This window comes from Impatiens glandulifera, chromosome 1 (genome assembly GCF_907164915.1).
Source record: "Impatiens glandulifera chromosome 1, dImpGla2.1, whole genome shotgun sequence".
Lineage (NCBI taxonomy): Eukaryota > Viridiplantae > Streptophyta > Magnoliopsida > Ericales > Balsaminaceae > Impatiens > Impatiens glandulifera.
In genome coordinates this window covers 22610457-22682545 of record NC_061862.1, presented here as the reverse complement: position 1 = coordinate 22682545, position 72089 = coordinate 22610457, and the positions used below count along the sequence as shown (strand labels likewise).

The 72089-nt window shown below is 28.9% G+C and overlaps 9 protein-coding genes, 1 long non-coding RNA gene and 1 other non-coding gene across 12 annotated transcripts; 8 read left to right on the top strand and 3 right to left on the bottom strand.

Annotated features, from left to right (window-relative positions):
• Positions 1–9642: 9642 nt before the first annotated feature.
• On the top strand, positions 9643–11767 carry LOC124919655 (11S globulin seed storage protein 2-like). The gene is made up of 3 exons (XM_047459958.1): positions 9643–9868; positions 10629–11349; positions 11438–11767. Exons 1-3 carry the CDS (start codon positions 9667–9669, stop codon positions 11589–11591), a joined length of 1077 nt encoding a protein of 358 aa, XP_047315914.1. The 5' UTR covers positions 9643–9666; the 3' UTR covers positions 11592–11767.
• A 2056-nt stretch (positions 11768–13823) lies between these two features.
• On the top strand, positions 13824–14838 carry LOC124921713 (dirigent protein 25-like). The gene has a single exon (XM_047462401.1). The coding sequence runs from the start codon at positions 13849–13851 to the stop codon at positions 14836–14838; it is 990 nt and encodes a 329-aa protein (XP_047318357.1). The 5' UTR covers positions 13824–13848.
• A 3451-nt stretch (positions 14839–18289) lies between these two features.
• Positions 18290–19423, bottom strand: LOC124922235 (protein SODIUM POTASSIUM ROOT DEFECTIVE 2-like). Its single transcript, XM_047462969.1, has 3 exons — positions 18896–19423; positions 18753–18828; positions 18290–18574 (listed from the first exon to the last, which is right to left on the bottom strand). Exons 1-3 carry the CDS (start codon positions 19337–19339, stop codon positions 18444–18446), a joined length of 651 nt encoding a protein of 216 aa, XP_047318925.1. The 5' UTR covers positions 19340–19423; the 3' UTR covers positions 18290–18443.
• An 8666-nt stretch (positions 19424–28089) lies between these two features.
• Positions 28090–29911, top strand: LOC124920878 (60S ribosomal protein L35-like). Its single transcript, XM_047461450.1, has 4 exons — positions 28090–28226; positions 28313–28448; positions 29091–29247; positions 29718–29911. Exons 1-4 carry the CDS (start codon positions 28223–28225, stop codon positions 29790–29792), a joined length of 372 nt encoding a protein of 123 aa, XP_047317406.1. The 5' UTR covers positions 28090–28222; the 3' UTR covers positions 29793–29911.
• Positions 29912–31581: 1670 nt separating this feature from the next.
• LOC124920877 (3-ketoacyl-CoA synthase 12-like) lies at positions 31582–33225 on the top strand. The gene has a single exon (XM_047461449.1). The coding sequence runs from the start codon at positions 31668–31670 to the stop codon at positions 33066–33068; it is 1401 nt and encodes a 466-aa protein (XP_047317405.1). The 5' UTR covers positions 31582–31667; the 3' UTR covers positions 33069–33225.
• A 1834-nt stretch (positions 33226–35059) lies between these two features.
• On the top strand, positions 35060–37979 carry LOC124920759 (receptor-like protein kinase HERK 1). The gene has a single exon (XM_047461312.1). The coding sequence runs from the start codon at positions 35356–35358 to the stop codon at positions 37843–37845; it is 2490 nt and encodes an 829-aa protein (XP_047317268.1). The 5' UTR covers positions 35060–35355; the 3' UTR covers positions 37846–37979.
• A 2692-nt stretch (positions 37980–40671) lies between these two features.
• Positions 40672–40745, bottom strand: TRNAV-CAC. Its single transcript has one exon. It is a non-coding gene; the product is annotated as a tRNA-Val (tRNA).
• A 411-nt stretch (positions 40746–41156) lies between these two features.
• On the top strand, positions 41157–42581 carry LOC124930025. Its single transcript, XR_007098672.1, has 5 exons — positions 41157–41403; positions 41583–41671; positions 41749–41841; positions 41923–42039; positions 42111–42581. It is a non-coding gene; the product is annotated as an uncharacterized LOC124930025 (long non-coding RNA).
• Positions 42582–44324: 1743 nt separating this feature from the next.
• LOC124922327 lies at positions 44325–44894 on the bottom strand. Its single transcript, XM_047463060.1, has one exon. The coding sequence runs from the start codon at positions 44797–44799 to the stop codon at positions 44368–44370; it is 432 nt and encodes a 143-aa protein (XP_047319016.1). The 5' UTR covers positions 44800–44894; the 3' UTR covers positions 44325–44367.
• A 10357-nt stretch (positions 44895–55251) lies between these two features.
• Positions 55252–61524, top strand: LOC124920758 (kinesin-like protein KIN-5D). 2 transcript variants are annotated; one of them, XM_047461310.1, is made up of 23 exons: positions 55252–55429; positions 55716–55916; positions 56037–56166; positions 56277–56432; positions 56516–56992; positions 57285–57382; positions 57473–57629; positions 57712–57781; positions 57880–57956; positions 58064–58117; positions 58220–58300; positions 58394–58505; positions 58717–58803; positions 58910–59085; positions 59175–59336; positions 59419–59526; positions 59626–59784; positions 59875–59958; positions 60157–60362; positions 60465–60566; positions 60652–60761; positions 60831–60982; positions 61050–61523. In XM_047461310.1, exons 2-23 carry the CDS (start codon positions 55738–55740, stop codon positions 61251–61253), a joined length of 3141 nt encoding a protein of 1046 aa, XP_047317266.1. In that variant the 5' UTR covers positions 55252–55429; positions 55716–55737; the 3' UTR covers positions 61254–61523. The 2 variants fall into 2 exon arrangements, with proteins under 2 accessions (XP_047317266.1, XP_047317267.1); XM_047461311.1 differs by lacking the exon at positions 55252–55429 and having other exon boundaries at positions 61050–61524.
• A 794-nt stretch (positions 61525–62318) lies between these two features.
• Positions 62319–66172, top strand: LOC124921486 (putative respiratory burst oxidase homolog protein H). The gene is made up of 13 exons (XM_047462155.1): positions 62319–62625; positions 62713–62875; positions 62947–63109; positions 63185–64003; positions 64214–64309; positions 64400–64515; positions 64601–64703; positions 64977–65071; positions 65151–65310; positions 65395–65532; positions 65642–65770; positions 65836–65914; positions 65996–66172. The coding sequence occupies exons 1-13, from the start codon at positions 62319–62321 to the stop codon at positions 66103–66105; spliced, it is 2478 nt and encodes an 825-aa protein (XP_047318111.1). The 3' UTR covers positions 66106–66172.
• The last annotated feature ends 5917 nt before the right edge of the window (positions 66173–72089 follow it).

The following is a 72089-nucleotide window of genomic DNA, read 5'->3' as shown; positions in this document are numbered from 1 at the left end:
GATGATTTCATAGTATTTTTTTATTGGGAAACACTTTGGGAGTCAAAGATTCCATATAAGATCTTTTTTTTGGATGTAGCATTATTCATGAGGAATTCTAACATATGATATGTGCATGAAAATGTTGTATTATGGTTTGTCGTATGTTTCACAAAAAGGTTGAATCGACAACTCATATACAGACTTACTTTTGCATTGTCAATAGGTGACTAGTATTTGAAGTCTTTTATGGAGTAATACTGAGATTCATTGGGTGATGTCTGAGTCTTTGGATAGTTGCTTGAAAGTTTGGATTGATGCGATTAATATGACAAGACTAAATAGTTGGGTTATCATCCCAATTATTTTTTAGTAGACTATCTGGTTGGAGAGAAATGATCGAAATTTCAATGATCGTAGTCATCCGATGCGTATCATTCATAATACTATTATTATGACGATTTTTGAGATTCGTTTAAAAAAAACAGTAGAGTCTGTTAATAAGTTAATCGTTCTTCTCGTTGATTTACGAGCTCGATAACTTATTGAGTATTTTTTCTGTTATTTTTTATATCATGCTTTATTGTTGTTCTTGAATGATTTTTTTTCATTTTAATATACATGACTTTTTTCAAAAAAAAAATAGTTATTTATTTACTATTATTTTATTTGTAGTATAAAAAACTAACATTATTTCAAAATTATGAACTCCAAATTATGACTCTTTTGTCGCACTTTATTAAAATTTAATTTACAAATAATAAAAAATAATATTTAAAAAATTAAAATAAATAAGAATCTATATGTTAAATAATATCATAAATTTGTAAAAATCATAATTTCAATTGAGAATCCAACCACCTTACAATTTCACTTTAATTGTCCTTGATAAGGGATGGACACAAACTCAAAAAAAATCAGAAAGACAATTGACTGAATGAACAATAAACGAATAACATAAAATTGAGAGTATTTTTCGAATTATAAAAATACGGAATGACAAATTGTTTAATATAATGAACCGAATAAAATATAACATCAACTCAAATTTTAGTGTGTGAAAATAAAATAAATACCCTATGCTTAAAAAAAAATAAAAAAAAAATAAAAAAAAGCAATATGAGAACCAAGAAAAAAACCATATTTAACTTATCAATATTTTCACTAAGATAAGATAATGTTAATTTAGTTATACATATATCCATATATTTAACAAGCTTTTATGTTTAACTTTTAAAACAAGATTAATATAATGCAATCAATCAAAGATAAGCAATATGTTAAAACGAATCAACTTGGCATTCTCAAGTTTAATCCCTAAATTCAAAATTGTGATTTAAATCCGATCATATGGTTCATGAATTATGCTGGTTGTGCTTAGAAGAAAATTAAAGTTGAATCTTTTAATTGAACAATTTTAATAACTTAATTAAACTTTGGTGTAGCTAAATTTTATATTTAAATTCGGTTAACATAGATATCCATATTTATGTAATTAAGTTTACATTTAGAACTGAATCATTAAATTTAAATTCGGTTGACATAGATAATCCATATTTATATAATAAGGTATTTGATAAGTAAGTATTTATTAAGTTAAATCATTAAATTTTGATAACTTTTATTTAAAATCTTTAATTATTTAATTTAAGTGAAATTTAGTTTAATTGAGTAATATAATTAAGTGTTTTTCTATATATATTTATAAGGAATTAATTCTAATTAAATTCTAATGAATTTACTTCTAAAAATAATTAATAAATATTACAAGATAACATCTAAAAAAATCAAAATAAATAATTCATAATTTAGATATCAAATTGTAAAAATAATTTAAAAAATAAAACTTTTAATAAAAAATATTAAAAAATACAATTTGTTGAAGACCCCTCAAAGAAGAAGAATCAATGAATTAATTTTGTTTAATAAGTTTATAATCATTAAATATATATATATATATATATATATATATGCATTCAATGCATTATATACGGGTCTTGGGTCTTGATTGAGCAAACTTATCCAACACAATTTGGGACCACCTCTAATTTATATGTATTTTTATTTTATTTTAATATATATATATATATATATATAAATAATTGTAATTAATAAGTTATCAAATTTGTAAATCTGTAAAAATAATGGTCGTAATAATATTATAGTTATAATAAATAAATACATAATTATTTTAATAATATATTTTATAATTTTATACTAATTAATATTATTATCATAATAATTTGTAATAATATCTTTTAGAACAAAAAAAAATCAAATATAAGTTAATTTTTTTTATTAATTATTAATTTTTATTTTTAAATTCTATTAAAATGAAAATTTAATAATTATAAATATATATTTATATATATTAAAAATATCAAAGTGTCATATTAAATGATATAAAGAGAATAAAATATAATGGAAAGGAAGGAGATAAAAAAATAAATTATCTAGCTTGTTTTTTTTCTCTAACTTAGAAATAAAAAATGAAGTAATATTAAAAATGAGGACTGCATTCAATTAAAATTAAGTGATAAGCTTAATTATAAACACTCAAATTTTGAACTAGTTATTTAAACAAAAGTTTTGAATTAATTTATTTTATATATTTTGAGTTAAATTTAAATTACTATATAAGATTTTACATATTTGTATTTTAAAATTTTATAAATGCTTACTGTCATAAAAATTAAAAGTAGGAGAAACAAAACAAAAATTGTTAAGAAAGTATTGCTAATGACTCAGAATAATTTAGATATAGATTCCGTATCATTTTCTCTATCTTTAATTTTAAATTATACAAAATATTTAATAATTTTTTTTATTCAATTTTTTATTATTTTAAAAAAATATTTAATAATTTTTCTCTCTTTAATTTTTTTATCATAAATTATTCAACTTAAACTAGAAACTAATAAATCATAAAAGTAAGTTCTAATATTATTTACTAGTTGAATTAAAATTTTAATAAATTTTATAAGAAGATTAAATAATAAAAAATGAAAGAGAAATAAGATAGAGTATTGAAAAAAAAATAACAGTTTAGTAATATATATATATAATTTAATATATATTTTAAAAATATATTTTTATATATTTTATTAATTTGATTATTAATTCTTCTTATTATTACTTAAAAATTTTATATTTAACTTCTTATTCTCTTATATGAGGTATATTTATTAATTTATTCAATTATTATTTTTAAAAATATATAAATTAATTAATTAATTCAAATATATAAAATAAATTTTAGTAGAGGTTCTCCTTTTTTTCTACTATAAAAAAATTAATAAATAAAAATAAATAAATTAGTGAGAAAAATAATTAAAATACATTTAAAGTGATATATACAATAATTTTAAAAAGGATATTTATAATAAAAAAAGGTTAAAAGAGAGAAATTATTAAGTATTTTTTAATAATAAAAATTGTAAAAAAAAAATATTAAATGAGTCATATTCAGAAGAGAGAAAAGATAAATATTGAGAAAAGAGAAAAATAAATATATACTTTAATAAAAAAAAAAAATCATCTGACATTTCGCTATAAATAATTTGCTCCAATATCATTATTCATTTAAAAAGTAAGGATGACAGATAGAGTGGAAAATTTGTAACAAATAATGTGTCATTCTACAGATCACATAATAAATATGACAATTTTTATTTATTAATTATAAATAAATTGCTTCTCACCCCTTCTGACATTTTCACTCTCCAACTCTATTGAAAATAAATAAAGATTGAAAATAAATAAAAAAATTGAGTTTGAATAGTAAAGTAGGTTAATATTGGAAGTTGAACGAGAAATAAGATTAGTTTGAGAATTGGTTTCAACTTCATTCCTCACTCAACCCCAAATTACATATTTATCCTTACCACTTTTATATATTTATCTTTATTATTTTACTTATTTAAATTAACTTTATTTATTTAATTTAATTATTATATTTTTCTTATTCATTAAATTTAATTAATTATTTTCTAATATTTAAATTAACTTTATTTATTAAATTTAATTATTATATTTTTCTTATTTAATTAAATTTAATTAATTATTTTTTAATATCATTTTTTTATTTTTTTATTTAATATTTTTTATATCGATTTTCGAATATTTATTTTGGTTTTCTTATTTTGGTTTTCTTATTTCGGTTAAAAATTCTTTTTTATTTAAAAATATATGAATTCATTATTAAAGTTTTACGTTAAATCTTATTTGTTATAAATTTTTAATTATAAATGACGATAAATAAAAATATTAATAAAAAACTAAAAAAAAAAAATTTTTATTAAATCCACCCATGCAAATTTAAATTTAAATTTATAATAAATAAAATTTAAATTACTAATCTTCAACCTATAAACAAAAAATACCTTATATAAAAAAGAAAGTTATAATAGTACGTAAAAGGTGAATTTTTAATATATATATTTTATTAGAAAATTAAATAAATAAAAAGTTTAAAAAGAAAATTATAATTTTACGTATATAAATTAATATATAAAATTTTTGTTCTCGTATCATTACTCAAATACTTAATATTAAAAATTTAAAAGATAAAAAAAATTAAAGAATATTAAATAAACAAAGTAGAAAAAATATATTAAAAATTAATTAATTAATTATATTTAATGATAAAAAAAAATTAATAATTAAATAATATAAATATAATAAAATAAGTAAATATATAAAAGTGATAAGGATAAATGAGTAATTTTGGAGGGTGAGTGGAATGGGGTGGTGTAAGAGGGATAGTTTCCCAAAGTAACATAGTTTTGTTCATTCATTCCCAAACTAATCTAGTTTACTGTTCAAACTTAATTTTTTTTATTTATTTATTCTTTTATATTTAAAATTCATTATATATAAAACTAAATTATTTATATTTTAATATATAATTTAAATTATTATTTTTATAAATTAAATTATTTATATTTTGATATATATTTTAAATTATTATTTTTATAAATTTAATTATTTATATTTTGATATATAATTTAAATTTGATTATTTTTTATAACTTTGATTATTTATATTTTAATATATATATATATATATATTTTTTAATTATTATTTATATATATAATAAATATTCGCTTTAACATTCTAATAAATAATTGATAAATACTAATAAATTTAAAATATTTTAAATATTATATATTCATAAAAACGTTTTTAAATTTATCAATTATTTATTAAACATAATAACATTTTTAATTAATATTTTAACCCTAAAAATAAAAATATGGTAATCTTTTTATTATATTTAATAAATAATTGATAAATTTAAAAACGCAAATATTTAATTATTATATTGTCATGGTTAAAATATTTTAAATTTATTAGTATCCAACAATTATTTATTAGAATTATTTAATATTTATTACACTATATATATAAATATATATATATATATATATATATATATATATTAAAATATAAATAATCAAATTCATAAAAATGATTATATTTAAATTATATATCAAAATATAAATAATCTAATCTATAAAAATAATAATTTAAAATATATATCAAAATATAAATAATTTAGTTTATATAAATAATAATTTAAAATATATATCAAAATATAAACTTTATATATAATAAATTTTATATGTAAAAAAAATATATAAATAAATAAAACTGAGTTTGAATACTAAACTAGATTAGTTTGGAAATGAATGAATGAATTAGGTTAGTTTGAGAAAGTGAACGCGAAATAAGGTTATTTTGGGAAACCATTCCGAAGGGTGGAAAAAATGGAAACAATTCTATTTTACCCACTTTTCAAACAATTTTTCCCAAACTACCCACATTTTCATTCACTTTCTCAAACTACCCATTTTTCTCTCTTTAAATCATTAATCATCATTTTAATTATTTTAATTAAACATATTCCACACTAATTCACTAATTACTCTATTTTATAAATATAAATATATATAATTAAAATTAATAATACATATATTTAATAAAATATATTACATTAATATTAAAATAATATATATATAACATATAATTAAAATTAAATATTATAAATTAAATCATTTAAATAAATATTATACACTAAAATAAAATATATTACATAAACTTTTAATATTATATATTAAAATAACACATATATTACATAAATATTAAAATAACACAAATATTTTATTTTTACTTAATTTTATAAATATAATATATATAATTAATATTAAACATTATAAATTAAATAATTCAAATAAATAGTATAAACTAAAATAAAATATTATACACTAAATAAAATAAACTACATAAAATTTTATATTTATAAAATTAATTAAAATAAATATTATAAATTAAAGGTGTATGTAATATATTTTATTTTAGTTTATAATATTACTTTAAATTATTTAATTTATAATGTTTATTTTAATTAATTTTATAAATATAAAATTTTATGTAATGTATTTTATTTAGTGTGTAATATTTTATTTTAGTTTATAATATTTATTTGAATTATTTAATTTATAATGTTTAATATTAATTATATATATTATATTTATAAAATTAAGTAAAAATAAAATATGTGTATTATTTTAATATTTATAGCATATATGTGTTATTTTAATATATAATATTAAAAGTTTATGTAATGTATTTTATTTTAGTGTATAATATTTATTTAAATTATTTAATTTATAATGTTTAATTTTAATTATATGCTATATTTATATATATATATATATATATATATATATATTATTTTAATATTAGTGGATTAGTGTGAAATATGTGTAATTAAAAGAATAATTAATGATTTAGAGAGAGAAAGATGAGTAGTTTGAGAAAGTGAATGAAAATATGGATAGTTTGAGAAAAAATGTTTGAAAGAAAGTAACTCCCTTAATTATAACTCACTTCATTATAAACACAAACACGTAACAATTTTTATCTATTAATTATAAATGTATATGTCACCATTTAATATTTTTCTCTCTTCAATTTTTTATTATTTAAAAAATAATATTTAATAATTTTTCTCTCTTTCATTTTTTAATATTTTATCTCTTTTCAATTTTTTCATTATTAAATTATTATAAATAATATTTTTAAATTATTAATATATATATATATATATATATTATAATTTTAAATTTATTATCAAATAATTTCTGTTATTATTTATTTTATTTTGACAAATTCTTAATTATTTTAATTATCAAGATGACTCAATTCAAATTATACCATACTAATATTCAACATAAATAAATTCAAACACTATGATAAGAACTAACCAAATATAATAATATAAACTCAGAATATATAATATTTTGAGTTAATTAAATTTATAATAATTTTAAAAGAAATGAAATGTGAAAAAAAAATTAAAAAGGAAAAAACAAGTAATAAAGAGTTTGGGTAAAAAAATATATATAATTTAAAAAATTATATATTTATATATTTGATTTATTTATTTATTATTATTATTATTATTATTTATTTTTAAAACATATAAATAAATAATTAATTATTAACTTGCAAAAATATAAATATATATATATATATATATGAGATAAATAATCAATTAAAAAAATAAAAAAAATTATATTTATTTTTTTATTCTCTTAAATATATATTTATCAAATATAATATATATTTTAAAACATATATATTAGGTTATTAATTTATTATTATCCTTATTATTACTCTAAAATTTTAAAAATAAATAAGTTAAATTACAAAATATATAAATATATGTTTATAAATTAACAATAGAAATAAATTATTATTGAAAAAGTAAAATTAAATTATTAATAAAAAAAATATTAATTGATAGAAAAGAGACAAATAAACATTTAAAATTATATTTAGTTATAAGTCTAGTTATCTTTTTAAATATTTTGTTCCCTTCTATTTTGTTACTCTAATTTAGAAAATATATATCTCATCTCTATTAATAAATTAATAATTTATTTTTCTTATTCAATTAACTATTTTTTATTTTCTATTTATTAATAATTTCTCTCTCTTTATCTATGAATTTATAAATATATATTTTAGAGTAGTAACAGAAGAATTAATAAATGAAATGACAAAAAAAAAATTAATATATATATATATATATTTAAATGATAAGAGCAGAAAATTTAATAAATAGAAAATCATCAAAACATTTATACTTTTAATCAAATATTATTTCACTTTAAATTATATTTTATTTTTTAATTTGTATCTCAATAGTTTACTATGAAAATTTTATGAAAAACTAATATTTGAGTGAGATTAAGGAAATTTCATAATTATATTATCTCATTGATTTCATAAGAATAAAGATTTAGATGGTATACTTTAGAATAACATTGGATTGTATGTTTGTTTGTATGTATATTTCATTCATAATATTTAGTATTTAGATGGTGTAATTTATATATAATTAAGAAGGGTACAATTAATTATTATTTATTTTAGTTGAAATTATTTTTATTATTAAAAATCATTTTATTTTTATTTTTTAATAAATAGAAGAGAATAAATTATTGAGCCCAATCAAAAATAAATAAATAATTTCTTATTTTCTTTATATATATATATATATATATATATATATATATATTAAATTTAAAAAAATGTATATATTCTTTTAAACTTATAAAATATATATATATATATAACAAACTTAATTATATATATATATAATAAATTTATATATATGTAACAAATATATATATATATATAATTAAAAAATATATTTTTAATAAATTAATAATAAAAAATTGATATTAAATACCAGAGAAATTATTTTAAAATAATTATTAAATACAAGACTTATAATAATATGTAATCTTTAAAATGAAAGAAAGGGAAAATATTATAAGTCCTATTTTAAAGGTGATACATCATTTACTATTCAATTTGATCTACAAAATCTTTTTCTCACTTTATGCTTACTAAAAAATAAAACATGATATTAGAGATTATGAATAATAATAGAAAGTTAGAAAAAAAAATTGTAGTCAAAATGTAGCAAATAGAATTAGACTATACATAATTGAAGATATTTATTTATCTCTATGATTTAAAATATATATTATATTTTGAGATTAATAATGAATAAATTAAATAACAAAATATATAAGTTTATTCCAAAGAAAAAACAGTATAATATTATTCAACCAATTTTGAAAAAATGTTTGATTTATTATGTTTTAGATAATTATTTTTAATATTAAATTATATATATATATTTTAAATTATATTATTTTTATAGTTTATCTTGTAGATAAGATAAGAAATTTGAGATGCTGACTATGAAAGACTAATGAAAAATTAGTATTAAATAGTAATTGAAGACAATTTTGGTATTATAATTAAGTAAAATATTTAGATAATATCGAAAAGATAGAATTAAATATTTTGTAATAATAAAAAATTGAGAAATTATTAAATAAATTTACGGCATTTTATTTATAAGTTGACGTGTATAATCAATCTCTTATGATACAAATATTTCGGTATATTGTTAGTTTTAGTAAAGAAAAGTCATTAAAAACACGTGTTTAGAAATGAGTGATATATAAAATTGTAACTGTGAGTCCTTTTTGAGCGGATCATCGTCACCTTTTTCTCTCCTTTCTTTACTATATATATATATATATCTTCTTCACAGCCTTTTCTCTATCTGTGATTTTCCAGTTAGAAAGAGAAAGTGATAAAATGGATATCGATCTTCATCCCAAGCTTGCCAAGAAGGTCTACGGTGGAGAAGGAAATGGAGGCACGTACTACGCCTGGTGCCCCGATGAACTTCCCATGCTCAAAAATGCCAACATCGGAGCAGGGAAGCTCGCTCTCGAGAAGAATGGCTTGGCTCTACCTCGCTACTCCGATTCCGCCAAGGTCGCCTACGTTCTCCAAGGTACCACCTCCAAAAGATTTGCTATCATCTTCATCTCTCTCGCTTTACATCGATGCGGATCTTATCTAATTTGCTTATCGAATTTCTGATTTCAATAAATAATGGGTTATGGATCATTTGATTTTTCTGATTCAATTTGTGTTCGTAGTTAAGATTTCTAATGTTTGATTCTGCTGATCTATTGGTTTCTTGATTTGATCTAATTAAGCATGATGATGCTGAGTGAATATGACAGAGTTTAATTAAATCTTATCAATTCCTAGAACAACGACCGATTTGATTTACTGAATTTGATTTGCTGTTATAGCGGCAGATCGGATGCTACAACTTGGAACTGAATTTGATTAGTTCTTTCTTTTATTAATCTTTCATTTGGCAGAGATAATCATTCAATGTTTACCCTAATCACAAATGAAATCTGGATCTGTAGTTGGCTTGAATCTCGTTCTCATTAAGAGATCGTGTTATATTCTAGGATCTTCAGGTGTCATCCTTATTATTATTTTATATTGGTTGTTGTGCGGTTGACTATTCAGAAACAGTGGGAAAATGATAGATTAGGTGTACATAAGAAAAATTGGATGTAAATAATGAACAGTGACAATAGATTCTTTTGTAGCTGCAATGGGTGTTCTTGAGTTCTTAATTTCCAGGTGATCAAATCATGAGAAAAGAACTTAATTGATTCTGTTCGAAACAAAACCCCTTCATTGAAATTATGTTTTCTATTTCTAACACTCGACGATGGTTACCATTATAGGTGCTGGTGTTGCTGGGATTGTAATGCCAGAGAAAGAAGAGAAATTAGTAGCGATCAAGAAGGGTGATGCCCTAGCTATTCCTTTTGGATGTGTTACCTGGTGGTACAACAAGGAAGACGCAGAGCTTGTAGTCCTCTTCTTGGGTGAAACCTCAAAAGCCCACAAAGCCGGTTCTTTCACAGATTTCTTCCTAGCAGGCACAAACGGCATCTTCACAGGCTTCTCAACAGAGTTTGTGAGCAGAGCTTGGGACTTGCCAGAGGATGTTGTCAAGAACCTTGTAAGCAAACAACAGGGTTGTGGCATAATCAAGGTTGATGCAAGTTCCAAGATGCCCGAGCCAAAGGCTGACCATCGCGAAGGAATGGCACTCAACTGTGAGGAAGCTCCTTTAGATGTTGACATAAAAAATGGAGGAAGGGTGGTTGTTTTGACACCTAAGAACCTTCCATTGGTGGGTGAGGTTGGACTCGGGGCTGATCTGGTGAGGTTAGACGGTGGTGCTATGTGTTCGCCGGGGTTCTCGTGCGACTCAGCCTATCAGGTGACCTATATTGTCAGGGGAAGTGGTCGGGCTCAGGTTGTGGGAGTAGACGGGAAAAGGGTATTGGAAACAACTGTCAAAGCTGGAAACTTGTTTATTGTGCCTAGGTTCTTCGTGGTCTCGAAAATTGCTGATGCAGATGGGTTAGAATGGTTCTCCATCATCTCAACACCAAGGTAATATATAATTAATTAACTATCTGTTTAAAAATGTTATGAAAGTTGTTTTTACTGATATGAACTTGGTGTGTTGTTGTTCTTGCAGTCCTATATTTACTCATTTGGCAGGAAGTATTGGGACATGGAAGGCACTAAGTTCCGAGGTGATTCAGGCTTCATTGAATGTGGATTCAGCTCTTGAGCAGGAGTTTCGCAAAAAGAGAGCTGCTGAAGCTATCTTCTTCCCACCTCCAAATTAAGAAATTCAAACATATCTGTCAAGTTTTTAATTCCCTAGTTAAGTTTTAATTTCCCAGTCAAGTTTTAATTTCCTTTCTAGACTGCAATAACATTCCCCATTAATATGGATTATCAATGCTTTGGAACCCTGTTTTTTTTTTTTTATTTAATAAAATATTGTTCATCATTTGGATGATTTCATATTGTAATGCAATTGGAATATGAGTTTCCAACCATTTTGATTTCATAAAATTTGGCTGACTCTGGCAGTTTTAGTGTTTTGATGTTGAGAATTTTGGATAGTCACCAATTTACAATAAACTCAAGGTCTAACCTTTCACTATCACACACAAAGTGTGGCATATATATGAACATAATCACCATAAATAAATTCAGTATGTTTCTCTTTTTCAGTGTGAATATTAATCATTTCTGAAAATTGTGCCAACAATAAGGTGGTTGAATTTTTTAAAAGAATATAGTACACCTCATTCTTTGTTTTTATTAACTTATCATCTTTTCCGATGATATTTTACCCTTTCCAACAAAATCATATTTAAACTTAACTGATAATGCCTGACTTGTTTAGAATTCCATTATTTTATATGTTTGGTATTAATTTGATTCTTTTTAAATGATATTTTAAACATTTATTAATATTATGAATTGCTCAACATTAACTGAATGGCTACAGCTACACATACTATACAGAGCCGGTCTAGGTAAGTCCCACAAGTACATAGGCTAAAGCAGTCCACACACCAGATAGTCTATTTAACCAAAAAAAAATGTTTTTAGTTAAATTTATTAAAAAATTTAACATATAAGTGTGTATCTTAATAGTTTAAAATGAAAAAAATGTAATTTTTATTTGACTATGAATTTTATTTTCACTAAAAGCAATTTTTTTAAACTGAAATAAGGACAACAAAAAAATATTCATTCACATTTTTCTACATTGAGGATGGACGGCCTAATTTTCGGGACCGACATTGATACTATGGTATGTATTTCTTTAGTTCAAATTAATGAAATCTTAATTTAAATATTTATATTACAAACACGATTAATATTGCAAAAGAAACGTTATCATAGCTGAGATTGAAGTAATCAAATTTGCAATCATCACCGTCAAAACCTACGATCCTACAATGGGATGATTTTAAATTCTTTTATCAAAAAGTTGTTAATGATTGGGCTTGTTGGATCTTTGGTCATTGGGAATTTTTCTCTTAAAAACCATGTGTGATGAAATTTTAAAAAATAGTTTTTAAGGATTAAAAGTAAAAAATATCCTTTATTTTTAATGATAAATTAATTTTATATAATTAAATAAAGAATAATTTTAGTATTTAAATATATAAAATGATTGATTAGATGGTTGAAATGATTGATTAGATGATGTTGAGTTTTAGGATAAAATTCTATAAATCTCCCAAATAACATGAAACGCATTTTAAATTTATTGTTTCAGATTTGGTGCTCCACTCTGTACCACATTTATGAAACGAGCCATAGGAACATTTCTTCTATTACAAATAAGCCAATTCGTGACGACATCCTGCAATCTTTTCAATAAAATTAGGAATACAAAATTGAAGGTTTTTCTATAGCTAAAAATCACACTGCACAATGAATCACAAAAAGACACAAAAAAAATGGAAAAATAGTGGATCGAACAAGATATTGACGTGTTTAAATATTTACTCTTTCAATACTTTCAAACGATCTAAAAAAATGAGGAAAAATATAACAAAACCAACAAATAGATCTAAGTTTGAAAACAGAGAACCGTCGACAAAATGATGAAGAATGTAGAACAATTACAAATGAAATCAAAGTAACTCACCCGAAAAAACCATCATTGAATGACTATCAAAGTCCACGCTCAAAATAGTTTTTAAAATCTATAAATATAACTTAATTTAATCTAATTTAATTTCTCGTATGTTTTTGCCACTAAGTTGTTTTTGTAAACTTATGAAATATATATAGCAACTTTGATAAAAATAAATAAATGAAAAAATATTAAATATGTATATATATTTGACATGGGAATATATACTTTAATACATCCTTATTATATAACTAATCCAATAGGGAATGAGTGGAATTAGATGAAAAATACCTACTCCATGTCATCAACTCCTCCATCTTCCATATCACCAAACCAGTACTCTTCAATTCTTGATCAATGTGTGTAGTATATATATAGAAGACAACCAAATTATCAAATCATCATCATCATCTCTACAATTCAAATCATTCCACAAAGTCATGGCGAATCAACTTCTAATCAACAACATTGTCTTCAGCAGCCTGCTTTTCCTGGTCCTCACCATCACTATAGCCTCTGCCAGTCGAATGCTTGACGAAACCGACCCATCATTAGTGGATGCCGCTCCTGCTGCCGCCTCCACCACCCCCATTTCCGGCGTATCTCCGGTTGTAACCACCACAAGCCCTGTTTCCTCTGCTGCTTCAAACCCATCATCTGTTGTTGGTGGGGCAACAGCTGCAAACACAAACTCAAACACAGTGGGTAGTGGCGGGGGCGCCGGTACTGGAGATAACCACGACATGATATTCTTCATGCACGACATTCTCGGCGGCTCAAACCCAACAGCCAGGGCTATGACAGGTATTGTAACAAACCCAGCAGTCAATGGTCAGGTCCCATTTGCCAAGCCCAACGGTGCTGTCCTTCCAATCAACAATGGATTACCTGTAAACAATGCCAACAGCGCTATCATCAACAACAACAACCTCCCATTCCTAACAGGTCTTGGTGGGACAATCCAAAATGTTGGGCAAAACCAGAACACAAACGGAAACAACATCATCGGTGGGGTATCGGGTTTCCCTGTCCTGAACAGTGCACAGCTTCCTTCAGGGAGCACTTTCCAGAAATTAATGTTCGGGACTATAACAGCCTTCGATGATGAACTTACAGAGGGACATCAATTGGGATCTGGGTTGGTCGGGAAGGCGCAGGGGTTCTATGTGGCTAGCTCAGAAGATGGGAACAGTCAGACATTGGCATTCACGGCTACGTTTAAGAATGGGGGTTATGAGGACAGTATTAGTTTCTTTGGGATACATAGGATTGCTGTGTCGGAATCACACTTGGCCATAATGGGAGGGACTGGGAAGTATGTGAATGTTAAGGGTTTTGCCGTCGTTAAGACTTTGCCTCCGGGGACTAACCAGCAAGAGACCGACGGGATGGAGACTGTGCTTGAGATTTCTGTATATCTTTCTTATTAATAATTTTACTTCTATTTGCATTTCCTGCTTATTATTGTGTACGTTTCTTTTCTAAATCAAATGATCCTAATATATGTATGGTTTGCTTTTATATATTAATTTATTAATTGTTTGTTGTAGGTGTTGATCTATATTTTGAACTTGTTTCATTTTGAATTTTTAATCTTTAGAAGAAAAATATTTGATAAAAGAAATATATGTTATTAAAATTAAAGTAGGAATATTTCAATAATTTTTTTTTATATATATGTCAATTTTTCAAATTTAATATGGGCTTTAATGAATTACATATGGAGAAAAAAAAATAGAAGGAGAAGAAGAAGACAAAATGTGAATAAGATAAAAAAAAAATAATCTAAATTAGCACAAAATTCTCTTGTTCGAATAAGCAAATGGAGCATAATGTTTTGATTATTTCAACTTCAATTTTTTTTTCTTCAAATGTTCTTATATTATTTTTTATTCTAAATTGTCCATTACATGATGAGGGGTATAGACTTGACTAATGTAACTCAGAACCGATTTCAAGTTTTGGACCGTGCAAATCCAGATTAAAAAAGATTATTTTAGTTGTCCTATATTTATTTTTACAATATTAAAAAATAAAATTGTTTTTTTATGAGATTTGAACTTTTAACCTACTAAAAACAATTAGTTTTTATCTTGAATCACTGTACTATACTAATTTATATTTAAAAATTTAATAAATTTAACTAACTATCTTATTTTTTTTTTTATTGAATGAGCTACCCTAACCCGAGAGTTTGCTAGGCTTACTCCGGACTGGCCCTGCTAATGTTATTGTTTGCTCCCACCTTATTTTTTTTCTCATAAGTCAGTGACTATAAGTGTCATGTCCCAATAAAAGTTAAAAATATTATGCAGAATGACTCACATTTCTATGACAAGGTCTCAATAAAAAAGAATGTGGTCGATAATTTTCTTGTTCTTTCTTATTGAGACAAGATTCATTGACCAAAGCATAAATAAAAATCACGCTTGTGACATAATTCCTTTTAATTTTTTATTTTTTAAAATTAAAATTATTATTTATTCTAATTCTCAAACATAGGTAAAATTTATGCTAATTTACACATTTCATTCATAAATTTCTAAAAAAAAATTCAAGCCCACCCATAATTTTTTTCATACACATGCCCAACTTTAAATCATGAATTCGTCTCTAAAAAATAAATCCTATGTGAGATCTTCCTAAAAGAGACATTCATTGATTATCGCGAAGTCTATAAGAGCATCAGCAGTGCACAAGACCTCTACCCTCTTATTTTGTCAAATCAATATTCCACCTCAGCAGAAAGCGGACACATGTTGTACTTGGGCAAAACACTTCAATGCTTCCGTCCACCCTCTTATCTAAATTAAATGTGAATTTTATTTATACTATTTTAAATAAATAACTAATTTATATTATTATAACTAATATTAAATATAGTATATTATAGAAAAATTTGAGAATTTAAACTTTTAAAACGTTAAAACGTGTTAATATAATTAATAAAAAAAAATATATTAATTTATTTAAAATATATATTTATTAATTAAATATATAAGTCCTATGTTATATATATTATAAGAAAATTTGATAATTTCACCCTTAAAACATGTTAATGTAATTATAACTTAAAATATTTTTATAATTTAAAATATATTATAATATTTTTATAATTAAATATATAATTAATATTTTTATATTATAGTAAAATTTTAGAATATATATTTATTTAATGTTACTTAAAAATAGTAGGAAAAAATAGTATAATTAAATATATAACTAATATTCTTATATTATAGAGTATATTATATTATATAATAATGAAAATGTCAGAGTAGGGCATGACCGGCATAGAAGGCACTGCCCTCTTTTTGCTTGTCTGGTCATGATGCTTTAATTAACCATGACTACATTTTTCAAAAACTATCATTCTCATTTTTAAATATGGCCAATACCTTGCAAAGAAGAATCATTAAAAATTGTATTGATTATTTTTAATCTTAATTCAAATAAAAATATATAAATTCTAAGTGTTTTTAAATGAAAATAGGTTAATAAAATAAATGAAAATGCAATAATTTTAAAGTGGGGGAAAATATATAAAGGATGAACATACCTAAAAAAGAATGATAAATTATATATATATATATATATATATATATATATATATATATATATATATATATATATATATATATATATATTATATTCTTATTCAAAAACATTTAAATAAAAAATTATCAAATCATACTATACTTAAAGTCACATCAACCACAATAAACAATAACATAGGATTGGAATAAATTATTAACAACATGATTTTTGTCATGGATTAAATAAATAACTTATCAAATGTTTTATAAAATGATTAGAGTTGTTACAAAATATATTATTTGAAATGTATTTATTATAAATGAATATTTAGAAACTACTTATTTTATAAATGTTTTTAATAGTATATTGTATGATTATTTTAATTATTAGAGATGTTTTGGCGTTGGAGTTTGGACCATCAATCAGGTGGGGGATTCGTGTCACGTGCCCTTTATAGAAAATGGGTATAGCTAGACATGATATCATGACAGGACAAATTAAATTTTAAGACCGTTTTAGAAAAATAAATATTAAAACCTTTTGTATGCAAATTTGTAATTAATTTTGTTAGGCATGGTTGAAGGCTTTGGGTTATTAAAATAATGAAAAAAAAATATAAAAAAAAATGAGACGGCGGATTTATAGTTATTATTCATCTCTTATTACAGTTAGACAGGAAGAAATGATGTTTTTTTTTTTTGGAAAAAAAATGGGACAACGGATTAAGTATGTAGCCCGCAAACACACTTAATCATTTAACCAGGCACAGAATTTGTCGTCTGACGGACTCGAACCCAGGAACTTAGGGTTGGTATCCACCTCTTCCTGGGTTCCTGGGTTCAAGCCCGTCAGACGGCAAGTTCTGCGTCTGCTTAAATGATTAAGTGTGTTTGCGGGCTACATACTTAATTATTTGCCCCATTTTTTTTTCTTGAAAAGATAATGTTAAAATGTGGACAAAGGGGTATATCAATAGATTTTAAATATATTTTTTTTAAAAAATATGATAATTTTTTCAAAATCATTACCAATAATTTTTTTTCGCTCCATGTTATTTAAATAATCTGGACCAACCAGCCTTATTTTAAAAATTACATCATCCCACCCCATCAATGAATCTAAAATATATTTTTAATTATTATAAAAAAAACACTAATATAATAGAAAACCGTTTAAGCCAAAGTAAATAGTTTATGAATGTTCATGTCCTTGAATTGATTTGTTTTGAACAAAATAGAGGGTAGCAAAATAAAAAGAAAGAAAGATACACATTTGGTATGTTACCAAATTAACCTGAAAAAATGGAACTAGTCATTCAAGCACGCATATACCTTTAAGAATATTCAATATCAAATACATGACTGGTCACATTGACTAATAATAGGAAATTATCTAAACATCAACATGCATACTAACAATAACTGTTGATTAATATATGTAATTATGTAAATTAGACATGCATATAGATGTTTATGAGAATCTTAATGATGGATGGTTTCTATGCAGGAGCATAGGGCCAAAATTGAGCAGTTTTCACTCGCGAAATGCTTGTTAGGACTTGTAAAGGCGTGACATCTCCCACCACTGTCACTTTCTTCGACGCCAAATCTATATTAACCGATGTCACCCCTGCACGAAATGTTTATATGTAAATTCATGATCTCGAAGACATGCGTTTGTGCATTAGCTATTCGGGGTTTGGTTGTTTTATAAAATTTAATAATATTGAACCATAACAAAAACAAATCTACTTATAAATATGTAAATTGTAAATTAAAATAGAGGGTTAAGATAACTATGATTATACCTTCCAACCTAGAGATATGTCTTCTTACTTTTCCCTCACAGCCCTTGCAATGTATTGATACCATTAGCTCCACCACCTGCATCCATCACATATATAACTAGCTCTCATATATATACTAGTTTGCTCATAGAGATTGATGATACCTGAGTGCGACGGCTGGTGGAATTTAGAGAGGAAGAGGGATTCTCCTGCGTTGGCACGACATGAATAGTTTTGAAGTGGTCGGAATCAGCCAGAAGATTAAAGAATTTGTGTGTATCGGTTTCATTATTGAGAAGGTTGTTTGAGGAGGATCCAGCTTTGAGTTGATCATGAGAAACTGATGAGGTTTTCCTTGTATGCAGATCAGACCGGGTGGTGTCTCTGACAGAACTGCTGCCCCTGTTTTTGTTGTTGGGATCAATGGGCACCAGTTGAGATGATGATGAGAAGGGTATGTTGGGGCTCGGTCTCTTGGAGTCACCAAGCTGGCGGCGGGCGTGGTGGCGACGAGGGGTTGAGCTGACTATGGCTCGTTGGTCCATGCTTGAACATATGGCTGTGGAAGCAGGGGATGCACAAAAGAGATCTAGGTGCTTCATTTTCATGGTAAGATAATATGATAAGATGAAATGGCTATTGGATTGTGTAATTATTAAGATAGAGATCCATGGCTAGCTATGAAGAGAAAAGAAGGGTCTTTCTAGAAGAGGCCAATTGGTCGTCTTATAAAGTGGTGGATAGTGGTGACCAGTGGGGGATAGATAATAGGATAAAAATATTTATAATAATTATTCCAATATATCTTAAGAAAGAAAGAAAGAAAGTGCAATTTGGACTATGTAAGTACTTAATTAATCTTCATTTTTTATTGTTTCATTTATAAAATTACAAAAACATAAATGAAGTTAGTGAAAAAGGAAGCATAATTAATAGTATTTTCCTATCAATAAATTTTACATAGTTGAAAAGTCATACAATCAATATTAATGAATTTTTCCAAGTCAATTCCTAACCCAATTCACTTTCTACACTTCACCAAACAAAATGCAAAATTTCATAAATTCAGTTTAGGTAAATTTTAAATATTTGATTCAGATTGACTGAATTTCTAAAATTAACTAGATTTATTCCGGATTCAATGAATCTAAATAAAATTCTTCTCAAAAATTTAATCAATCTAAATCTAATTTCTAAATTTTTCTTTATTATATATATATATATATATATATATATTTATTTATTTATTTACTAGTTTTTTTTTTTGGAATGGTACCATAAGTTGCTATGGAGGGGCTCGGTCCACCCCGAAAATAAAAAGAAAATAATTTTTTACGATACAAATATGACAATACCCTATAATTTCTTAATTTTTTTTTTAAATTTAATACACTCTATATTTTATCTAATTTTTTAAAAAAAAACTTACATTTGTTCACTCTTTTTTATTTATAATTTTCTCGTTATTTTTTAAGCACATCTCAACTTTTTTTCAAGTACATCCCAACTCGAATTCATGTATTCGTCCCTGTTTTTCAATCTCAAGTCCCTGTTTTTCAACCATTGAGATATTGCAATATTGTAATGGGTTTGGACTTGCAATAAATTTTTGTATGACATTTTATGTTATTCTTCACTTATTATATTTAGATATGGATTCTTGACCATAGGTATGTTGAATGCATGTTCCAAGCTTTCATAGATAATAACTCCATAGTTTCTGTCTTTCTTTTTTTCTTACTTAATCATTAATGTATATACTAACTAGTGTTAAATTAATTGTGCAATAACATTAATAATTATTAACAAGGTTTTATTTGAAATTTTATTTATTTATTTGGGTGGAGTCTTATCATATTCTATATTTATTTATCGAACTAAAAATTGAGGACATTAATTTTTAATTCATTTACTTTTATAATTTGTCAATTTTGCAAGCTAAGGATAAAGTGAAAAAAAAATCAAAACTTTTGTGAATAAAATTAGAGGGACAATCCCAAAACAAAACAACATGACACGATGTCTTATCCATTCAAAACAATTAACTAGTGTTTCAAGAATCAGGTAACATTTTCTAACTAAATCCAATTGTCTAAAAACAATGAACCAAAGAAAATTTTGGCACCTTAGAAATATTACTGTCTCTTTTTTTTCAAGTTATAATAAATATTTGAGTATTGACTACGATTTAATTTTTATTTTCCAAATACATACTTATATATAATTCATATTAATTGAAACTTTAAAGCACAAAATTTAAAACTAATTAAACCCATACAAACATTAACAGAGGACTTGCAGACTTAAGTGTGGTCATGGGTTTTGATTAAAAAATAATATAATTATTCCCTTGATCTGTTAAGGAATATTGCCATTACAATTGTTGCCACATGAAGAATAGATTGTCACAATCAAATAAATAATTAATTAAACCACAATATACAGTAATCACATATAATAATTATAAACCCAAGGACAATAATCTATGACACAAAAATGCTATAATGTAATGTGTTTATAATCTAGCTAATTGCAATGGCCTATTAATTTTTTTATAACTTTTACCTAATTAATTTTGATAATTTTATGGTTTGTTTGCAATTTTCTTCCTTAGATAAATAATAAAATAAATTTTATCATTTAAAAAGAATAATAATTATAGTAAAATCTTATGGATTAAGTTACACATTTCTAACTCATTCATTGTGATAATTTATGTGGTAATGATTTAAGTAATCGTTTTGATTTAAACGAACCAACTTAAAACTAATTAGGCTTTGTTCGGTTTGGGTTTTTAAAATAATTTAAACAAAATCACTTTTTCAATTAATCGTTTTTAAATATCACATTACTCATGTCACTAACTAAAATACTCAAATATTCTTTATTTTAAATTATTATTTTTTATTTTATTTATATACTAATACACTTTAAGTCTTTTCTTATAAAAAAACAGAAATAAAATAATCATGATTTTTTCAAAATCACCATGAAAAAACTATAAGATAAAAGTATGGTTTAAATTACATCCTATTTAAAAAAAAAAATCAAAAAGTTCATTGTACTCCAAATAGGATTGATAATAAATATTAATGAAAAATTAACAAAATAAAATATGGTAAAGTGGGTAGTAAGGTAGCTGTCAATTTTGCAAAAGGGACATGTGATGTTACCCCATTAAGTGTCTTTAGATTTATTATTATTTTTTTAAATTCAATTATGAAATAAATATTATTTTTTTTATTAATTATATTATTTAAAATACTAAAATATTATTTATTTATTTATTTTATTATTATATATTAATATTTTTTAAAATCATTTTATCAAAAACTTTTGGAATCAACATTGATCAATTTTTTTAAAAATAATTCACAACCAAACAAACAAGCCCTTATACTTAATCTTACCACAAAATTCCTTAAAACATTCTGGAATTACTTGCATGTGATGAGGGCCATAAATACTTATATTTTAAGTATTTGAGACAATTTGAATTCATTTTTTTCTTTTTGGAAGTTTCCCAACTACTATCAAGAGAAAACCCAAGAATGGCCAACTAATTCAACACTAGTCACAACATTGACAAACAATGTGATCCTAAAAAAAATATGTTAATAAAAAACCAATAAATATGGCATTTCGGTGAAGAAAAATAATAAAACACCACAGTTGCATAAAAATCACAATTGATGTAAATAATTTAATTTAGTTAATCAAAAACCAATAATTTAACTGCAGTAAGAAAAAGAAGAAAGTAAAAGAAATAATTAACTAATCAAGGTGGTTTGTTAGTTGTTAGGTCAGAAACATGTAATGATGAAGACAAGAGGTGGCTTAATTAGGGTTTTGCTTTAAGGTCGATTAGGCTAATTGCCTTTATATATTTATAGCCTGCAAAAGTTAATTAAAGGTTAAGTGGGGATTAGAAAGTAGATTTTGTCATAATTGCTCTACTTTGATTGCTGGTTGATTAACACTTTAATCACTGTTTCCATGTTGACAAACTTGTTTAAATAATTAATTGTAATGATGGCTTATCCATCAAGGAATTAATTATTCTTATAATCTTGGAATTTGGGCTTGAAATTTTGGCCTTTATTAATGGTGGCTGAATGCCCATGATTCTTAAAAAGATTTTTAGAGTTCCTTGTCTGTGGGAGAATTTTTTTTTTACCCAATTTCATGTTATTTTCTCTTTTTTTTACCCCATGATTAGACTTTAAATGATTAACAATAACCTTGAGAGTATTAAAGGCTAATGTGATTTTAAGATTATTTGATAAACTCATAAATATGTTTGACAATATTCTGTTTATTTAAGTTGTTAAAATTGAGAGTGGTAGATACACTTCATTGTTTCAAAGTATCATTCTTATTTGCTTCATATTATACAATCTATTCAATAAATACTTAATATAATTGATTTTATTTATACGGGATATCTTATTTCCTAAAATTATTGCGATTTATTCAAACTAGACCTAATTGTTAATAGTGTAATTATGAGTATTCAAGATTTTTCATTCAAAATATATAACCATTTTATAATTCTCTATACATTTAATTAAGTTTTAAACATCTTTATATACATGATCTTGTTTAAAATTGACCATTTTATATTTATTTTGTTTGAAATTGTTCTTTATAAATTTATTTCTGTTTGAAATTACTTCTTATACATCTTTTTTTTTTTTGAAATTTATTCTTGTTACATTTATTATTGTTTGAATTTACACCATAAGTATAAAAAAATATTTAAAATATTATAAACACGTTAATTTGTGTTTAAAATATGCACAAATTTATCTTATATGAGGTATATCTATTTTTATTTTTCTAAATTTTATTACGGGCAAAGTTTTCACTTTCGTCTTAAGATGACTTCTTCAACTCAATTCTCAAACGACTACACATCTAATATGTTGTAATTTTAGACAACGGTGCTACAAACTAAGACGACGACGATGTTGTTACTCATTCGTTTGCTTCATAAATAGATATTGTGTGTTTGTGTTGTGCCCCTCAAATCATCTAAACGATAAAGAATATTGTTGTTGAAGGCAGGGCCGACCCTGAGGTAAGTCCGGCAAGTCCTCGGGTTAGGGCAGCCCACTCCCCAGGGCAGCCCACTTGTTAAAAATATTAAGGTATTTACTAAAATCTATTGTAATTTTAAATGTAAAATGGTGTAGCTTAGTGGTTCAACATACAATCTTAAATTATATATGATTGTGGGTTCAAACCTTACCAAGAAATTTTTTTATCAATATGTACAGTAGTTATATAGTTAAAATGTAAACAATATGATAAACATTACGAGATATAAAGTATGATATCGTAATACAAAAATTGTAATATGGTAGAATCGTCCGGCTAGACAGGATTTACATCAAAAAGCGATTATCCTCTTAGTGAAAATGTGTAATTTTATTTGAAGACGAAATCAATTTATTAGTCAAAATAAGTTTTAATCCAAATCTAAAAAATAAAATATAGTTAAACCTTAGACGATCAATGATTTGAAATTAGTTATCAAAATTATTTAAATTTCGACCATAAAATAAGAATACTTTATTATACTTTGAGTTATGTTCTCCATTTAGTATTATTTGAAATATTAAAAAAATTTCAAACAAAAATAAATGTAAAAGAAAAATTTTTAAACAAAAATAAATATACAAGAAAAAATTACAAACAAAAATAAATTTACAATAAATAATTTCAAACAAAATCATGTATATAGTAATATTTAAAACTTAATTAAATATGCAATGAGTTTTATACCTATTACTTCTTTTTTTTTTTATCTTTTCTCAATACTACCAAATATTTTCTTGAAAGTAAAGATTATTACTCAGTTAAGATGATATTTGTGGTTAGTGTGATTTAGTATATTTAAGCGTTAAACGCTTAAATATTTTTGATATTCCGCTTATTCAAGTAGTTAAGACGGAGAGTATTTGATATACTTAATCATTTCAAATATCATTCTTATTGGTGTCACATTATCTAGTTTATTCGTTAAATACTTGAATATATTTGATTTTATTTATACGGGATATCTTATTCGTTAATATTATTATAACATTTTATTATAGAATCATGACTTATTCGCGTTTATAAACCAAATGAAACTAACAATGGGTGTTAATATGAAAAGGTATCCAATATTTTTTTATCTTTTCTCAACAATACAAAATATCTCCATGAAAGTAAATATTTTAATCTCGTTAAGATGGTATCTATGATTGTTCTAAAAAAGTTTCAAAGTAAATCTTTGTTTTGAATATGAGACTTAGAGTAATGTTATTTGAAAGACATTTCATAAATAAATTAAAGTTAATCAATGATTTTAATAATTAATTATATATGATAGATAATCTTCATCATTAAAATGCAAAGCAAGATATATAGTCGGTCGTGTGGGTCTTAGAGTCTTAGTGAAGCCAATTGTTTTATAATCACGCGTTTAAAGACGTGGGCCTTTGTAATCTTAATGGATGGGGATTAATTAAAGAATACACCCTCCCTAAATTATTAACTAATCATTCTCAAATCTCAATTTCTTTCCCGCGCCCTTTGTTTCATTTCCCTTTCCATTGTTAATCATTACTTTTATTTTTTAATTTAAGAAGCTACCACTAGTGGTGGTGAGACAATTACACTTTGTCCCTCATTTTTTGATTTGAATTGTTACGTTATGCTGGTTTTTCTCCGGTTTGACCGCTAGCATCGAAGATGAGACATGGATAATATTTGTGTCATCGTCCCGATCTTATCCCGAATATTAATAAACATATTTAAATATATAATATCACAAATATACGATGTCTGGGTATTCCCTGAAATCAAACGAACGGGATGATAATAGAAAAAAATGAAAGAAGTAGAATGAGACTATATCTTATCAGACTTTTGTTTCCACTTTAACTATCTAATACTCCAAAACTATTATACATATAACTTCACTTCATTTAAAAAAATAAAATAGAGGACCAAAAATGCATAGTTAGATAAGAGAATTATACAACATAATAGAACTAGATTTGAATTGTGGTGTAATTATTAATAAATAAAAAAATTATACTAGTTTTTTTTTGTTTGATTTTGCAAATAAACTAAGTGTAGTGTACTTTATTCCAACACAATGCCTTGATAAAAGGAGGCAAAATATTGAGAGGGTTAAAAAATGATAAAAGGTTTATAAAGGTTGTCTAGCTAGCTTATTGTAGTTTTTTTACCTATATTTAGATTTGATTATCCCGCAATTATTTGATTATGCCTACCCTATAGTTACCCTTGTAATTTAACAATAAGATAACATAGTTACTCATTTGTGACCTAATATAAGGGTCGATCTATGTAGGGGTTTGGATGGGTTGAAACCCACCCTGAAAATAATATATATATTTTTTCGGTAAAAACGTGGCATTACGTACCAATAATTTTTTTTTTAAATGTTCAATATTTGTTTATTTAATTATTAAAAAAATGATAAAACTTACTTTTATTCACTCGTTTTATCTAAAAAAAAAAATTCATTATTATTTAATTACACTCTATTTTTTTTAAGTCTTGAATCCTAAATCCATACTGCCTAATACAATCTTCTTTTAACCAGGAACAAACTTTTAAATTCATTTATTAAAGAAAATAAATAGTTTATAAAAAAATTGAATTTATATGATAGCTGATTATTTTATTTCTTTAAATTAAATTTATTTATTTAAGGAAATATATATATATATAATTATAATGATGCTTAATTTTTAAAGTGTTTGGATTGTCGGGTCGAGAACTATGGTTAATTTGGATATATATGTGAGAGCAAATAAATATTTAGGTTGGATTGTGGGTGACCCGCCCATAAACTTAAAACGTATATAAATAAAATTAAAAATGTTATATGTATGTTTCGAACTTGCAACCTAACAAAACAAGTACAACTCTTTAACAAACTAGGCGAACAACACTTTATATTTTTAAATTTAACACCAAATTTGATGTATGTTTCGAACTTGCAACCTAACAAAATAAGTACAACCTTTTAACCAACTAGGCTAACAACACTTTATATTTTAAATTCAACATCAAGTTTGACGAACGCAAGACATTTTAATAATATAAGTTCAACTTTTTAACTAACTAATCTATATATATATATATAATGATGCTTAATTTTTAAAGTATTTGGATTGTCGGGTTGAGAGTTGTGGTTAATTTGGATATATATGTGAGAGTAAATGGAAACTTGGGTCGGATTGTGGATTGACCCGCTCATAAACTTAAAACAGTTAAAAATAAAATTAAAAATGTTATATGTATGTTTTGAACTTGCAACATAACAAAACAAGTACAACCCTGTAACCAAGTGTGATTATGATGTGGTTTGCCGATGAATAATAAGTCGGTATCAATTGAAAGTGGTTAAACAAATATGAATCAAATATTTGATTGATCAAAGTATGAGGTCACGATGCTAAATATTAAAAATATGAATCAAATATTTGATTGACAAAGTGAAAGTGTAAGGTCACAAGATAAAAGGTTATTCAGAAAAAATATATGATGAAATATATGAAAAAATAAGTTTTTTATCGAATTGAATAAAATGTGGAATGAGAGAGTTTTATTTTTTATTTTAATATATTATTCGTGATTTATTAAAAAATTATTATTAATAAATAAATTAAACTAGTTTTTGTTGTTTGATTTTGCAAATAAACTTCACAAATGTTGAGTGTACTTTATTCCAACACAATGCCTTGACAAAAGGAGGCAAAATATTGAGAGGTTTAAAAAATGATTAGAAAATGATAAAATGTTTATGAAGGTTGTGTAGCTAGCTTATTGTAGTTTTTTTTTTACCTACATTTAGATTTGATTAGCCCCCAATTATTTGATTATGCCTATCCTATGCTTACTTACCCTTGTAATTTAACAATAAGATAGCAGAGTTACTCATTTGTGACCTAATACTATCTTCTTTAAACAAAGGCATAACAAACTTCTAAATTCATTTATATATAAAAAAATTGAGCCTATTGATAGCTGATTTTTTCAATTTTTATTTTTATTTATATATTTTTAAACTAAATTTATTTATTTAAGGAAATTAGTATGACCGCACAATAGTCACACCTTATTTGATTTTAAATGAAAAATAAAATTTAAGAAATACATTTAAACTAGTAATCCTATAGAATTAACTCATTTTCCCACTTTGGCAAACAAAACAAATTATATTTTATATTTTATCTAATTAATCATTTTTCTTTTGTAGCTAATTGAGAAGACCTTATATTTAACGAAATTGAAAGTTTTGGACAGGCCCAATGGGTTTGGTAGACAAAAACAACTAGGTCACGTGCTTGGGAAATTTTGTTTGGGTTTTTGTATTCTGTCAATTTAGCCGCCGAGAGACACTTTCAGTTTGGGATCCGGCGGTTTTGTGTGACAGATTACGATAACGAAAAGAGAAAGAGATCATGGGTAAGAATCTAATTCTGAGTATCAGTTGATTATGACTGATGATACGTGAAAAACTCCAAATTAATTGGTGTTGAATCTCAATGCAGCCAGAATCAAGGTTCACGAGCTGAGGCAGAAGAGCAAGGTGGATCTTTTGGCTCAGTTGAAGGATCTAAAAGCTGAGCTCTCCCTCCTCCGCGTTGCCAAAGTCACTGGAGGCGCTCCCAATAAGCTCTCCAAAATGTAATTTTTTCCCGAATTCTCTAACATTTCCATCTCTAGTCATAAATATGTGTACATTTTTGGCAAACCTAGCTTAAAAAAACAATTTTGTATTAAAAAATATTGATAATTTGGAGACTAGTGTTAGATAGTGAACAAATTGATACAATGGATCAAGGGACTTGATTTTTTTTTAATTATAGATCCCAGAAAATGAGACATGAGTAATGCCATAATTTAGGAAGAAAAATTACCATTTTAGTCGAATAATTGTTCATGGGTATGGTGGAAAACATGTAAAGTTATATTCTTTTGCAAGGAAAAAGAATTGAGGGATGATGAAACTTTCTTTACAAAACATATCTGTTTTAAAATACATTCAAGAGGATCTTGATGTTCTTTCTAGTTCAAAATTGAAATATTTTTGCAGCTTGATGATTTTTACTGTAGAAGGTTTTGGCGAATTGAACACTTAAACAAGCTCCAAAGCTTGGTTGGGTTCTAGATTTAATGGATTAAAACTAAGATATGGACTTCAACATCAATGTAGTACAGTAGTACAGTGCTCAAATCATGTCTTGATTAAGATTGAAGATATAAGATAACCAAGAGTGACTTTTCCCACTATTAAAATTCTATTGGGGGTGAAATTTCTGTTGGCAGAAAGGTTGTGAGGCTATCCATAGCACAAGTCTTAACGGTGGTTTCTCAAAAGCAAAAAGCAGCTTTGAGAGAGGTGTACAAGAACAAGAAGTATCTTCCACTTGATCTGCGTCCCAAAAAAACTAGAGCCATTCGGAAGCGCCTAACTAAGCATCAGGTACCAACTTTCCCCTTCACCTATTAAACCTTTTTATGTTGTTGTAGTTCATTAATTGTCAATGTTGATTTATCCTTTAACACTAGTATGTATTGTTCTGCCAAAAAAATGTGGCTATCTTAACTGCAAATAAGATTATTAGTAGCTTTTGGTCCAAATGCTGGATTAAGTTCTGAAAAATATGGGTTTATTATCCTGCAGCGGTCTATAAATCTTGATGAAAATTGGCTACATTCCATAACACCTAGAATTGTTTTTCTTTCTTCATTTTTTTTAAAGCTTTCTAACATGTTAGCATTAACTATTGCTACCATTTTTCAAGCACAAAGTCAAAACACATGACCCAACTATCAGAAACATTGAGTTGTGATCATAATTATTCTGGACCCCTCTATTCGTGGTTTAATTTGTTAAAGTTGTATTTATTCCATTGTTTGGCTTATGCTCTCTTATTTGTTCTGCATATATAGGTATCCTTGAAGACAGAGAGGGAGAAGAAGAAGGAAAGGTACTTTCCATTGAGGAAATATGCCATCAAGGTTTAGCAATTTGATTAATGTTGTCTTTTTTCATTTGTTTTACCTAGACCGGTATTTCTTTGGCGTGTCGATGTAGACTGTTTTCATGATGGGTTTCAATGGAATTCTACCCCCTTTTTCTATTAGAGTTTTTATCAATGTGTTCACCACACAATAATATGCTTTGATAAAATTAAATTGTTTGCATTTAAACATAAATTTCAAAATTAATTATTTAATCTATTTTTAGGAATGTCTTACACACCAGCCTAGAGATCTAGGATTTTAGAAGGATTGTAGATGAGGCGACAATGGTTAATGGAGATAAATGCTTACTCTAATATTCATAAGCTACTAACCTGCTAACTTATTCTTCTAATTATAATATTACACTACCCGTATAGGCGTATACTACTACTTATTACCATACTACCCTTCTACTACTATTGCTACCATTTCAGAATGGAGAAACCGTGTATAAAGCCATGTGATGATAATGAGAGAGTTGGGTCAATGTGGTCCTATATCATACTTGCTGCTTACATACATGGGAGGTTGTAAAGCAATTAGTTCACTTGTTTAGTCCTTTTTAGATGTCAATAAATTTTTCTCCTTCTTTTTTCTGCTGGTTATAGTAATACTCCCAAAGCTCATATGTATTTCTTATAATGTTGCACACATTTTGAAAGAGGTCCTAAAAGAACTTCATTGTTGGACCTTCAATTTATATCATTGTTTGAACATTTATTTGACCTATCTATTTGTTGGATCTCATAAAATTGTTATCAATTTCAATTTTGAACCAGATTTTTGTACTTTGAGAGTATTGAAGTAGAAAGCAGCATCAATGGCTCACAAATGTGGCCAACATAAATTGAAGTGATCGATCATACTTTTACTGCCAATTCATCATTCCAACTAACCATGTTCCCCATTCATTTAATTCACTCTTTAATATAGGCCTAACTTGTATCATTGTCAACCTCAACTACCCTGCCTTACTGCTTTTAATCCAAGCCTTCCCCTTTCTCCCTATTAGATAAATTGCCTTCAATATAGTCATTCTCAATTTGGTATGCTTTTAGGTGAATTACGTTTCCATTTTTCTTAACAAGATGGAATCATTGTCAATCCCCTTATCGTCTTGGGTGTGAGATGTCTTTTGTCAATGAAATGCACGACAAGTCTTCCACTTGAATAGAACTAGAAAAGTCTTATGGGTGTGAGATGTCTTTTGTCAATAAAATGCTCGATCATTCTCCCCACTCGAATAGCTATACAAGTCTTATGGGTGTGAAATGTGTCTTTTGTCAATAAAATGCACGATAAGTCTCCCCACTTGAATAGAACTATACAAGTCTTAGTACTCCCCACAAAAATTTAAGTGGAAAATAACAAGACAATTAGAAGACTTCTCCATTGTGATGCGGATTGCTTGTTTACCCCCACAATGAAGTTTTCATGATATCATAGAAGTTTCATGAGGATAACTAAGAAGAAGGCCAACTTCTTGGACCCTCAAAGTGGAGAACAACTAATCACGCAGGTCCTTATTAGTTAACAAATAAGGGTAGTTTAGGCAAATCACATGAGGGCGAAAAGTAAGAGCCCTCATATACTGGTAGGATTAAAAAGTTGAGAACGACAATGCAGAGACGAATAGAGATGATGCTTAGCTATGTCCTTAACTTAAGCTGTTAAGTTATACATAGTGATCGAAGGGTCTAATAGGAAAAATGTTGTTGGGAGTAATTGAATTCCCTTATTTTATTCTCTTCACAATTCAGTCCCTATTTAATGTACTATTAGTCTTTATATAGAAGCCCTTCATCCTATAACACTTCTCATTACAGGCAAGTGTTGTAAGAGCAAACATTCTCTCTTTGCTCTGTGACGGGCAACATGATTATGTACATTCTTCTTCCCTTCTTCTACCTCATCTTCAACCTCTTCAAGATTCTCTATTCTAGGCGAAACAAACAATGTTGCATCCTCGACTACCAATGTTTCAAGCCCTCCGAAGATCAGAAACTCAGCACCGACTTATCCGGCGATATAATCATGAGGAACAAGCACCTCGGCCTTGAAGAGTACAAGTTCTTACTCAAAGCCATCGTCAGCTCTGGCATAGGCGAACAAACCTATGCCCCGAAAGTCATCTTCGAAGGTCGTGAATCTTGTCCTACCCTAAACGACTCCATCTCCGAAATGGATGATTTTTTTAATACGGCCATAGGGAAGGTTTTAGCAAGGTCAAATGTTTCGCCCTCGGACATTGACGTTCTTGTGGTCAATGTCTCGATGTTTTCCGGCACTCCTTCCTTGTCGGCGAGGATCATCAATCGGTATAAAATGAGGGAGGACATTAAGGTTTATAATCTAACGGGAATGGGCTGCAGCGCTAGCTTGATATCCATTGATTTGGTGCAAAACATCTTTAAGACACAAAATGACCTTTATGCCCTCGTCGTGACATCGGAGTCCCTGAGCCCAAATTGGTACGTGGGGTATGATCGGTCCATGATCCTGTCCAATTGCTTGTTCAGGGTCGGCGGGTGTGCAATCTTGCTAAGTAACAAAGTTGTGTCGAGTCCTCTAGCCATGTTGAAGCTCAAGTGCCTCGTGAGAACTCATCACGGGGCGAGGGACGAAGCTTATGGGTGTTGTTTCCAAAAGGAGGATAATGAAGGAAGTGTAGGGTTTTACTTGAGCAAGACCCTACCGAAGGCCGCCACTCATGCCTTTGTGGATAATCTCAAAGTAGCATGCCCGAAGATCCTCCCCATTCGCGAGCTGCTCAGGTTCTCCATTTCCACGCTCGCGAGGAAATGGCTGGGGTGGGGCTCGTCAAAATCGGGTGGATCGAGAACAATCTTGAATTTTAAGACTGGGGTTGACCACTTCTGTTTGCATACAGGTGGAAAGGCAGTGATAGATGGGATAGGACATAGCTTGAATCTGAGCGAGGATGATTTGGAGCCGGCAAGGATGACCCTACACCGATTTGGGAACACTTCAGCTAGCAGCCTATGGTATGTGTTGGGTTACATGGAGGCGAAGAAAAGGCTGAAGAAAGGGGAGAAGGTGTTGATGATAACATTTGGGGCGGGGTTCAAGTGTAACAGCTCGTTGTGGGAGGTGGTGAGGGAAAGGAACGGTGGTGGTGATGGTGATGATGGTAATGTTTGGAATGAATGCATTAATGGCTACCCACCAGAAACCTTGGCCAATCCTTTCATGGAGAAGTATGGATGGGTTAACAGTGAGGATCCTGCAACTTTCAGTGCCAAGAAAAGGAAGTAACATGTTCTGCCTCTATTTTTATATTTGAATATCTCTCTCTATTATGGATTTGAAATTTAGTAAAAGATGTGTGAAAGTGAAATATTATTTGTATATCATTCAAGTTGTTAAAAATGCACAAATATCACAGTTTAATAAGTTTTTTGATATTTTTTTTACTTTGATGTGAGTTATCCAAAACAAAAGTGACACTAGATGAAACTACAACCAAAGTATTGGGTCCGTCGAGACTCGAGCCACCCTTGTCGAAGCGAACTTGCTCCGAAAAATGGCTCGAGTCAAGTCAACTTTTCATTGGTTTCATAATATGAATAATGGGTTAGATAAATAATTTACCTACTGCACTAATATATATAACAAACATGAGATCCATACAATTAGGTTAGAAACATGCTCCAATGTGCATACACATTATCCTACACATACTCCAACCAATTATATATACACATTTGGCACACTTTCCCCATTTTCAAGGTCAAATTAAAAAAAAAAAAAATCTTCACGTATAGCTAGCATAATATTATTAATATAATATAGCAAAGTTTCAACGATATTGATAATATCCTTTTTTTATATTTATGTCGAATAAATAATAAATAAAATAAATTTATTAAAAGACTTTAAAAAAACATGTGGCTATTGGTTCAATGTATTGTGAACTATTTTTCTTTTTTTAAATAAAAAATAAAATTGAATAGTTCTTATTATGTTCATGTTCTAATTACAAAAAAAAATGAGATAGATACTTAAAAAAAAATTTTAAAATAATTTATGATATATTTTAATCAAATGTCTAGCTCTAAACTACATAAAAATGTTCTAAATGGGTCAATATTTTTGAATTATTTTGATAGTTGTAATGTTTATAAAAAGAAATTTATGTCTATTTTCAAATTTCTTTCTTAAAGTGAAACCTAGTTTTAAACAAAATATAAATGTTTTAGTAACTAAAAATAGTTCATTATCTATCCACTTTATTAAAGCACTATATCTCTATAATTTATATTCAGCTTTTAAATTTATATATATATATATATATATATATTTAAATTAGAGTTTATTTTAATAAAATTTGAGTAAAATTCATTTGATCATGAAATTTTGTAGAATTTTATTAGATCCATATCATCATAATTCTTACTTTAATTCGAACATCTTTAATAAATTATTTTTCTCCTTTTAAATAATTGACAGTAATTTCTTGCTTTAACCCATATTTTTTTACTTATGTAAATTGCAAATAAGAGAATGATATAGATAAAAAAAAAATGATATATAGCAAAAGGTAAATATATATAAATAATAAAACGATAAAATTAACAAAATATGTTGCAAAGTAAGATTCTAAAGAATTTTCAAAGTTTCTTAGTCCATTATCATTTCTGAATAGGGACGAGAATGGGTGGATCTGATAAATAATATCCCTATTTATTCTGATTTTGGAAAATATACGTAGACAAGTTTATAACCTTATTTTAAAAATATATATATATATAGGTATATATAATTTTTTTTATTATGATATATATTATAATATAATATTTTATAAAGAAATAAATTTAAAATTTTTACACGATGTAAAAATAAATAAATATTTGATGATTTTATATATTTAATTGTTTATACAGTGTTGAGAGTAGAATTAGGTAAGATCGGGTCAACTTCCCATCAAATCGAGAAAAATCGTTCCTAACAAGTGTCGTATTGAAAAACGCGAAAAATATTATAATTCTCCTCGCTAATTAAAAAACTTGAACCTAAATTAAGAATCAAGGTCCTTTTGCCAAAATGGTGATTATGATAAATTTCATTTTAAAACTATGAATAGAAGAAGTAAGGTTTAGAAATGAATAAGTAACAAAATAAAAATGTATATAATTGAAGTTTTAGAGAGAGTAGAAGGGCTTACTTATTAAAAGAGGATCGCCGGACGCAAGATCTACGGGAGAAGGCCGGCGGCATTTATAGAAACATCATCTCTCATTCATATATTCTCTTTTGACTTGCTTTTTATTAAATTCTAAGAAAGAACCAGAGAGAATTTGATGCTAGTCTCTGTCTGTCTGTCACCAGCTTCTAGCTGGGCCACTTAAGTTCTTCATTCACGCCCCTCTTAGATTTCTTTTCTTCCTTTTTGTCTGCAACCTGCTGTTCTTGTTTAAGATCTTCTTAAATCTGTCATATCAGATTAAACTATTTGATGGGTTTTCTCTGATTACTACAATCCATCCATCCTTGTATTTGATTTGAAGCTAATGAACCACCACCCACTACTGGGTTTGCAAAGATGATGAAGAACAAGATCGTGTTTTTCGTTTCTCTCTTATTGATTCCATCTATTATTAACTGCATCTTTACTCCTGTTGATAATTATCTAATCGATTGTGGTTCTCCGGCCAACACATCTGTTGGTAATCGTGTCTACATAGCTGATAACTTAGCCGATCGTCTTCTTTCTACCCCGCAACCCGTTCTAGCTTCCAATCCTCAATCGTCTTCCTCAAATATATATCAAACTGCGAGAATTTTTGATGCGATTTCCAAGTATTCATTTCCAATCAAACAACCCGGTCGTCACTGGATCCGTCTGCATTTCTTCCCCTTCGTTTACCAGAATTTCAATCTCACCACCGCAAGTTTCTCTGTCGATGCCTTAAATTTCGCCCTTCTTCGCGATTTCACACCTTCTACAGATCCCACCTTCAAAGAATACTCTTTGAATGTTACGTCAAATTCCCTAGTGATTACCTTTACCCCCTCGTCGAACTCATTTGCATTCGTTAACGCCATAGAAGTTGTTTCTATCCCAGATGCTTTGATAACAGATGATGCCACTTCCGTCGATCCACCTAATGTATTCCAAGGTCTGCTTGGCGCGGCGTTGGAGATTTCTTACAGGGTCAATATGGGTGGACCGATTGTTTCGCCGGATTCAGATACACTCACGCGAACTTGGCTTCCTGATCAGAGTTTCCTGTATCAAAAGGACCTCGCCGCGAACATGTCCAACATTCCGGCTGTTAAGTATCCTTCAGGCGGGGCTACTCCGGAAATTGCTCCTGATTCTGTCTACGGAACACTTACCCGTATGAAATCAGATGACAATCCGAACAGTAACTTCAACGTGACATGGAATTTCGATGTGGATCCTGGGTTTCAGTACCTTGTTCGATTTCATTTCTGTGATATATTCAGTCCGTCTCTTAACCAGCTTTACTTCAATGTATTCATCGATTCATGGAAGGTTGCTAGCGATCTAGATCTCAGCGTCTTAGCAAGGGCATTGGCGACTGCTTATTACATTGATTATGTTACAGTTTTGACTGTTAGTAATAAAATGAGCATTAGCATTGGACCTTCACCCATTAGAGATTTATATCCCAACGCCATTCTAAATGGTCTTGAGATTATGAAGATGAACAATTCAATGAGCAGTCTTACTAGTTTGCCTTCTACAGGTGGTTCAAGTTCGAGCTCGAATTCGAATACCCATGTTGGTCTGATTGTTGGTTTGAGTATAGGTATATTTGTGGTTCTGCTAGTGCCTGGGGTTCTCTTTTTCATGCGTAGAAGAAGAAAGATGACAAGACTTCGTTCGAAAACATGGGTCCCGATATCGATGGGTGGAGAAGGAGCTTCACATACTATGGGCAGCAAATTCTCCAATGGAACCACAATTAGTGCTGGTTTTAACATGGGGTATCAAATTCCTTTCTCTACTCTTCTAGAGGCCACGAATAGCTTCGATGAGAATTGGGTAATCGGGATTGGTGGGTTTGGAAAGGTTTACAAGGGAGTTTTGAACGACGGCACGAAAGTTGCTGTCAAGAGAGGAAACCCGAGGTCCCAACAAGGTCTAGCGGAGTTCCAAACTGAGATCGAGATGCTGTCTCAGTTTCGCCACCGTCATTTGGTTTCCTTGATCGGTTACTGCGACGAGAAGAACGAGATGATATTGGTTTATGAGTATATGGAGAAAGGAACCGTGAAGGGGCATCTATACGGGTCAGGGGAGCCGAGCTTAAGTTGGAAGGAAAGGCTGGAGATATGCATTGGATCAGCTAGAGGACTTCATTACCTCCACACGGGATACTCGAAAGCTGTTATCCATCGCGACGTGAAGTCGGCAAACATACTTCTTGACGAGAACTTAATGGCGAAAGTGGCGGATTTTGGGCTGTCGAAAACAGGGCCTGAGATAGATCAGACTCATGTTAGCACTGCTGTGAAGGGTAGTTTTGGTTATCTTGATCCTGAATATTTCAGAAGACAACAGCTGACTGAGAAGTCTGATGTGTATTCTTTCGGAGTGGTGTTGTTCGAGGTTGTTTGTGCTCGACCTGTTATAGACCCGTCACTCCCCAGGGAGATGGTGAATCTTGCTGAATGGGCGATGAAATATCAGAAACGCGGGCAATTAGAACAGATAATCGATCCAACTCTTGTGGGTAAGATAAGACCGGATTCTCTGAGGAAATTTGGAGAAACTGCAGAGAAGTGTTTGGCTGATTATGGTGTTGATAGGCCATCAATGGGAGATGTGTTGTGGAATCTTGAATATGCACTTCAACTTCAAGAAGCTGTTGTTGGGAATGAACCGGAGGAGAACAGCGCCAATTTGATTATGAACCTGTCGCAGCCGCCGCCTGAGGTTCCTGTTTCGCAGGACGCGGAGGCGGATGTTGGCTGGGCTCGCAGTCAGTTAGAAGACAATGATCTTTCTGGGATTTCCATGAGCAGGGTTTTTTCACAACTGGTGAATTCAGAGGGCAGATAGATATGATCAAATGGGATTTTTATTTTGCTGTTTTTGAGCATATATTTATTTATTATATATCATTGTATGATTCATTTTTCAATTTAAACAGATGTTTTGTTTCAATCTTACTGTTCAGATAATGGTTTGTTTTTCTGGGAATTTTTATTGTGTATGATTAAGTTTTATTAGATAGACAAATTTTATGTCAAATTTCAAAAAAAAAAAACATTTTGTTTTCAAACAATAAGGTTGTGCAATTTTTAGAAACTCAATCCATTTTGTATAGAATATTTTTAAGTCTCATCAATGCAATTTTCACAATTTATTATATGGTCTAATTAGATAAATTTTCCATTCATCAAAAATTCTTGTTCCCAGTCAATTGTTCTAGAAAACCAATTGACTTTAAAAACGAATTTCCACAACAATGTCCCACAAGAGCTATCTATGGTAGAAGAAAAACGATGGACAAACACCAAGATTGTGCAATCTCATTCAACATCAAAGTATATACGTATTCTCGAAGTTTTCATTAAACACTCAATTGAAATTGTCTTAACTTTAGTGAATAAAAAATTACAGGACGACGTCCACACAAAAAAAAATGGACACAAAAAAAAATGGACACAAGTGTCCCAAGACAATACAACCCAAGTTTGATAGATAAATACAACATAAGGTGATAAATAATTGAATGAATGAAACTAACTAGAGCATCCTTAAAAGAAAAAAAAAATTACTAGGTATCCACTACTTTAACCTAATTAATCTCACAATGACATGGTGGTCAAAATCTTTTGTGGAATTATGTTTAAAAGTTTGTTTTTTTTCTCTTTACAAGTATAATCATTTTATTAATGGACACTGAGAATGCATCAAAATTATATACGTAACGATTATGAAAACGATTTAAGGGAAAAAAGATTTTAATTATTTTATCTTTCCTTCCCAACCAACATGTGTCTCATGATCTTATATTATAATAGGATAAAACTTGAAAGTGGTGGTGTCCGTGTCCAAATGCCTTTAATTGTTCTTATCCTTTCTAATTTCTAATTTATTTATTTTTACTCAAAATATTTAACTTTATTTTCCATTATATTACTAACATTTTTCATAAAAACATAATATAACTTGTATTTTTGTCACCAAAGTTTGAAAAAACATTTTCATAGCATTTAATCAATTAAATTATATTATTTTCAATACAACACAAAATATAAGATGTTTAAAAAGTAATAATAATAGACCGATTGATGACAACAATCTGTGATATAATTATTTCTACACAGAATACTTAATTATAGTAGGAAGTTATAACATTATAAATTGTTTTTATTTATTAAAACAACTTATCAAGTTGTTTATCAAGATTTGATAGAATAGCCAAATCTCATCACCTTTTCATGAAAACATCCAGATTTTCATGTATGCTAAAAATTGGGGACTTTTATTTCAAGTTGTCATAATAATTGTAGGAAAAAATAATTTAATTGTTATTTGTGCCCTGTCTAAGTATGAAATTAAATCTATTGAATAACGACTTTCCAGATGTCCTTGAAAACAAATTATTTGAAAAGTATGTGAATCTTCAAAATCAAATTTCTTTGGATTTTTATTTCCTTTCTACACTATTTTCAATATATTTTTAAGGATTCTACTCAGAATCAACTTTTAATATTTGACATATATGCTATTTGGTTTATTTGAATATATAATTGTGTATTTTCTTAGAAAATTAAAATATTTGTAAGTAGAGTTATTTTTAGTGGAGATCGAACTCGTGTTTTATACTCTCTTAGAAACGAGCTATCCTAATGAATTATTTGTTGGTATAATTATTTATGACATTTTGTGACGAACGAAGACATAGTAGTAGATAGGGTGCATCAACATAACTTAGTAGGTTACATTACTAATAGAAATTCTCATGTCTAGCAACCATCTCCCGAAGATTTTATCAAAATTAATAATAATGATGTTGCTAGTGATAAGCAAAGTGGGCATGTTGATGTTGCTTTGGTGACTAGAGATAATGATGGTGCACTTTTATTTTATAAATTGTGTTAATGCTTGAAAATATTTGATCATTTAATTGATTTAATTGATGAGGTGTTCCCTTGAAATGGGCTATGGAAGATAGCCCATGTGCCTAATTTTATTGTTGAAACAACAAGATTGTTGGTCTCTATCGATCTATGCATGAAATTTGTTGACAAATTTAACAAATTTGTTCATAGATTGAAAAGTTTTTCAATCATACTTTATTTTTTTTTTAAATGTCTTAGTCGACACTATTTTATTTTTTAAATTCAATTTGCATTTTAAGTGGTAGAGACACTCGTAGATTATGTTACTACAAAATAAACGTAAAGAGTTTGCATGTTTCCCTGATTTTATTTATGATGTTATAAATTCTATTATGCATGATAAGTTTACTCTTTAAATGTCTAAAGTATATATAATTGGATTTTTATTAATCTGCAAAATATTTTATAAAATAAAATATAAGCAAATAAATATCTCATTCTTATTTAAATGATGCCAAAAGAGAATAAACCTATAAAAATAAAAAAACATTATTTCTCATGAATGATTATGAGTGATTACACATGCCATGGCTGTCTTCACACTCAACCTTTAACTATTAAAAGAAGATGCCAATCTTATCAGAAGAAAATGTGGACCCAATTAATTATGATAGGATATAAGTTCTACTCTTAATTTTTTTTTCTCTTTAATTTCATCTAGGTGAGAATAAATTGTAAGTTACAAAATAGGGTGGTCTTAAATTTTTTAACCAAATCACAAATGGTATATTAGTAACAAAAAAAAAAAATATAATGTCTGAGCCCGGGTTCGAACCGGGGACCTTTAGTGTGTGAGACTAACGTGATAACCAACTACACCACCCAGACAATTTGAGTATTAAACCATGTTTTATCTATATAACATAAATGAGGGGTAATTATATTAGTAATATTATTGCATTTTAATTTAATATTCATATGTGGAATCTAATGGCATATTTTTTTGGTAAAATCATATATATAATCAAGTATATATTTTGAACTATTTAGTTTTTTTTAATTCAATAATAATTTTTTATAAAATAATTAGTAAAAAAACCATCATACTATAGAGTCACTAGTAGAAAATGTATAATTACCGAGGACTCTCACTAAGAGCGATTGAATGTTCTCAGAAATATTTATTTCACCGAGAGCAACCCTCTTCTCTCGCTGATATTTGTTAAAATCACCGAGAGCAACACTTCTCCATCGTAGATAGTTTTTATTGCCGAAAGCCCTTAGTTTTAGCTCTCGGTGAAATTCTATTTTCGAGGGCCCCCGATTACGCCCTCGGTGAAATAGTCCCTAGACGCTTCCTTTCTTCTTCCTCCCGCTCCCTTTCTTCTTTCTTTCTCCGATTACGGTCCGTCCTCCGTCCATCCTTCACTCACATATCCGATTACGCCTGTCCTCCACCCATAGATCTGATTCCGCCCTCCTCCGGCCACAGATCAATTCCGCACCGTCCTCGTCAGCTTCCCGATTTCTAAGAAGAAGCAGCAAGGTACTCCCTGATTTCGTCAGCTAATGATTTGTTGATTCTCTGGATTGTTTGTTAATCATTTGTTTATATATATTTTGGGATTTTACTACTAGAATTAGGGTTTTTGTTGTTAGATTTTGGGATTTTGCTGCTGGATTCTTTGATTCGAAGCTTACTTTTTACTGCTACTTTTTGATTAGCAACTATTAGAGCACACAAATCGAATGAATATACGGAAAATGATTGGAATTACATTTTGGATCGTCACTTTCTCCGAGATGATTTTCGGGTGAATCTTTAAATTCTAAACTTTATACATCATTGTTTATAATGTAACTAAGTATTAATTGATGTTTTCAAAAATAGGTAAAAAATGAGCGGAATTCACAAAATAGGAAGAATCTTCGAATGACACATCATGCGGGGAGTGTGTCATTCTCGCAGATGACAACAAAAATGGTAAGTATATTTATTCAAAAGTAATTATAATATGTTAACTATATTTTGATAATTAACAATACTAACATTTAATCTTCATAGGAGAGGACTACGGGTATAGTGCCATCACACATTGACCTTTTCTACGAGACACGCAATAAAAAAGGAACAGGTGATGACTGTACTCGTGTGGTGGATCCCCATATATAAGAGAAAATTGTAAGTGTACTTCATATTTTACATATTTATTGATGTTATAATTAACTAATCAACTTTGTTTCTTTTTGTAGGATGTGATGCGTCAGACGCTCTAAAGAAATCCCGATATGTCTGATTATGAGCTGACCGAGAACATTTTTGGACGACAAGGACACGTGAGGACCATTAGAATGGATACGACATGAGGTCCACCCAGTTTAGAGGAGATTTGCGTGGTGGAAGCCAATCTCAACAGAGGGAGCAAGAGTTTAAGAAGTTGCGTACTGAATTACAATAGGAGAATTTGAAAAGAGAACAACTGGAGGTTGTAGTTCTTGAGTCAAAAAGAGACACACTTGAGACTAAAAGAGAAGCAATTGAAACAAAAAGAGAAGCATAAGAGATAAAAAGACAAGCTCTTGAGGCACAAAGACAAATGGAAAGACAAATGGAAGAATTTTTAGAACTAATTGGCGGCGTTTATGCCGAGATATCCTCCACTTCCACCTCCGAATCAATCTGGTATATGATACTTTTATCTTTTAATACTTTGACCGGCATATGGGATAATTGAGATTTTGGTTTATTAAATGATTGTATTTTTGAATGAATTGAGATTTAGGTTTATTGGATAATTGTATTTTTGGATTATTGAGGTTTTAATTTATTAAATGATTGTATTTTTGAATGAATTGAGATTTAGGTTTATTGGATAATTGTATTTTTGAATTATTGAGATTTTGGTATATAAAATTCGGTATTTCTAATTTGTGTATGATTTAGGTCTGAAATTATTTGGTTTAAAATAAGAAATATTCGGTTTATAATCATTTTGTTTATAAAAAAAAACTTATTATAGCCGAGAGCAATAGGCCTATGCTCTCAGTAAATAAATAAAGTTAGCTCCGAGAGCATTATAAAGGCTCTCGTTAATATTTTAAAATCATCTCCGAGAGCAGCGCTAACGCTCTCGGTAACAAATTAAAGTCATCGTTGAGAGTCGTTCATTGCTCTCGATTATAATTTATCTCCGAGAACTTAATATGCCCTCGCAAATACTTTTTCTTTTTTTACCGACAATTTTATCACCGAGACGCTGCGAGAGCATTAATCACTCTCCGTGACTTCTTTCACCAAAGACATATTGTCTTTCTCGAGAGTTTTTGCCCACCTTAAAAATTAATTTTTTACTAGTGAGTCTAAGACATATAGATAAAATTCAAGGGACAAAAAAAAAACTCTTTTCTATTATATAATATAAACAATTTTATAGAAGACTCATTTAGTTTAATGACACATATACTAATTTAATTCCCCTTAAAAATTAATCTTCACACAATCTTTTTATGACTGTTAATTTGTAAACAAAATATTGTTAAATCAAACAGGGCAAGTCAGTAATTTTGTCAAACCAGACAGACTTTTTTCAAGTCTACAAATTTGGTTCCTTAGAAAAAAAAAAATAGTTTATTTATTCATAATTAATTGGTATGAAAATATCATATTTGTAATTTGATTATCATAGTGAATATTAATTCACAATATAGTTTAAGAGGTCTCATTATATCAGTGCTGAATAAAGAATATGATCTTTGTATCTTTTTCTAAATGTTACAAGTTTCAAGTAAATTTTTTATTCTTAATTATTACTAAAATCTTGACTAAAAAGTATAAGATTATTGACTGTTAGTGAATGTCATTTTCTTAATTATTAATTTGTACAGATGATGTGAATGCTAATTTTTTTATTTTTTTATCTTAATTACATTAGCTAATATTTCTCATTAAATTTATTACTATAAAATGAATACTAGCCTTCTTTACATTTATTCAACAATTAATTAATCATATATATATATATATATATATATATATATTAACATTAAAACTTATATACCAAATTTTGTTTTAAATTAGCTATAGTTTATAATCATGGTTGTGTTTTAAAATTATATTTTAGTCTTGTTTTGGACAATTTTTTATTTACAATATATTTTTCCCATCTAAGTAATTGTCCTTTACGATTGTTTGCACTGCTTTGTTATTTCAAAGATTGAACAATATATTTTAGAAATATTAATTAAATTGAAATGTCTTAAAATAACTTTAAGACAGTTTCTCTCACAAGCTAGCTAGGCGTGCATGGTTGATAATCATAATTCATAATGACATAATGGGAAAATAATGAGAAATCAATAATTAATTATATATATTATTTAACAACAACATAATTAATTACTTACTCAATCAGATACATACAAATATATTTTAACAAAATTGTTCATATGATTTTTCTCAAATAAGAAAATAATTAATATTATTATTTATTTTGTATGAAAATTAATATCATCAACCGACCACGTCAACCTTTGCGGTACAAGAAAGCAATCGCCGGAAAACCGAGCGAAGTGCCGCCACCGTCCTGGATCCGGCACCTCCGCGGCGACTGGTCCGTTTCCTCTCCCTCCTGGTCATGGGTCTTGACCTTCCGGCCTTGCCAGTGGTCCTTGCCGGCTGAATCTGATCGCGGTCGTCGTCGTCCCTTGAGAAAGTGTAGCTTCTTAGATAGAGTTGTCTACATGAGATACTGTCCACCACTCTGACCCTAGGGAGGTGGGGTCTGGTGGTGTCACCAAGGTCACGGTGGCGGTTGGAGCTGACGGAGCGGAGGAACTCGGCGTCGGACTCGGGCCACTTGTAGAGGTTTGTGAAGGTGGCACGAGCCACCATCACCGGAGGCCGTGCATCGTCGATACAACGAGATATGCATAAAGAGGACATTGTTGAATTAATTTGCGATAACAAGAGACGGATTCAGAAATTTGAGTTAGGATGGGCTCGAGAAATCTGAGTTAAGATTGGTTCGAGAGTTTATGTGAAAGAATTGAAATATAGAGAATTTTGTTTTCGGTGTTTATAGCAAGATGATTTAGGCAGTGCTTACAATGCAAGAAAAGGGATGGAGAGAGAATTGCATTTTATTGTGTTTTTTTTAATTATAATGATACACTATCATGAGAAGGGTTGTTAGGCTCAAACCCATGATCATGAGAGAGGCACGTGACATTCCTTATAATCTAACTTAATTACATTTATATTTCAATTATGAGATTGATTGAGACTTAATTATAGCAACTTAATTACATATATAATAAAACCATTACTTTTTTCCAAAATTATTGTTAGACAAATTAGACAAAATAAAGAAGAAAAAAATTAATACGATAGTTCAATGGTAATTACACGTAATTAAAATATCAAATATTACAGATTTAAAGTTTATCATGATATTTAAAGTTTAATTCGTACTTAAAACAAGTTTATTGATCCTTCACATTTGTTAAGATGGGCTACAGCCTACAAGGCTATGTTTATTTAATTGGATCTGAAATGTTCCGGGCCCATGCAGATGAAGCCCAAATCTTGAAAGGAAATGCTTCATGGAAAGATAAATAATATTATTTAGTTTAACTGATATTTTATTTTATATTCTGCATAATTTACGAGATAATTAGGTATATATATATATATGTTTTTCCTTTTATAGAATCTTAGTATATATATATATATATATATATATATATATATATATATATATATATATATATATATATATATATATATATATATATATTAGAAAATGTGATTATAATTATTATTCCATTATTTTAAATACTAATTATTCACAAAATTTAATCTCTGTAAGTAACACAAGTAAATGTAAAACTGTAATTTGCTGTCAGTATTGATGAACATGTGCCAGCTGTTGTTGCTAATATCGTTTACTTTTATTGAACTTAAAGTTGTACACAAAGGTAGTGTTTGGTAAGCGGTATTAAATATATAGATATAAGTTATATGGAGTATAAATTGTAAGGAGGTATTAAAGGTTATAAATTATATAAGTTATTCTTGTTTGGTTGAGAGTATAAAATATATATATAAATTATATAGGTTTTATTATTGTGTGTTTGGTTTGTGGTATATGAAAGTATTAATAAGTGTAAATGACTATTTTACCCTTATATTTATATAAATTATTTTAATTATTATTTTAATATTTATATAAATAATATTTTTTTTATTAATTATACTAAACTTCATAAAACAAAAATAATAATATATAATTATCATATAAATATATTTTTAAATAAAAATATTATTATATGATTTGGATTATTTTTTATATATTTCCTTATAATTTAAATTATATAATTATATAAATAAAATTTATTTATATATTAATTAAAATTGACCCGTGTTATTATAAATATTTGTATAATATAACAATATTAATTGTTTGTATCAAATAAAATATTATTAAAAATAATAATAATAATTTTAATAAAATAATATTTGAAATTTGAATGGTATAATTAAAAATTAACTTCATAAATAAATTATATAGATATAAGTTTGTATTAATTAATAATAATATCACTAATTTATATAATTTATTAATAATAAAATAATTTTTTTTTTATTTTTTAAATTAATTATATATATGAATATTATTTTTTAATTAATATTATTAGTTTTAAAATAATTATTATATTTAATTGTGTATAAAATTATCACAATTAAATTTTTTATACTTAAAATAATATAATTTTTGTTTACAAAATAAATAAATATATAAAAATTAAATAAACAAATAAAATTAATATTTTTAAATATAAATAAATATTTAGTTATAGGTTAGTATTATTATTAAAATATAATAAAAAATTTTAATTTTAATAATTTATTAAATGAAAGGGTAAAATAGAAATATTAAATTTTATTAAATCTTATATATGTTTGTAACAGGTGACAGTAGTTACAATGTTGTACCTCTTTCAAGGTATAAATTATACTAGAATAACACTGTAGATATAATTATTAATATACCAAACAACTATTATAATTTCCTGTAGATAATGTAATCCTTTATCTATAGTATTATACTCCATACCAAACGTAGTCTTTCATAAATAAAATATATATATATATCTTTAATAAATGATAGTTAATGTACTCTATAAAACTTGTTTGAAGTGATTTTTTATTAAATATAATAATTAAATATTCTAGTTACTGGTCTTTTATATATTCCAAAATAAAAAGTATCACAAAATAAAATAAATGAGAATAAGACTTTAATAACTTCACATATCTTCGAACCAATCATACGGTTGGTTCTAGGATGAGACATTAAAAAGTTAGTTGAAGAGGTTCAAACTAGTTAGTGTGTACTGGCTCTTACGGGTTTGTTTGAAAGTTAGAGTTGAATTGAATTTGACTGAAAAAAAATAAATAATTTAAGAATGCATTTTTTAAAACTGAAAATTGATTTTTAATTTATTAGTTTATATATATATATATATATATATATATATAATTTTGAGACTTTTCATTATCAATTTATTAATATCCCGAGAATCATAATAATGGGTTCGCTTTTCTACGTCACCGTATTTATATAATTTTGATTAAATAGGTTATATAAAAATTAGTTTTAAAAATATTTATTTTTAAATAAATTAAATAATAATTTTAAATATATTAATTTTTTTAAAGTTAAAAAATAGTTAATGAAGTTAATATTAGAGTAATAAAATAATGAAACTATAAATTAAATGTTAGGATGTACTACAACGATACAACAATAGAAGGAGTTGAATATTGTTGTATTAATTTTACTTTTAATTCGATATTAATCCTGTTAGAGACTTAAAAATTTATTTATATTATTCGATAAATCATCGCAAACTCTTCAACGGTTTCAAGTGCGGAAATGCTTGCTAGATTTGAAACGTCAGATGCAGGACTGTGAGATGCAGTAAGGAAAATTAAACACAAGAGTTTTATGAATGTTCGGAGATAAAACTTCTACGTCACCCTTTTTTCTGTTTCCAGAAAAATTCTATTAGAAAACTTTGGTTTGTATAGCGTCTACACAAACTCAGTCAGAACCCAGGACTTAACAGCTACCTGTTCTGAACTCCTACCAATCACGTTGTTGTCTGTTCAACTTATAATATTGAATATACTCTCAGATATTACAGTAATTTATCTCTCAGTTTGGCGTAAATGAAATACAGAATGTACTTATGAAAGATGAGATAGAGAGAGTAAATTGATCGAGAGTTGAAGTTTGTTGTTGTTCGACTTGTTATCTGTATCTTATATGTTCGAAAAGTCTGTTCGTCGTTGTACTTTACTGCTCTTTTATTGAAGCGTAACAATTGTTGAATCTGATTCTTGGATACGTGAATTGACCGGGAGGATTCGCCGTACCGAGAATCCAGATATTTAGGGATCCACCGTCCAGAAATCCAGTAAACTATCAACAGGCATACAACCATTAGAAAGTCGACACGTATCTACGTATCATATTCGACCGTTGCTACATTTCAATATAAAATGACATCAAAGTACAACGTTGAATCACTGGATTTCTAAACGGCGGATCCCTAAATATCTAGATTCTCGGTACGACGAATCCTCCCGGTCAATTCACGTATTCAAGAATAGATTCGACCGTTGTTATGCTAATGTTAGCGCTTCTTCAACTCTGTTGTTGACGACCTTCTATCAGAGTTTCTTCAACTCTATTGTTGACGTAAGTTTGCTGTCAACATTTTTTCAACTCTACTGTTGACGTAAGTCTGCTGTCAGCGCTTCTTCAACTTTGTTGTTAATGTAAACTTGATGTCAGCGCTTTTTCAACTCTGTGTTGACGTAAGCCTGCTGTCAGAGCTTCTTCAACTATACTTACGTCAGCTTAGCTCGCGCTACCTACATATTAAACATTTGCATAACTTAGTTTTATTCAATTATCTGCGTATAATCAAAATTATGTCGTATTGTTTTTAATTATCCTAAGTTCATTTTAATCAATTAAATTGTTTTTCTTAATTCAACTTAATTAATTTAATGAATTTTTATTTAATTTTAATTAAAAAAAAAAATTAACTTAATCTAACATTAAATAATATATAAATTATGACTAAAATAATATTCTTATATTAAATAATTCTTTTTATTTTACAAATAAAATATGATAAATATTAATAATTTAAAATAAATTATAGACCAATCAAATAAAAATAACAAATCATTTAAAATAAGCTCAAAATCAAACCAACTCTCCAACTAATGATAACAATTTGAAATTGCTCAACGGTAATCGAATTATCCCGGGGCGGTTTTTTCGAGTTTGACTAGTAGTTGACCGAGAATGGTGCGGGAATGGTATTTGTGTCCCTCGTCCGAACCGCTCCGAACACTAAAAATATAATTAAATATATAAAATCAACAATATATTTGTTTATTCATTATATTTTATTATATTTTTAAGTTTATTTTTTTATAATAATATAAATTTTCAATATATTACAATATACATAATATTAAAAATTTATTTATATAATTTTATTATATAAAAAATTATTTATTTTTGAGAATATTGTATAATCGGTGACCCACGAGAATTTCCTAAAATCGAATTGGACGAAATGATAATAAAATTCTCGAAATAAAAATGGGACGAAAAAAATACATTCTCTGCCCCCAAACTAGCATTTGCTGATTTCAAACCAAATCCAATTTTTACTACTGTTTAAAAAAATTAAAATTGTTTGGAAATCAACAGCTCCCCGGAGGTGAAATGTGTTTGGAATAATTTGATTTTTTAATTTACTTAAAATTATTTTTTAATATTTTATTGAATATTAATTTAGATAAAATAATATTTTAATTTTTTTTTATAATTATGTATATTAATAAATTTAATAATAGTTATTCGTTAAAATCTAATAGTTAAGTTTTTAAAAGATATTAAAAAAAAAAGTTTCTCGTGAGGGTGATCAATGTGGTAATGACTCCAAAAGTTTAGGGACGGATTTAACATGGTGAGTTTAAATTTATCAAATTCTTTTATTTTAATTTTATGTAGGGATTCCTAGTTTTTATTTTTAGTTTTTAATTTAATTCATTACTTATTTTTCACATTTTTTTTAAAGAGTTGAATACTTATATTAATTTATTCGTTTTATCTATAATTTTTTAATTATTTTATAAGAAGGCCATCCAAAAAAAATTAACCCACATTACTATAATTTTTTAATTCGTCCTCAAACGAATCTAATCTCTCAAACACTTCTAATTCCCCCAATCCCGCGAGTAAGGATCTGTTGTCCCAAGTGAAGCTATCCCTAGTGAAGCTGTCCTTACTGTCTTATTTATCAAAACGACGTAATTTTGATAGATGCGACAATTATATATTAAATAAACCCTAAATTCTAAATTCTAAATTTTAAACCTTAAATTCTAAATTTTAAACCTTAAATTCTAAACCCTAAATCCTAAAAAATTATATATATAACATTTTATTTTAATATTCAATTTTCTCTTTTCTCTCTTATGAGACATCAAGTGGATATTATCTTGGGCAGAAGATCCAAATTGCAATCCGGCCGTGTTTAAGTTATTACAATTCTAATTTAACAAAATTACACAATAAATCAAATTGCTTACCAAAAAAATTACTAATATAGAAATGTAACATTTTCTCAAAGCGCATTGATTTACAACACTCTATTCATATTCTCCAAAAACCTAGCAAATCAAATTCAGCCTTATCGATACTTCCAATAATAAAGTTAGATCAAACAAGCCCTTAATATAATATCATTATTTGACAATTTTGGCTTGGAAGGGTATCATGGCATACATCAAAAAAAATATGATAGAGTGCAGATGTCATATATTGTTGTTTGTGGCAGAAAAAAGAAGAAAAAGGAAGAATTAAGTTGTTGAAAGTAAAGCATACGCAGCCATGCCCATCTGACAACTGACATCATACTAAGAGTGGAACCTAAGTAAGTAATCCTTCCATTTTGTAAGTTGTAACCCACGCTCCTTCCTATATTTCCCCCACTTTTCAAACATTTTTCTTAAATAATAAATCTGGACAAATATAATATTTAGTTAGGAATTTGGTCGTAAATGTATAATTTATTTATAAATCAGAAATATTTTATTTATATTTACGGATTTTATAACACGTAAAAATATTTAAGATTACGATTGGACGAGTGAAATTGGAATTGACAGGGAAATTCCAATTTCATTAAGATTGACATTAAATTACAATTCAATTCCTATGACTGAAAAAACTATAGAATTATAACTCAATCTCAATTACTATGTTTGTAAAAAAGAATATAATAAAATTAATAATTTTAATATATATTATTTATTTTATTAAAATATTCGTTTGACACAACTAATTAAGATAGCTCAAATGTATAAAAAAAATTAAGTTTCGATTTTCGTTAAAAAATATTGGTTCAACGTATTAACTTAATATATTAAAAATTAATATTGGTTCAATATTTTAACTTTTTAAATTCAAAACCAAAATATCAGTTTAACATGTTAACTTCTTAAATTAAAAAAATATATTTTAGTTCAAAATATTAACTTACTGAATTAAAAAAAAAACATTGGTTCGATATTTTAACATCATAAATTTTCAAAAAATAAATATCGTTTGAAACTTTAATCGTGTTTTAAATGATAAAATAATAAGTTATTTTGTTTGAAAAATCATTAAAAAAATTGGAATTACAATTCCGACCTAAAAATAGTGGAATTGAGAACTATAAAATTACATTAGATTGAATTCCATTGGAATTCTAATTTTCAGTTCCAATTCTTAATATTAAAGGGTCTATCAGATTTAAGAATTGTAATTGAACCCTTCAATTTCAATTCTAATTCCAATGTCAGTTATAGAGTTACCAACACACTCATATGAGATATTCAAATTAAAGATAAACAACATTAGTCGAAGGTTCATGTATATTAAAAATGAAAAGAAAAAAACCGTTTAAGACACAACGATAAAGCATAAATAAAAAAAACGATACTCAATAAATTATTAACATTGTAAATTCTCGAAAAGAACGATTAACTCTACTGGTTTTTCTTAAACGAAACTCATAACACGTCATAATAATATCATTATGAATCATACGACTACAGTCATTGAAGGTTCGATAATTTTTCTCCAACCAGATAGTCCACCAAAAAATAATTTGGTTGGTAACAAAAATATGTAAGCATGTCATATTAGCCGCATCAATCTAAATGATACGTCGCAGTTAGACTTCTAATACACCAAATGTCGTCCCAAAATCTAATCGAAGAATTACCATCCACAATGAATCTAAACTTCTCACAAAAACTTTTCCACATAGAATAAATTTTCCTCAAAATGTTACATCTTACTGGATAATTAGACATTTTGAAGAACCAACCAGACCAATCATAACCATACATACATCTGATTATCGATACTCAAAGACTATTTGGCTTTGTTGCAATTCTACTACACCATTTTAATATAAAAAAGTCTTATTAAAAGAAATAAGATCTCGAATATCCAGACCTCATTGATTTTTAAAACATTTAACCTTATCACAACTAACTACATAACAAAACGATGAATTAGATAATCCACATAAAAATTTACATATTATTCTCTCAATTTTCACCGACATACTTTTGGGGAGAGAATGAATAATGACATCATATATGTGGGCATAGATAACACATTTTTATTGAGGATTGACTTTCGAAATTATTTTACTTTTTCACCTATACAATTTACATTCTATTTTAGTAATAATCGGGTCCAACCTTGAATTCTGAACCTCAATATATTCGTCAACCTCATTTTTTTTTTATTAAAAAAGTTATGTGAAAATTATATCTAATTTATTAAAATTAACTTGAATTTAATAACTCATAATCCATTAAAATATTCTAATATAAAATTTATGTTTTTAATTTATATTTATATTTTAACTTATTTAATTATAAAAAATAATAATAAATTATTTTAAGATTATGAGTGTTTTTACTTTTGTAATAAGATTTATATATACATTTGATTTATAATTATTAAAATTAATGATAATTTGAAATAGGATATTTTTAAATAATTATTTTATTTTATTTTATTTTATTTTCTTAATAAGACTAAAATAATATTGTAATACTTATTTAAAATAAAATATATTACAAATACAATTTTATATAAATTAGTATTTAATTTAAAATTATTATTAATTTTAACCATTATAACTATAATATATATTATTAAAACATACAATAGTTTCAAAATATTTTATAATTTTTTTATATAATAAAATAAATAAGTTGAAATATTAAATACAAAACTTTCTAATAATAATTTTTTGTTGGGTAGTTTTATACTTGTTTCAACCTCTTCTCTTATGTATCAAGGTAGTATCTTATTAAAATATATATATATATATATATTTATCATACACAAAATAAACAAAAATATTATGCACATAAGTAAATTTGACACTTTATTTTTAATTTTTTTATTATTTTTTTGAAGAATTTTATCGAGCTATTGTTTAATTTTCATACATAAAATAGTAAAAACATTGTAATTAAATACGAATTAAACGAGATATTTTATTTTAATATTCCAGATGAATCCGATGAGACATATAAATATGATTCTCGAAAAAATAGTCAAACCTTGAAAAATATAAAAAGAAAAAGAAATTTAACTCGCTATATATTATTAGCTTTATCACGTGGGGCAACTTTAACACCACACACAAACCCCACTCTACATTCTTACTTTTATTTTTTATTTTTATTTTTTTAGTATGTACTACCATCTTCTTCCTGTATAGAAAATAAAAATAAAAATAAAAATAAAGTATTGTTATTATTTCATATATCATCTTCTATAACTTTAAATGACTATTTCACAATCTTTAATAATTTTATTATTTGTAATCATGGTGGAGTACATCTTATCTTATGATAAAATATATTACAAGTCATTTTTTTTTTTATTTCATTACTATTTTTTTATTTAAACAAGTATATTATTATTTAATAAATAATAATTTCATTATTTTTTTAGTGCAATTTTACTTTCAATAATCAGTGTTTTTTTTTAATTTGTTCTCTTAAGGCATGGTTTGGAATTCGGATATTTTAGTTATTTAAATAATCTATAATTTTATTTAGATGGAGATTATGACAAGTTAAAATAACTTTGGATTAAGATTATAAAAAATTGTGTTTGAATTATGATTTTTTTTAAAAATAACTTAATGAATTGTTTAAATAACCTTGTTTGAAAAAAAAAATTATAACAAGTTGAGTTATTTTGTGAAAATATTTAAAATGTATAATATATATATTTAAAAAATATAGAGAATTTTGGTATTTTATTTGATAGTAATTAACTTTGTATTTGCAGCCCGGACCAAATTAGAGCTATTTGGAATCAAATAATTTTGAATGCTGTGTACATGAATATGACACTTATATAGTAGTTTTTTAAATTATAATTAAGAACTGTATTAATTTGCAATATATTAAATGGCGGTTGTAAAGAGAATTTGTAAAGTGTTGATAATTTATTTATTTTAAATAATCTAAAAAATAGAATAATTATTGATTAAACTATTTTATATATAAAAAGTTAATTATATTAATATATATAAAACTAAACAAATATTATTAAATTTGTTAATATATACTTAATTTAAAAATAATTTAAAAAATAATCAAAATATTATTTCATCTCAATTAATATATTTTTAAAATAAATTAAAAAATTTAAATTTATCCTTCCAAACAAGGACATATAAATAGTCAACAATGCTTCTAAACACAAATTTACTTTACCTTAAACATCTAAAAAAACTTTAATTTAACACACATTATTTTCACTTTAATAAAGTATTTAAGATGAAAATCAAATAAATCATTATTTTTCTAGTTTAATTTAAAAAAATTATCATTAATAAAAATCATTTAATCAACTTCAAAGAACAAAAGAATTAAAAAATAAATAAACAAAATATCCAAATAAAATAAAATATACCTTCTCTATTCTATCTAATATTATCTCATGTATTTCTTTTATGTTTTCAACATAGGAACATCTAAATTAATAAATAAAAAAACTTATTTTAAATAAGTTTTATAAAGAAAATAATTTAAATTCATAAACAATTCACATAATTAACTTAACATAATAAATAGAAACTTAATCTAAATTTATAGATTAAACTAATATTTAATAGATACTTTATTATTAACTGTCAGAAATTATGCAAATTTGAGTTTCTCTTTATTTCTACTGGCTTTTCTTCACATGAGATCACGCTCACACTACTTTCCTGTCCAAAAAATAAAATAAAAAATCAGCATTCGTCGTCTTCTTCGTCGGGCTCAGCTCTCACTCTGAAGTTCCATAACTGTACTGGTCTTTTCTATATCTACAGCCGACGCCATTGTTGAAGCTGTTCATATTCTCGGCATTTTCAGCTTTATTCTCCACGGCCGGCAACTAGATTGAGTAAGAAACGAACTTCTTCTGTATATCGTTTTGCTATCATGATTACGACTTGTCGTTTTCGATCCAATGTTCTTTCTGTCTGTCTTCTTTTCTACATTATCGATTACTTCAACCGATTAAGCTTCCGATGATGTGAGTTGTGTTATCTTCTTTCTCTACCTGTATGTATCCTTCTATATTGACTTTCCTTCAACTCCTTGCGAGTTTGTTTCCTGGAATTTAGGGCTCTTGTTTGGATTTGGTTTGAATCGACTCAATAGGATATTATTTCATTGCGTTGTTTCAGGTGACAGTTTAGGAAATTAGTTATGGAATCTACAATGTCGCAGCAAATAAAGCGGGGAGGAGGTATAGTTTCACTTTCACCATCACAGACGCCGCGGTCAAGCGATAAGGCGGTAAGAGATCTGCGATCGGGTGAAGGGAACTATAGTGGTAAACTTGAGAAGGAGAAAGGTGTTAATGTTCAAGTTATTGTTAGATGCAGGTGAGATATATCTTAGATTTTGTATATGATTAACCAGTCTCACCTGAGTATGATCTTGTTGTTGTTTACTGAGCAAAATTTCTGAATGCCATGGATTTGCTTTGCTTGTTGTTTTTGCAGACCACTGAGCGACGATGAGACGAGACTGCATACTCCGGTGGTCGTTACTTGTAATGAGAATAAAAGAGAAGTTTCCGCCATTCAGAATATTGCTAATAAGCAGATTGATAGAACCTTCTTATTTGATAAGGTTTATTCGACTGACCATTGCTAGAGGCTTAGAGCCCGTATACCTCTCGGACTTAGATTGAATGCAGATAATATAAATTTGTAACTCCTTTAGTGTGTATCATTTTGCAGGTTTTTGGTCCAAATTCCCAACAGAAAGAATTGTTTGATCAGGCTATTTCTCCCATAGTGTTTGAGGTATTAGAAGGATATAACTGCACTATTTTTGCCTATGGTCAGACAGGAACAGGGAAGACATACACCATGGAAGGAGGTGCAAGAAAAAAGGTTCAAGTTATACACCTTTACAGTTTATGGAGAAATATTTTTGCTACAACTGATCCCTGTTCTTTGACCCTTTTTTTTCTCAGAATGGGGAATTCCCAAATGATGCAGGAGTTATTCCTAGGGCAGTTCGTCAAACTTTTGATATACTTGAATCACAACATGCTGAGTACAGCATGAAAGTCACATTTCTAGAGTTATATAATGAGGAAATAACTGATCTATTGGCCCCAGAGGAAACTTCAAAATTCATAGATGACAAATCTAAGAAACCAATAGCCCTCATGGAAGATGGAAAAGGAGGTGTTTTAGTCAGAGGTTTGGAAGAGGAGATTGTAACCACTGCCAATGAAATCTATAAGATCCTAGAGAAGGGTTCTGCTAAAAGGCGTACAGCAGAGACTCTACTTAATAAACAAAGTAGTCGTTCTCACTCGATTTTCTCCATCACAATTCACATCAAAGAGTGTACTCCAGAGGGAGAAGAGATGATTAAATGTGGGAAGCTGAATCTTGTTGATCTTGCTGGTTCAGAGAATATCTCTCGATCTGGTGCAAGAGATGTAAGAACAAATATGTGTGGTTATATTTGTTAGTTGTCTAATTATTAGTACCAAGCATGCATTTCCTTTCCTCTCACATTGTGAATCTATCTTAGTACCCATTTGGAAACACTTATTATTTTTCGTTTCTGAATCTCTTTCCAAATATAGAAACATTTGGAAACTAAATTTAGTCACAAACATGTACAAAATTACTTTTATTTCTGTATTTGGAAACGGATCGAGATACAGAAACAATAAGTGTTTCCACTAATATGGGCGTTTTAATATGCCTGTTTTGTTTATGTTGCAGGGGAGAGCCAGGGAAGCTGGTGAGATAAACAAAAGTCTACTCACACTTGGTCGCGTCATCAATACACTTGTTGAACACTCTGGTCATATACCATATAGGTAACATAAAAGTTTTTAAAACTTACGTTGACAGCTCTAGGTTTTTGTTCTCTTTAGTTCCTGCTGAAAAGCATTTATATGGAATATCAGGGATAGTAAACTCACAAGACTATTGAGAGACTCCCTGGGAGGTAAAACCAAAACATGCATAATTGCAACAATTTCACCTTCCATCTATTGCTTGGAAGAGACACTCAGTACGCTAGATTATGCTCATCGTGCCAAAAATATAAAGAACAGACCTGAGGTCTGACCTTTTTTAGCATCTGGAATTCTACTACCCACCCCACAATAGCTCCTAAGTTTTTTTGGGCTGCTTTTTATTTCAGATCAACCAGAAGATGATGAAATCTGCTGTTATCAAGGATCTTTACTTTGAAATTGATAGGCTCAAGCAAGGTTAATATACCTGGACCCTCCATCACATATAAAAATCTAATGCATTTTCATTGTTCAAGAGACAATCTTAATGCAACTGTAAACCATTTGTGTACCAGAGGTTTATGCTGCTAGGGAAAAGAATGGTATCTACATCCCACGGGACCGCTATCTTCTTGAAGAAGCTGAGAAGAAGGTTAGACCTAGCTAATTTACTTTGATGGTCAAAAATATTAATTTCATTGGCCTACTAAGTCGGTTGAAATGCCACTAATTTTATTCTTCTAATCCTCCCACTGACAGGCAATGACTGAAAAGATAGAGCGGATGGAACTTGATTTTGAATCTAGGGATAAGGTGCATGAAATATCTAATTTTACTGCTGTAGTGTTTAGGTTTATCAATTTCTATCTGGAGAGACCGTTTACCTTGTTGCATCATGATGATGCCTTTTTGCAGCACTTAGTGGAACTTCAGGAACTTTACAATTCTCAGCAACTGTTGACTGCAGAATTGACCGATAAACTGCAGAAAACAGAGGTAACAATGTCAATAAGATCTCTCTCTCTCTCTGTACCATTTATACTTCCCCTCTCTCTACAACCCTCAAACAATTATTTTTGTGTATTGCAGAAAAAGCTCCATGAGACTGAGCATGCACTATTCGACCTCGAAGAACGTCATAGACAAGCAAATGCAACCATAAAAGAAAAGGAATATTTGATTTCTAATCTTCTCAAGTCTGGTAAGTGAAGAACCAGTGTATTCCCCTGCCACAGTTGGTTCAGTTTCTTAGTATTTATCATGGGACTTACTGCTGTCAGCCTGTTTTCCATTTTTTTGTGATTTTACATCACTGAGTTATTTTTTCTTTCTTGGGGTATCATATTTCATCCTATTTGGATATACTGCTAGCTAGATAGCCAAAACTGACATCCTATCTCGTCCTATAACAGAGAAAGCACTTGTTGAGAGAGCACTTGAACTCCGAGCAGAGCTAGAGAGTGCTGCATTGGATGTCTCTGGCTTGTTTACTAAGATTGGTGTGTTTGTCTGGTCTCCTAGTTTGTAATCCTCTATTGATGCTTTAGCTACTTGAATATAATGAAAATTTACAATTTGCATTTGTCTTGTTTTTTTCCATTATAGAGCGCAGGGATAAAATAGAAGATGGAAACAGAGTTCTTATACATCAATTCCAGTCCCAGTTAACTCAGCAGCTTGAGATATTGCACAAAACTGTTGCAACTTCTACCACACATCAAGAACACCAATTGAAAGATATGGAAGAAGACATGCAGTCATTTGTATCCACTAAAACACAGGTATGCCGAAGCTAAATAGAAAAGTTTCTTTCCTCTATATGCATGTAGGATGTAATGATAAGCACACCCTGTTTTAAAAATACTCTTAGGCGACAGAGGAACTTCGAGATCGACTTGCAAAGATGAAAAACATGTATGGATCTGGCATTAAAGCGTTGGACAATTTAGTTGATGAACTTGATGGAAACTCAAGATTGACCTTTGAACATATGAACTCTGAAGTTTCAAGTCATTCATCTTCTCTAGAGGAGGTATGATGCTTTTCATTTATTTTGCTTCTCATTTTGTCGCCTCTTGGGTTAATTCTAGTCTAATACGAACTTATACATGCAGCTCTTCAAAGGAATTGTGTTGGAAGCTGAGACACTGCTTTGTGAACTTCAAAATAATCTTCAGGATCAAGAACAAAAGATAACTGGTTATGCACAACAACAACGAGAGGTAGAAGGGTTGAACAATGAGTTATAAAATAATTATAAATCTTGGAACTCATCTGAGAATAATGTCATTTTCGTTCTTTATGCAACTACTATAAAACAGGCACATGGTAGAACAATGTCAACCACTCGTTCTATATCAGACATTACAGTTGACTTTTTCCATACTCTGGACATGCATGCTTCAAAACTAAGCAAGATTGTGGAGGAGGCACATTTGGTCAATGATCAAAAGTTGACAGAGCTTGAAAAGAAGTTTGAGGTGACACACGCATAATAACTGTTGCCCTATTTCATAATTTAGTAGCAAATTTCTTCACAATGAGTTTAATACGTCGTTTTACTGTGTCAGGAATGTGCCGCAAATGAAGAGAAACAGCTCTTAGAAAAGGTGGCAGAGCTACTAGAAAGCTCCAATGAGAGGAAGAAGAAACTGGTACACTTTATCTACTTTTGATGTTGCTAATAATTTCAACAACTATACCCTTCCTCTCCTACATAATCATTAGAGCTTGTTTGACGTTGGTTAAATTTGGGATTATTTTCATAAAAAAAGAATTTGTGTTATGCGTTGGTATATATGTTGTTATAATGATAATTCTGAAGATCTTTACATCCTTTTGGGTTCCCTCAGGTTCAAACAGCAGTCCATGGACTTAGAGAAAGTGCATCAAGTAGAACTAACAGCTTACAGCAAGGGATGATAGCTATGCAAGACACTAGTTGTTCCATTAAAGGACAATGGACAGTTTACATGAAAAAGGCAGAAGATCATTATCTCGAGGATACTGCTGCTGTAGAAAAGGGAAAGAATGACTTGGCAGAAGTTGTACAAAGATGGTATGAACAAGCAAGGCATATTAACAGTGTGTTCCAATTATTTCGGTCAATCTGCATACTCTGATTAATCATTATTGCATTTCATTGTCAATTTGACATTAGCTATGTAAAGGCCAAAATGGGGTCAGAGCAATGGCGGAATGCTCAAGCTTCACTGCTCGGTCTAGAGAAAAGTAATGTCGCCTCTCTTGATGAAATAGTCAGGTCTGCCTAAAACAACTCTCTTGGTGTCAGTCATAGTTGAAATTATTTTCTGCTCATTTTTCTTTTACTTCATTTGGCTTTGCAGGGGAGGAACAGTGGCTAATGAGACTTTACGAGCTCGTATTTCTTCTTCTGTAACATCTGCATTACAGGACGCCGAAGTGGCAAGCCAGGATCTGCTCACACCTATAGATTGTACGGCTTTCATTTATTTATTCATTTTGTTTTATTACCATAAGCTAACGAGTGGAAACACATTTATAGATTCGTTACAGCTTGACCATGACGCGTGTGCAAATGTTGACTCCATGATCGTGCCTTGCTGCGAAGAACTAAGGGAATTGAAGAGCGGTCATTACCACAAGACAGTGGAGATAACTGAGAATGTTGGAAAATGTCTTCACGACGACTATATGGTAAATAATAAGAACACTTTCAATGTCTTTTTCTCCATTGTTCTAAAAAACCCGCGTGTTTTGTCAGGTTGATGAAGCCTCTTGCTCGACACCGAAAAAGAGGTCGTACAATCTACCGAGTATGACATCAATCGAAGAGCTGAAAACTCCATCCTTCGAGGAGTTACTGACGTCATTCTGGGATTCGATGAAAGATCAATCAGAAATAAACGGGGATATGAAACATAATTATGACGGGGATTCGAGAGTACCTCTAACTGCTATTAACTAAAAGTTGGAGGTAGATAGATAGAATGAAACAATTAAAGAAGAATTCCTTTTACTCTTTTAAGAAGAAATATATGTATATATATTTTTTGATTGTTTGTTTGTTTATTTCATCAACTCTTATTTGTTTGTGTGAAAGAAATGGATTTCCTTCCATTTCATTCTCATAGGAAGATGATTTTCTTCTTATTAATTAATTTACTTATAGAGGCAAAAACACATGTAATTCTTTGCTAAATTGAAATTCTTTGAGTGGATTTGTGCAATGACATTTCTTTTTGCTATCTTTTAATCAATAATACTGTTTCATGCATAATCCAAAATATAGTTAGTGGAAAGATATTTTATTTCCTATTTTTCTATGAGAAGGACATTATAATATTATGAGATATCAACTTGTTAAAAAAAAATAGAAAGGTGGTAGTATCTTTTTCATAAACAACTGTTGTAGCATTGAAAACTAGAGACAATGAATATGAAGTAAAATAATAATATATATATTATTTTATTTGGACTTTGTACAAGGAGAAATGACAATCCAATTAAAATGAATTTCATCTAAAATATTTATGTATAAAATATAAAGAAATAAGTTCATTTTATTTGTGTATTGGAGGAAATAAATCAAACACAAAATATGAGTATCTAAATAAATAAATAAATAAATAAAAACACATTATATTGCACATATGTCTATATCATAAGATCTCAGGAAGGTAAGACTAATTCCCCAACCACTTTGAACGTGCTCACAACTCCTACTACACCAAGAACAGAAAATCATATCATAATTGCAATTTCTACAATTAAACCGACAGATAAATCATTTGTTTAAATATTCTAGTTTTTTTGTTGTATCTGCCGGGCCTGCAAAACATGGCCACCATGTCTGTTACAAACAATTATTTCATTTTCTATTTCAATTAACTAACTTTTATCCAACCACTCTCAACTCAATACACCCTTAATTCCCTTTTTTCAAATGAAAAAATAAACCATTCTTCCCTTTCTCTGCATGTCCTAAAATCCCACCTCTAGAGAACCAAGAAGAAGAAGAAGAAGATTGACAATGGAATCTAGAGACAATTCGGTGAGATGGATTCTAGAGGGTCTCGAGGTTGAAAAAACCGATGACGACATCTCCATTCATATCGAAACAACTCCGTCATCTACAAAGGTAATAAGCTCGGTTAAGCATGGAAACCGTCCTAAGATGTCTAGAACACAATCCGGAGCTGAAAGGGGATTCAAGAGTATAAGATTCCTCGATATGACAGCAGGTAAGGAAGGAGACGGTTGGAAGAAGATCGAGAAACAGTTTAATCTATTTGCAGTTCAAGGACGACTCTCCAAAGACATGTTTGGAGCCTGCATTGGTAACTAACTAACTAACTAAAACCTCTAATTCTTTTCTTACTTGATATCTTATTCTCTTATATATCTAAAACTTTCTTCCCCCAAAGGAATGAAAGACAGTAAGGAATTTGCTGGAGAATTGTTCGAGGCATTGGCAAGGCGCAGAGGAATCGATGTTGAAGAAGGAATCACAATTCAAAACATGAGAGAATTCTGGGAAGACATGTCTAATAAAGATGTTGATGCCCGTCTCCAAATTTTCTTCGACATGTAAGTAGTGAACATGGCCTTTTGAACGTTTATGGAACCGGGTAAATCATAATAATAACAACACTACTCAGGTGTGACAAGAATGGAGACGGGCAGTTATCGGAAGAAGAAGTCAAGGAAGTGATCATAATGAGCGCAGCCGCAAACAAGCTGTCGAATTTCAAGCAACACGCAGCAACTTACGCAAGTTTAATCATGGAAGAACTCGACCCAGATCAATTAGGCCACATAGAGGTATCCGAAACTCGAACATTTTGATCTTTTAGACAAGACTTTTTCGATTGAGCTTCTCTTTTATTGCGATAACAGATGAGACAGCTCGAGATTCTACTGAGGGAGATGGTAGGATCCACTTCCGTCGAGAGCAACAAAGACACCATCGCCAGGAGAACGAAAACGCTGGCGAGAACCATGATTCCCAGACGATACAGAACTCCGGTCAGCAAATTCTTCTCGATTGCTAAGGAAGCAATTCAAGATAATTGGAAGAGGGTATTGATTCTTACATTTTGGTTGGCCATAAACATAGCCCTGTTCAGTTGGAAGTTCAATGAATACCGGCATAAAGGGGTGTTTGAAGTCATGGGTTATTGTATCTGTTTCGCCAAAGGTGCTGCCGAGATTCTCAAGTTCAACATGGCTCTTATTCTCTTACCTGTTTGCCGAAGAACACTAACGACTCTTCGCGAGACGTTCCTTGGACGTTTCGTTCCTTTCGACGATAACATCAACTTCCACAAGATAGTTGCTCTTGCTATTGTGATCGGAACGTTTATTCATACGCTGATGCATGTGACTTGTGACTTTCCGAGAATAGAATCATGCTCACCGATCAAATTCAATAGGATTCTTGGGCCTGCGTTTAACTACAAGCAACCTAGTTACGAAGAGCTTCTTGAGAGCATTCCGGGTGTAACTGGCGTTCTTATGATTATTCTGATGAGTTTTATCTTCACCTTGGCTACCCATTCATTCAGGAGGAACGTCATAAAATTGCCATGGCCCTTGCACCATTTGGCTGGATTCAATGCCTTTTGGTATGCACATCACTTGCTGGTCATCGTCTATATCCTTTTCATCATTCATGGATACTTCCTGTTTCTCACCCACCAATGGTACAAGAAAACGGTGAGTTACCATCAACAAACATATTAATATATGGAAAACAAATGTTTGGATTGGGGTTAGGAAAATGGGTTAAATGACTTAATAAAAAAAATATTCACGGTTTCTAATCTGAATCTGGATAATCCGGATTCAGATTCATAAAGTGTTTTCCAAATGGATAATCTTTTCTATACATGCCCTTGCAAACTTAAGTACTTCATTGCTCTACAGACATGGATGTATGTGGCAGTACCTATACTTTTGTATGCTGGCGAGAGAATCCTTCCATCTGTCAATGATAAAGATCATCGTGTTACAGTCATCAAGGTTTGCATCAAAACCGCTTCCAAAATTTTGCCTAAGTGAACACGAATGAGCTACATTTCTCTAATTTTTTTGGGTAAAAAAACTGTGCAGGGTATAGTGTACAGAGGAAATGTCTTAGCACTGCACATGAGCAAGCCTAAAGGATTCAAGTATAAAAGTGGGATGTATCTCTTTGTCAAGTGCCCAGATATATCTGGTTTTGAATGGTAATTAAATGATGAACTAATTATATGATCTTAATTTCTGTTTCATCAGTCAAAAATCTACTTATCAGCTAAACAACTTGTACAGGCACCCGTTCTCCATCACTTCTGCACCAGGAGATGACTATTTGAGTGTTCACATCCGTGCATTAGGTGACTGGACCAATGAACTGAAGAATCGTTTTGAACAGGTGAATATTGTTTCCTGGTTTGAACATGCTCTCAAATAATCCATTTAAGTTGCACAAAAGATACAAATAGACTGTTGAACTTTTGATTGACTCATTGAACTTTCACATGCTTATTTCAACACCATCCAAGAAACCACAGTTGGGATACTAACGGAATGAGATTATTTTAAGAAAGAGGGTTATTACCCTAGTGTACAAGTAAGATTGACTATTAGAGCCAATCAAAAGTTGAAGGTTATTTGAACCTTTTCCCCTAATTTTTATAATCCTCAGGTTTGTGAAGCTTCGACTGCACAAGAAAGGATGGGGCTGGTCAGAATGGAAACTAAAGCATTTACTGGCTTAAACTTTGAAGAGACACAAGAAGGGTGAAAAGAATATTACATGAAACTAATCATATAATTTAACTTTTAAGATCTGGACCTTATAGTCTCCTCCATTAAGCAGGTATCCAAGAATTTACATAAAAGGGCCCTATGGAGCCCCAGCACAAAGCTTTGAGAAGTACGACATTCTTTTGCTCGTTGGCCTGGGAATTGGAGCAACTCCTATGATTAGCATAATCAAAGATATCCTCAACCATGTCAAATCAAGTGGCGTGGACCCAGTAAGTTTGAAGTTTGATCAATATATAGTTACACATGATGAGGGAAATCAGCTAAAAAAACATGGTTTGTTGAAACTAATGCAGGAAATGGAACATGCTCAGCCATCAGAAGACAACAAAAGTGGACCAAAAAGAGTATATTTCTACTGGGTGACAAGGGAACAAGGATCATTTGACTGGTTCAAAGGAGTCATGGATGACATAGCAGACTATGATCGCGATGTAAGAAAATAGTTCAGCAAAACTAAGAGTTGTCTTATTTTGGTATTTGCAAATGTATCTCAAGCTCGCTCACTACAACCATTTCGTTGATGTATATTTGATGATGCAGAATATAATAGAAATGCACAGTTACTTGACTAGTGTATATGAAGAAGGAGATGTTCGATCTGCTCTCATCTGTTTGGTGCAATCCCTCCAACATGCTAAGAATGGAGTGGATGTCGTTTCAGAAAGCCGGGTAAGAATATAAAATCCATGTCATGAATTCCTAATAGTTTAACATCTAACATGGATTTCCAACAGATAAAAACACATTTTGCAAGACCCAATTGGAGAAAGGTGTTCACTCAATTGTCAACTGCACATGCGGCCTCACGAATTGGTGAGTAAAAACCACTATTTGTAGTATCGCTTCTTTGAGGCTGTTAGAAATGAATAAGAAGTTTGTTTTGTGTGTTTGAAGGTGTATTCTACTGTGGAAGTGCTACACTTGTTCAACAATTGAAGGATCTCTGCCGAGAATTTAGCCAAAACACAAGCACCCGCTTTCAGTTCCACAAAGAAAACTTTTAAAAATAACATATTTTTTTTTTGTAGCATATTATTTGCATATTTAGCAATTATTTCTGTAGGTATGCCTGCTGCCTATGCCTTTTGGTTTTCCTATAACACAATGAATAGAGAGGTATAATGATGCTAAGTTTATGAAAGAAGTATTTATGTAGGTCAGTATTGGCATATCCTTGCCAAAAGCACAGCTAAATAATACACAAGATTGATCTGCTCTTTTTTATACATCAACTAACATATTGCTCAACTATATATGCTTTGAATTGACATGATATAACTTGAGTATATATGCAATGTGCATGCATAGATAGATAGCAAATGTGATCATCAAAAGAGTTATAGAAACAACAGAACAAGTCAAGAATATGGAAGAATCGTTGATAAAATGCATGGAAGTTTCAATATGAATGAATATAGATGGTGAAAAGTAGAGACGTGTTTATAAATTGATAGATAGATCATGCGCATAAAATGAATTCTGATCAGTAGTAGACATTAAACATACCGTAGATTAGATAGACGAACAGAACACCGATTAGCAGCAAATCTCAGGTTTCGAATTCACTCCAGTTGCCCACCGCTAGCTACGCAGATCGCCCGCGTTCGACCCTAGTACTGTCGGACAAAGAGCTCTTCTGAATGCATTTATATAATTTATTTATTTCTTGTTAATTTTTATAGTTCTTTATTCTATTCTTTTTATTTCATAATTATAATTTTAAAATGTATATTTTTTTAAACAAAAATAACTTATTATTTTATTATTTAAAACATGATTAAAATTTTTAATCGATAATTTTATTCTTTTAATTTAGAAGGTTAAAATATCTCTGTCTTTTTTTATAAAAAAATTAGTAAGTTAACATTTTGAATTGGTATATATTTTTAATTGAATAAGTTAATATGTTGAATGATTTTTTGTTTTAAAATTTAGAAAATTAAAATGTGAAACAAATATATATTTTTTAATCTATTAAATTAATATGTTAGAACTGATTTTGTTTTAATGAAAATCGAAACTTAAAAAAATTTATTGAGAGAAAGGTTAGAGTAACTATTAAAACTTTATAACAAAATATGTATATAATTGATAATTAGGAAGGAGAGAAGGAAAAAGTTACCCCTAAAATTGTGTTAATTTCTTTGCATAATGTCCCACATTGGACCAGACTAACTCTATGAGAAGAGATCACTTATCATGACCGTGTTTAAGCAATTTTATTATCGGCACACATGTTTTTGGAGGTTATCACTTATCATTATTTGATAGCCCTATAAGAGCCTCTCCAATGGAGCTGCAAAATAAACCTAAAATGGGATAGCAACTCTAATAGTACGCAAAACGGAAATCAGAAATGAGATATCCCATTCTCCCTCTCCAAATACGTTGCTCCTGTAGCAGATCGTATATATATTTTTTTTTACGTTTTAACCTTGAACTTTTATTTCATCAATTTTATATATTAAACTTATTTATATAATTAATTTATATATTTTATTTATATTTTAATTTATTTATATTTTAATTTGTTTATATGTTTTATTTATTTATATGTTTTATTAGTTTATATTTTATTTTTATCCTATATTTTATATTAAGCTTATTTATATAATTATTAATTATCTCCTTTTTATTTGTACGAAATAATTTTTTATTTCAATCTCATATGTATTTTTTTGTGTTCGTGTATTGTAATTTTTGAATTTTTAATAAATTTTTATAATTAATTTATATTTAAGTTTAAAATTTTTGGATGATATTATAATATTGTGGTGTAATTTATAAGTGTGTAAAATATATGGGTGATATTAAAAAGTTATAAAAGTTGATGTAAGAAAGAATATTATAAGAATATTCTTTTAGGTTTGAGAATGAGTTTTTTGGTTGGAGAAGAATTACTGTTTGATGTGACATTTGTTTATATTTAATATAATTTTGTTAAGATAAACTAATTAACTGAGAACACAATTTTGGAATATCGATTTGTCAAGAACGAGATGGCAGAAGCAAAGAGAAAAAATGCAGATTTTGACGAAAATAAAAGCAAATGTGCTGAAGTTATGGGGTCTGAAATTGCTGAGTCAAGCAGATCAATCAACATTGGATGCGGAATCAGCTATTGAAATTGTAGAAATGATTGGTCTAATGGTAAGAAATCAAGGGTTTCGACCGAGGAAAATCTTGATATTAACGGTCAAAATGTGAAAAAAAACTGAGAAAAATGGGTCTATGTTAGAAACTGATTCGATCGAAATTACAATCGGGTCTGGTATTGATGCAGCTCAGGGTCAAGACGTAGAACTACAATGCAAGAATGCAGCTTATGAAAAGACTCATGAGATTTTACAAATTCAAATGCTGAAACTAGGACCGATGTAACTATTGGTCTTTCAACTGATATTTTTAAACCGTATGCTGAGGATTCTGGATTCAGACTTGAAAATGTGACAATCGAAATTAATTCTAGGTCTAAATCTGAAGTTGGTATGGATCATAATATGAGAACAAAAGGTGAGCACATGAGAAAGCTAAGATATTTACAACAAAGCCCGATACAGAAATTAGGACCAAGGGTCCCATAAAACTCGGTTCTCTTACAACCGAGAATGATAAAAATATCGGTCCGAATTTCAGAACTGGCCAAGTTGATAGGTTAAGAAGAGACTCCTGTTGAAGAACAAGAAACTGCTGACCAAGGAAAAAATAAGACACAAAATGATGACATTCTAATGAAGATAGGAAGGACTGAGGTTATTAGAAACTCAGGTGACAAAAGAGTTAGATGGGCTGATCAACCTAACTAGGCAAAAAGCGATAGTACTAAGGAGACGATTCCATCAGTCACTACAATCCCTGTTGTTGATTGTAATGAAAACAAAGGCAATGTTGGTGATAATCTTCCTAAAGATACAACAACTCCTTCTAACAACACTGTTATTCCTCCCGCCTGGTCTATGAAGAAAAATGAGATTGCTAATCTGACAGGTCTTAGGAACCAACTAAGGAAATTATTTTTACAAATCAAGAAGCAGGAAATTACTATGGAGAAAGTAAGAAGTGATCAATTGAACATCCAGTTCAATATTCACTATCAAAAAGACTAGAACAAATTCAACAAAGATTAATATGATGAGATAGTCCAATGGTCGGTTAATACCATGAGGGAGGTCTCAAAGTGTAGCAAAACGATAGTGTATACTATCAGAAATAATCCAAATAAAACATGGAAAAATGACCAGGTTTGGGGTAATAGGGCTGCACTTGATCCAGAGAAGGGAATATTCTACATAGATACTATGTTCCTAAGAGTAATCACCCATTATCCATACAGATTTGAACTGCTTCCGAAAATTGAAGAAATATGCATGAAAGCTTGGGATTCTGTTATTATTGGGAACTTTATGGGCAACACAAAAGTTCCTTATCTAGGCGTGAAGACAACCCTTATGAATTAATGGGAAAGTTCTGGACTTGAAAGAATTACAATTAACGACCACAAATTGTATTTCATATCTTTTAGAAACGGAAGCAAAATCAAGCTAATCATCGAAAGCGAATACACTTTTATTGAGGGACAACGCTTTAAACTATACAAATGGATTGAGGAATTAAACACTAATCATAGAACACCCGGGCTTGAACAGATATGGGTCAATCTAAAGAACATCCCTCCACATTTGTGTAATTCGACCGGCCTTGGCTATAGAGCAAGGCAAGGTAGATGCCGCTTAAGACTTGGAGTTCGAAGTGGCATGGATCTAATGAGCTATTCCTCTCCTCCTTTATAAAAAAAATAAGGCAATTGCCCACTAATCCTTATGTCCTGAGCCTGATTTTAATACTTCTATCTAAATCTAATATAATAGGAATCCCGATCTTAGAACATAATCTTTTTCTTAGCAAGAAGTTCATTTTATCATTTTCTTAGAATATTAAGCAGACTTTAACTCATTTCTCCCTTATAGTATCAATTCTGACAACAAATGCGAATTATGTAGCAAATGTCGCTGATGTTTGATCCATCTATGGAAGGCTACGAAAGAGCCTCTTTTGCCAGGGTAAACGTTGAGATTCACCCAAGAAGCTCTCTTCCGCTGAATCTGGAGCTTAATGATAGGCTGTGAAATATTTTCGAAATTGGTGCAAGGTATGAATGGCGTCCGAATAGATGTGTGAATTGCAATACATTCACTCACTCAACAAATAAATTCCCTACGAATAATTCTCAAAATGTCAATCTAAACAATCATGCAGCTATAAGAAGTGAACAAGATACCGACAAGGGTAATTAGAACATCAGAACTGGAACAACACAAGAAGCATCTGTCAATGTTAATATTCCTGAAGATAATCAAAAAACGAACCAAGTCCAAATAGAAACTTTCAATGAAGGTAATAAGCTTCAGGCTAAAACTAAAGAAGTTATACAGGCAGAATGTTACAAAGTTGGAATTCAAGAGCAGAACAAAGCTAAAGTCCAGATTAGGGTTAAAAGGAAAATCACAAAAAAGATGAAATGGATAAGGGTCTAGAAGAATGTTGTGAACCAAAGTTGTGGTAATAATCAAGGTATGTATATTGGTATTAAGGGTTATGATCAACACAAGGTTAAAAGAAATGAGGGTCTGGGTTAGAATCAAGCGTCGGTTATGGGTCAAGATCAGCACCAGGCTAAGAGTCAGAATCAAAAGCTAGCTATGGGTCAAGATCAACACCAGGCTGAGGGTATTGAGGGTTTGGGTTAGAATAAGGGTATGGGTATACATAGGGTCTGGGTTAAAAACAGAGTTCATTCGTGGGTCATGTTTGAGAAGGTATTGGAAACGTTGAAGATGATGAAGGAATTATTCAGGGTACCAAAACTATCGGTCCGAACTGTGCAGCGTTCCAAAAATCCAATCCTAACCAAGAGAACACTGTTATCATCGGTCCTAGTGATGAGATACCCAATAGTACTGGTCAAAACCATGCGGGAAAGATCAATCAATGTTGTAAAGACCATTAATCCCAAGAGAAGAGTAAAATTAAACCTGATAAAGAAAACCAAGATCCTCAAGCCATAAGTGACCGAGAAAAATAGAACCATAGCCAGATAACATCTCAAATTGTGGATTAGGACCGAGGGATTCATAATCTGAACCGAGAAATCCTAAGCCCTCAAAACGTAGATTAGGACCGTGGAATTCTGGGTCTCTATGAAGCAAGTAAACCATGTCTTAACCAAGAAAACCAGAAGCTACACCAGGGTGCTAAAAATGCCATAATCAAGGGTCAAGACCGAGCTTTTCAATGTTCTCATAAAGCCACACCTCTAGGCCATGAGTTACCCTCACATTGCTGGAAATATAAGGATAGAAAAAAGAATAGATCGGAATATATTAAGAATCAGAAATGAACAAGGAAGTATTGGACATAAGACTACTTTTCTGGACTATGACCAAGAAAATCCAAGGCTCAAAAATGTTGAATTTCTTGCTGAATCTATTGAACGTGACCTAGAAATACTTTAAAATTTTAAAAATTTAGAATTGAACCTAAACAAGAGAAATATTGAAGTAGAAAGTTTAAGCTCCGAAGTGAGTCAAATCAAAATAGGAACTGCTTAAGAATCTAGCAGTGAGGAAGTCCAAAGTCAAAAAAGGCCAAACAGAAGAGAACATGCGGACAATCACAAACAGAAAGAAGGGGCTACTAGCATTGGTGAAGTTGATCCAGATGCAACAGATCCAATCATCGATGAGTATGAATTTAAAAGAACACAATCTGTAGTCATTGAAGACAGTGAGGACAGTGATGCATACGACTTAACTAATGATGAGACAGATCATGTAGTACAAGACAGTTTTGAAATGCAGAAACCAAACCCATATATGCATTCATGAATATCATAAATGGAACATAAGAGGTCTTAATGATCCTCTCAAATGCAAAGAAATTAAGAGAATTATTGAGAATCAGAAGGTTACAATCACAAGGATTTTGGAAA

What these genes read in the sequence shown, in the direction of transcription:
- LOC124919655 (XM_047459958.1), top strand. Translation starts at nt 9,667, where the DNA reads ATGGATATCGATCTTCATCCCAAGCTTGCCAAGAAGGTCTACGGTGGA. An exon ending in GGTCGCCTACGTTCTCCAAG is followed by an intron (nt 9,869 to 10,628) that starts GTACCACCTCCA and finishes TTACCATTATAG; the next exon opens with GTGCTGGTGTTGCTGGGATT. An exon ending in TCCATCATCTCAACACCAAG is followed by an intron (nt 11,350 to 11,437) that starts GTAATATATAAT and finishes TTGTTCTTGCAG; the next exon opens with TCCTATATTTACTCATTTGG.
- LOC124921713 (XM_047462401.1), top strand. Translation starts at nt 13,849, where the DNA reads ATGGCGAATCAACTTCTAATCAACAACATTGTCTTCAGCAGCCTGCTT.
- LOC124922235 (XM_047462969.1), bottom strand. Translation starts at nt 19,339, where the DNA reads ATGAAAATGAAGCACCTAGATCTCTTTTGTGCATCCCCTGCTTCCACA. An exon ending in CCACCAGCCGTCGCACTCAG is followed by an intron (nt 18,829 to 18,895) that starts GTATCATCAATC and finishes TGATGGATGCAG; the next exon opens with GTGGTGGAGCTAATGGTATC. An exon ending in ACATATCTCTAGGTTGGAAG is followed by an intron (nt 18,575 to 18,752) that starts GTATAATCATAG and finishes CATTTCGTGCAG; the next exon opens with GGGTGACATCGGTTAATATA.
- LOC124920878 (XM_047461450.1), top strand. An exon ending in CCCAATAAGCTCTCCAAAAT is followed by an intron (nt 28,449 to 29,090) that starts GTAATTTTTTCC and finishes TTCTGTTGGCAG; the next exon opens with AAAGGTTGTGAGGCTATCCA. An exon ending in AGCGCCTAACTAAGCATCAG is followed by an intron (nt 29,248 to 29,717) that starts GTACCAACTTTC and finishes CTGCATATATAG; the next exon opens with GTATCCTTGAAGACAGAGAG.
- LOC124920877 (XM_047461449.1), top strand. Translation starts at nt 31,668, where the DNA reads ATGATTATGTACATTCTTCTTCCCTTCTTCTACCTCATCTTCAACCTC.
- LOC124920759 (XM_047461312.1), top strand. Translation starts at nt 35,356, where the DNA reads ATGATGAAGAACAAGATCGTGTTTTTCGTTTCTCTCTTATTGATTCCA.
- LOC124922327 (XM_047463060.1), bottom strand. Translation starts at nt 44,799, where the DNA reads ATGTCCTCTTTATGCATATCTCGTTGTATCGACGATGCACGGCCTCCG.
- LOC124920758 (XM_047461311.1), top strand. Translation starts at nt 55,738, where the DNA reads ATGGAATCTACAATGTCGCAGCAAATAAAGCGGGGAGGAGGTATAGTT. An exon ending in CTCGATCTGGTGCAAGAGAT is followed by an intron (nt 56,993 to 57,284) that starts GTAAGAACAAAT and finishes TTTATGTTGCAG; the next exon opens with GGGAGAGCCAGGGAAGCTGG. An exon ending in TCTCTTGATGAAATAGTCAG is followed by an intron (nt 60,567 to 60,651) that starts GTCTGCCTAAAA and finishes TTGGCTTTGCAG; the next exon opens with GGGAGGAACAGTGGCTAATG.
- LOC124921486 (XM_047462155.1), top strand. Translation starts at nt 62,319, where the DNA reads ATGGAATCTAGAGACAATTCGGTGAGATGGATTCTAGAGGGTCTCGAG. An exon ending in CATGTTTGGAGCCTGCATTG is followed by an intron (nt 62,626 to 62,712) that starts GTAACTAACTAA and finishes CTTCCCCCAAAG; the next exon opens with GAATGAAAGACAGTAAGGAA. An exon ending in CTCCAAATTTTCTTCGACAT is followed by an intron (nt 62,876 to 62,946) that starts GTAAGTAGTGAA and finishes AACACTACTCAG; the next exon opens with GTGTGACAAGAATGGAGACG.